This window comes from Gavia stellata, chromosome 20 (genome assembly GCF_030936135.1).
Source record: "Gavia stellata isolate bGavSte3 chromosome 20, bGavSte3.hap2, whole genome shotgun sequence".
NCBI lineage: Eukaryota > Metazoa > Chordata > Aves > Gaviiformes > Gaviidae > Gavia > Gavia stellata.
The window spans coordinates 12,859,156-12,931,244 of NC_082613.1; positions in this window are offsets into that span (position 1 = coordinate 12,859,156).

The window sequence follows — 72,089 nt, forward strand, 5'->3', positions numbered from 1 at the left end:
ATTGTGCAGGGCGATGGATCAGAATTTGCCCAGCGACAGGTAGTGAAAAATGCAAAAGGCTGAGCTGACATCACTGAGGTAATTTTTGACATGTATCTAGTTTTAAACAGCTGCTCAGAAAATTAGGGACATGTATTTTTTAAAAGTTTGTCACCGCGTGTGTCTGTCACAAGTGTGCTCTTCCACAAGTGCTTATCCTTTCTGGCAAAAAGAAATTCAGATTGAAAAGAAAGCGTTCACAGTGAACAGACAGGTGTGTAGGGATTTTTCCTACTTCACGCAGATGAAATGGTACAAACATACCCCTCTCTGTGTTCATGTTTTGACTTTTTTTCATGCTGGATATACAGGAAATCCTTTTCAGTTCAGGTGGCAAATAAATCCTCACTAGACTCCTAAGCACAGGGCTGGATTTTCAGAGACGCTAAAAATAAACATCCACAACAGTTTTACAGCAAATGTTGTACCTCTGCTGGAGTCAGTGAAGTTCAGGGCTGAACACAACCCAGGGTGAGTTTTGCTGAAAATAAGTGGCTTCAGTTCACTGTGGTTCATGGGAAGTCTGTTTTATTTTATCTCAGCTTGCAACCCTTGAATTTCAGACTCTGAAAGAACTTTAGGCAAAAACTAGCAATCAAGTCATGTTGAGCCCATGCACAGCCTGTGGTTTGCAACATAGGTTGACATGAAATTTTAGCACGGGTTTTCTACCAAAAACTAGACTGAGGTTTGACTTCATGCACACAAAAAGAGCTCAAGAATTATCCAGGCTCTGAGATTTCAGAATAGCAGCCTCCATGTTTGCTGGCACACATGCACACACACTTTCAAAACAATGTTATTTGCAATACAGACTGTGATTCCAAGAAGCATCAGAGAGATTAACAGAGAATTCAGGATGCATGGGAACACCAACTACAACATGAGGAACAGATTTGCAGCAGGACTAAGCTACGATGAGCACAAACCCCTTCAGCCAAAAAAAAAAAAAAAATAACATCCCTGTAGTGGTTTTGTGTCCTTTTTCTTTTTGGCCTTTAACTACACAGCATCATTTGAGTCACCTTGACCCTCCAAAGTTTCCCCATGTGAACAAGTCCTATGTGTGTAGGTTTTGGCTACTGCCCATTTCAGTCCGCGTCAACCAGCTCAGCCACACAGCTCCACCTGCAGAGGCACAGCTGGGGGAGCCAGAAACAGGCACAAACCAGGGCTCATGGAGAAAATGAAAAGCTTCACCTTTCTTTGTCAGGCAGAGCCAAAGAGACATTGCCATACATGTTTTACGTTTGCCTGTATTTCAGAAAGCTGCCCCGGTGTCACAGAATCACTACGGTTGGAAAAGACCTGTAAGATCATCAAGTCCAACCATTTCGCAGTTCACTGTTTACTCCCTCCGCAGCCTGGCTGTTTAAATTTCTTTTTCAGGACATTGTGGATTCAGAGTCTCTCCTGGCAACTCAGCAAGCTTGGTCTGACAAGAAAACTCAAGTATTTTCCCAGCAGCTCTTATCAGGAAACAATGTGTCAAACAAGATGAAACTAGCTCTCCATTCGTGGAAGATTTACTACAATTCCCCCTATGCTCACAGAAGCACTGTTAACACTAACCAGCTACACAGCCACGGAGTGTAAATACGGGCTTCTCTCCCAGTAACAAGTCCTATAAACGCTGTCTGCGGTAAGCCTGCGCGGGTTCCTCCATCCTACCATTTGCGCTCTGATAAACATCTCCACAGGGGTCTATACACCGTGTTCTTTCAAATGGAGGTCTTAGCTGGGGAAAAGGCACACAACTAGAGTTTCCCCTGAAGAGCACCCTTGTCTCACACCTTTCCACAGCCTTGCTCCGAACCTGCAGTGCTTGTGTTCTCCTACATGGTCCGGAGAGGGGTCAGGGTATTCATGTAGGGAACAGCCGACGTGGGTGGGATAAAGGGGTGGCAGCTCCTTAAGTGACCGCAGAAGCGGAGGGGAGGATGGGAAGACAGTTGGTTTTCTGGGACCCTGGAAAATCACCAGCACAAAGGGAGGTAAATGGAAAAAATATGTAGATGCTCACCTGGCACCAGATCTATTACACTATTTATGACCGGTGTTCTTCCTGCCTGGAAGCAGGGACATGAGTGATTATTGACTCCTTTAAAAATACATGTCTGTTGCTAAATAAATAAAATAAATGCAAGTGTTTTCTGTTCTATGAAATGTCCCCAGCTTTGGGCTTTTTTTTTTTAATCCCATTTTTAACAGTACAGCACAGGGGAAAATGAAGACTAGGCATTAAATAAAGGCTGATTAGCAAAGCAGAAACACCTAATCTTGTATGCATCTTGGTTCCAAATCCTTCTTCTGAGATTTGTTTTTTGTTTGAACACTGGGGTCTTTCTGAATCCAAGATCCCTTGTTTACACCAGCCAGAACAACACTAAATCATGATCACCCTCATTACGCCATTTGATAGGCCCTAAAATACAGAATTAAGACAGTTTAGGATCCTGAGTCTCCGGGGCAAATTAACTAGTGCTATAAATTAAGAACCTCACTCATGCCAGCAACTACATCTTCCAAAGCAAGCAGCAAAACACAGCCCCTAAATATTTTGCTAAGTGCTTGTCTGTACTGGACTGTGGGGCTGAAGGAATTATAGGTTGATAACACTGGAATTTATTAGGGACTGCATGGTTTCTGGATTTGTTCGGAAGCCAGGAAACATGGAAGAAGAACATGCATCTGGCTGGGGACGTTGGCCACAGCGTGAGAGGCAGCAGCGTGGAACCCACCAGACAAATACTTGCACGCAATTCCCAGGGTAAAAACGATCTGTTGCCACATTGATGTGCACTGTCAGGGTTCTCATAGCACACAGGCAGGGTAAAAGGACATCAGTGTCTTTGAGAATATGGCCCAGATTTTTGAGCCTAAGAAAGTGAGGGCAGAATCGGGCCCAAGGTGCTTACTTGCAGATTTCTTGTTCTCTTCCCACTAAAACTAGCACCTTCCCCCCCCAGTGTCAGCCTTCTTCCAAACACATCTGACAGCTTCTTCCGCAGTTTGTAAAATGACACCTGCTGAAGCTTAAGCTATTAGTGCAGATAATAGAGCCATCACATGGAGAGCATTCATGTCTCCCATGTTGTCAGAGTAATTTGTTTTGCTGTTCAGGATAGGTTCTACCAAGCATTAATATTTATGTCTGTGTGGATGTCAAATACTTTAATTAGGAAGTACACCTAGAACTGGGCTGGGTTTAATTGAATCTTTGAGCTAGCTAGACATTTCCAATACTTCAACTGTTTGTCATATACATACATTGGACTGGACCTCTATTAAGATAAGACTTCTTTAGGAAAAAAATCTCTTGTTTTCATTATTTGGGGTATTCTGCTAAATGCAATAACTGCTAACACTGCAGGACTAGCTACCTGCAGCTAGAAGAACCCAAAAAGTACCTGGAGAAGGCGTAACAAAACTAAAAAGATTGATAGCAAGATTCCCTATGTTGCCCTCCTTACATGCCTCACTTCTGAGTCAAGCTGTACAGCCCAAAGCGCAATGCAGCACGGCATGGCCCAGCCAGGTCAACGAGCCAGTTCAGTTACTGGAAATGTCACAGCACTCCACAAGAGCTAATTTTATTGACAAAGAGCTAAATTAGTGTAGGTGTGCTGCACTGCAGAGGCTTCCAGTACAATATTAAAGCTAGTCTGGATATTACTGCCAATGCCTCCCAATTTATTTTCCTTGGGTACTGCTGGAAGCAATAGTGAGTGTCAGGAGCAAAATAAGTACCAGCAGCACCCAGCTGATGGGGTCCCATGCTTTTTGCTAGCTCTCCAATAAGGAACTTCATGCTCTTCACATCACTGCCCCTCTTCTGCCATTTTATCCATCTCCCTAAATTAGCATTTCATCCCATGTTTTTCCTTACAACCCTTCTTGAAACTGGAGCCATCAAGTCTATCGCCCCTGTACAGCACAGCCCATTTCACAAGCCCTGGGCCATACCTCAGCCCGCCCCACGAGAACAAGTCCTGGCACGCTGAAGTCGCTTTAGGCACCGCCACACGTGATTCAAAAAGAGAGACCGGAGGCAGGAGATGTTACTTCACACACAGCAACAAACCGCAGCCCCATAACTTCCGGCAGAGAAGTTCTTACCTTGGAGCAGCTATAAAAAGCAGAGTCTCTAGATGCCAAGAGCTGCTGCATCACTGCCAGACACTTCCCGGAGTACTAGAGGCATAGGCACCCAGGCACCACATCTTCTTGAAAATGGTTTTAAACACAAAAGACAGCTAAGAGTAAAGAGCTGATACCCTCACCTCAGATATGGAGGAGACGGCACCAAACTCCAGCTCTAAACCAGGCAGGGAGGAGATTTAAACCCCAGCCCCTGTGTAGCAGGTGAGTGCACTAATCACTTAATTACCTCCTCAGTCCTCATTTGGCCCAACTGTTTTACACACAGGTGCAGATCTCACAGACTGGGACTGACAAACAAGCACTTTTCACAGAACTAGGGTGTTGTATCATTCCTCGATGGCAGCGGCTTTTTTACTTGCACAGATTTTAAGATCATAAAAAATCACTGCGACCGTCTAGCCAGGTTCCTTGCTGGGAGCACTGCGTACTGCTCGACTGTGGTTTCAAAACACAAAGAGCTGTCACAGGAGAAGCCTCAGAGGAGCTCAATTCAAATTCCAGGTTAGCCACAGACTTTCTACATGTTTGTAAGCAAATCCTATTCCATCTCTTTGCCTCAGTTTCTCATTCTTCGCACAGGAGACACTGTGAGGGTAAATTCACCGCTGCCAGCAAAACATGGATTGGATATTTTTCAGGTACTTGAAGACCACCACTCAAATCATGATCCTACTCCACTTTAAAAAACAAAGAATGAGACATAAGTAAAGTCTCTACAAAGCAGCACAGTGTGAGCTCTGTGTATAATAAAACAACAGTAACGCTCAAAATGGCTACCCATCTCTGCAGATGACAGATTTTAGGATTCAAAAGTGTCATATATCAAAAATAAGCCTCCCTCCTCTAAAGTCCAACCCTGCAAGGCTGAGAGCATACAGCTCAGCTGGAGATTTCGCAAGGGCCAAGAAGTTAGAAAATGACTTCATTTTGTGATGGCTTTGTGTTTGGGACACCTAATCTCTGAAAATTACATAAAACTGTATTAAACACACTTCACACACTGTACTGAATATCCATCAAATGATAACAGCTGTCATCATACCGCCCTGGTCTGAATTTGAACCTCAACGCTCTCAGTGAAACAGTGTTTATCAAAGATATATCTACAGAAAACTCCAGACGGAGAAAGCTATCACTGTGTAATCATGGTCTGTAAAACAGCTGATGACTTCAGTATGCTTTTGCTACTCTTTAAATAATCCCCAGTTCCTCTCAGGAGCATTAAAATCCATCCTTTGGAAAAGAAAGTAAGATACAGTATTAATAAAAAGTTTGAGCACTGTGCTCAATTCAGTTGCATTTCTATTGACCGTCACACATTCAAAAAACATTAGAGAAGGTTGGTCCTCCAGAGACCCCACCACAACTGCAAAAGAAAGCCTTGGCAATTATATAAAGGCACCACGCTCCTGTTTTATTTAGCAGAGAGAGTGTTTTTTTCTTCTTACAGCCCTTTTGTGCTCCCAGATGTTTTAATTACTGAGGAAAGGGAGCGGATGATTCTGGCCATATGTCTCCATTCCGCATAAATAAATATTGTCGCCAGCCCAGCTAAGTTTCGCAGAGCTGTCGACGATCCCGCTGACACTAAAGCTGTCGGGCCCGATAAGCATCTTCAATCCTTCAGTGAGCATGCTAATTCCAGGAACACTGAGACTGATATCCCATGAAAATATTCAATCTAGAAACAATTAGGCTCATATTGCTGCAAAATGGTACCTCTAGGAATTTGGGTGCTCGCTTGATTGGAGCCTTGAGTACCAGCTTTAAGCGGAGACACTGATGGGAATGAGCAAGGAGGAGAGAGCAGGAGAAATGGTCTTCAAAGCAGCAATTACCGTGCCATGTTTTGAAGTTTCTGTGGGCCACATTTGCCTTTCTCTGGCCCATTCACACAGTCTTGGGACACAACAACTTACTATAGAGGGATTTAATTACAACCATGTTATAACTTTTTTGATTAATGCATGGAACATCAATTGTTTTTATTGCAGTGCATTTTGAAATAAACAATGGTCAGGCTCTGTTTGTGCTAGACAGCATGAAAACACAGTTGCAAACCTTCCCTTAGCAGCTTTCAGCCTAAATAAACAATCTAATATATCCCCCAGAAAAGAATACTCAACCACAGTGACTGCGGGTGGTTGCAAACAAGTTGTGAAAGCTGTTAAGCAGAAGGGAGTAATTTCAGAGGGAAGGAATTAGCTAAATGAACTGACAAGGAAGAGGGAGGCAGGACAGGGTAGCCAGTGACAATGTGAGACTGTGAACGTCCCCCCCTTTTTACTACATGAACACAGCATCAAAACCCCCCAAGAGTCCTGAAGCCTCCCACCACAGCCAGGAGTGGATGGGCCTCGTGGCAGGCACTGGAGGACAAGAAACGAGGCTGCTTTTTGGTCAAATGAGAATCTATTTCAAAAGCTGAAGTTCCAGGACAACAAATTAAGCTACTGGCAACACGAATACAATCCTAATTTCCATACATTTATCTCTTTTTTTAGTTATTGTTTTGCAAAAAGCCTCACTCCATACCCTGCAAGCTGGTGAGCTACAGCAATCATTGCCGTGAAGTATGAGCAGCAAGAATCACTGATTGCTGAGTTCTGCTGACACCAATTTTACTAGGAAACCTGCAGAGCCAAAGAACAGTGCAGGAAGACAAGTCAACCCACCAAAACACATGTGATCCAGCTTCTGAGGACTCCTCTGGTTCTTCTGCTGATCCCTCAGGGATGGCAGAACAAGAGACCATATGCTGCCACACCTGCCCTCCCTGGCAGAAGAGGAAGACAGGAGAGCTTCGCCACCCAAGGTTGGGGAGACCCTGATGAAAGGGTCCTAATAGTCCTCCAGCTGCTCTCATAGCTGCGTATTTTATAAACCGCTCAATTGTAGGCAATGCTTCTTTTTGTTATTGCCTCCTGATTTAACTCTGTGTTTACTGATTCACAGGTGAATCCTGATTTTCATTGACAGTACAGGATCAAAAGGTCTGTTTGATGTCACATGCAAATAAAAACACAGGACTGAAACATGAATGTAGCAATTAAGAAATACTGAACACAGAGAAGGGGAAAAAACTGCAGCTCATCCACTCAACAATACTGTATTTGTTCTCTAGGTCATGGCATTAGAGAGTAACTATCTTTAAAGAGCACTTACATACGGTACACACCCCAGGAGATGCACTGTCCAAAAACAGTCTATATGGACAGAAGATAGGAAACATTCATTTGTTCTTTTCAGTGAACCTTCTTCCACCAACTCTTCCCTTCACAGCCAACTCCCTCCAAGGTGACACAGAAAGTAAAAAAAGCTGAGATACTAGCACAAACCAAACCATAGCCAGGGTTTCATGGAGTGAGCCAGGCTATCTAGCGCTGTCTCCCATTAGCACACAGTTGGTTCTCATAGCCAATATAAATACCTGAGGATAAACCAAGACTCAGGAGGTCTTTGTTGAAGATGTAAAGACTTGCCTCTGAAAGAACCTAAAATATTACCTTCACTCAAATCAATGGTGAAGTTTGCTTCCAAAAGTAGCACATTCTCCCAGCTTCCTTGTACTGAACCACAGCTACAAGGCACAGAAAAAATCTGAGTGCTTCGCTTACATAGCAAAGAGGAGGCATTCTTGATAGATTAAAGCATTTTTCGAATAATGATTAAGACCATAACAATAACTGAGAAACTCATGGCTAGGCAAGCAGTAAGTCAAATCTGTTTGAAAAGGGACAGTTTAATGAACAAGCAGGTAAAACCTGAAACATGCATGCAACTGAACTTTACCTCCTTGCATCATCACTACCAGTGTGTGCACATAAAGATAGAATGAGAAAGACAAAACAGTTTTATGCATAACACTCTATGTTGACTGCCAAATGACTGAGTGTAAACTTATGAGCTGTATCAGATATTACCACATAAAATTCTACCTTGGGTATTGTGTTAAGTGGTAAACATACAGGAAACATAAAAATCATTTGTGATCTCGTCTCCAGCTATGCAACACTATTTTAAAAATATGAGTGTTTTCAGCCACCTCTAAACCAATCAAGTAGAATATTTTTAAGTCTAAAACACCAGGATGTAAATTTTGTTTTGTACTTCCATATAGTACAGGAGCAGAATGAGCAGCACTGAAACACTGCAAAGAAAGCTGCTCCTGAGACATTTCTGACACAACCAGGATAGAAAACTCCAGCTGGGATTTCCAGTTCACTTTTGCCAAAAGAAGAGACTGAGATAAGCATCTGATTTTAAGGCTCATCCAAAAAATAGCATACGGAGAAAGAATTATTTTCTGCTGAGCTAAAGGACAGGATGAAAAGTCTGGAAATCTAAATTTTAATCTTAGTGACAGTAACATTGTATCAAAAGTAAGTCTACTGACATTAATAGCTATAGAAGATTTAAGATTAGCTTAAGCAAGGTCAGAATCAGCACGTAGGTTCTGGGTCCAGCATTATTACAGACTCCCACTGTGATCTTGGGCAAAATCCATGTAGTGATGGAGTGATTCCATGGAGTCATTTTAGGAGCCTTGAATTTTAGATTACTACATTAAGCAATCTCAAAGCAAGCAACCAAAAAATGATGTACTTAAAGTGCTCTGAAAATCCTGAGCTTAGCTTTTCTATGATTTAGATGTCTCACCTTTTAAAAAATTATCGTCGTTACAATGATGGCCATTTTCATAACAGTGGCATCCTTCTTTAATTCTTTACTAAAAGAAAATTACTTTAAGATTCTCAGGAGGCAATGCAGAAGCTTAAAATTATATTTAATTTACCAGTACTTCTTCAGACGTATCAATTATCATTAATGTAGTCTAGAAAGACAGATGGGGAATGTAACACTTCTCTCAAAGAAAAGCACACCATAAGAAAAATAAGTCATATTCCTTTCCTATTTTCTTTGAGCATTTAGCAAGTCATGACAAACTTCCCTCAGTTCAGCTATGACTGCTCAGAATGCATTTTTACCCACTTGTAAAGAATAGATATAAATAAACATCTTTATGTATATGGTACATTTCTTGCTATAAATTGCCTGTACCCACAGATTTGTCACACTTGGAGATTATGTGATTACATCTGCACAAAACTTACAAATTTACATTTTAGAGTGAGCAGTTCATTACTATGGCTTATTTCTAAAACTTTTTTGTTTGGTTGGTTTTTGTTTTTTCAAATTATGATCAGGGGAAAAAAAGGTCTAAGCTACAGTCCGCCACTAGCAAAACTTGCTAGAACTCAAATTCCATTAAGTTGTGAACGCTAAATTGACAGCCTCAGAAAATTATGTCCTTGCAATTCAGATGCCACAGTTCACAAGAGAAGGTTCCTAGAAGGCTCCAGATAAGTTTGAATCAAAAAAAGACTTGAGAAGAGCAGTTATGAGCCAGCGGAGTGGATCTCCAGTTGTGAGAACAATCATATTGCAGGTGAAGCACATCGTGTTTCCAAAACCCAAGCTTAGTGGGACCCATATTGGGCCCATGAGATGAAGATAGGTAAGGAACAGACACAGTTTTCCCAGGTAAAGTTCAGCTCCAAAAGGTTAGGAGCCAGTGGAATCGAACACACTCTTCTCTTTGCACAAAACTGCAACAAACTGTATGAGCTTGATAAAAATACATTTCAAATACCTTCACTCACTAATACTTGTGCATGTATCCTGGCTCATGTGAGGATGGATGATGCCTTCACTAGGAACAGCACTTATTCCCTTCCTGCCATGTTTCCATGATGTCTTCTGATGCTCTAATAGCGACATGTATTTCTAGCTCAGAATTTGTATATAAGGACATTTTCAAATCTAGAAGGAAATGAAACCATCTAAAAGCTACCACCAAAGGTACATCAGTAACTTCCATCCTATGGGATGCAGAGAAAGAAGGAGCGAATGACTGACCCCCCACAGGGGGATTTTTACACCTACAGCAATGGCAGCCAAAGATCATAAAAGAAGTAACTACCATCTTACTAACAGATCACAGGCTCTGGCCCAGTTCAAAATCTCAAGAGATTTTACTTGTAACTTACCCCAAAATACTTAGAAAAGGATTGGAGGTGTGAGGAAGATTTTTCATATAAACTGGAAAAAGTACAAGCAAAATCTCTTACTACTATGAAAGGAAACATATGACAGACTCTGAGGACAATATTCCCACCTTCCCAGCAGTGCAAAGGGGTTTTTGTTTTGTTTTGGGGGGAATTTTTCTTTTCAACTGCCTTCCTCTTGCCAACATTTTATACCATAAATTGAACTACATCTCATGGGAGTATCAAGCATAATACAAACAAAGTAACTGTGCTTTTGATGAGCAAACAACTTCAAAGAGCACTAGCATGTTTATCTTGAACACAGGGTTCCCACCAGAGCACAGATGAACAAAGTTCCATTTCCAGGGGACATCTCTCTGCCAGAGCTCAGTCACAAGCATTTATGAGGGGTGGGGGGAAGCTTTATCATCAAATCAATTTTAGAGTCATCATTTTTTCTGTGTTGCAAGTATGTTTCAGGATGCCACTGGGAGCAGAGTGGATATGGCTTTCTCTTAAACAAACAATTTCTGCCTTCAGGAGGAAGTCTCTCAGGAAACAGCCCTTCAAGCTTGCAATGTATGTGCCTTAACACCTGCCAGTCTTCGTGGACCCCCATTTTGCCTAAAGCTATGTATAGTGACTCGAATGTAGGTCCACACTCAAAATAAAATTTGGGGGCTTAGCTTTGAAACCAAAGCTCACTAATACACATTCAATAAATGACATTTTGTATTTCCATCAGCCTAAAATCTACTTATTAAAAGACCAATAAAAGAAATCTCAATAAAGCACAGAAAAATACTATTTATATGTCTCCAGAAAAAGGAAATATGAATTGTGAATTAAGAAGATGCTGTCCATCTAAGCAAACTACTGTCCTAGCCCTGTTCTATGACCCAACCCTTCTGGGGTAGCAACAGGTTTCAGAAAGTTAAAACAGAAGAAGCCATTCATGGAATTATCTCCAACTGTAGACTCACAGACTTGGATTGCCCTACTCATTATCAACTATTTCTTTGCCTAAAGGAGGGACAGAAGTAAGAGTTGAGACTGTTCTCGTCCTCTGATTCTAGAAGAAAGAATGCAGATGGGCAATGTTATTCCATTAGTGCAATGCTGGGAAAGGTAGTAAGAGGTTAGTCTGTGACATCAAGGACAGGCAAATGAGTACTGTGTTCAAATGGATCTTCTCACAGGGTTTGCTATGCTTCGGTCCCAAAGCAACTCTGTCTCTAAAGAGGTAGATGCAATTATCTTACGAATTCATGAGGAAGCTGAAATTTTGTAAGCAGCTGATGGAAAGGAGCTGTTTTAATTATTCTCCAACTCGCTGACTCCACCTTAATCAGAATATATTAAATAAAATGTATGGATGCTGGAGACTGGAATGCTGCAGTTCATAACTACAATTAACCACTATTAATTAATAGCTGAAAGATAAATGAGCCATGGGATCCATTTATTCCTGGGTTGGGAGTATTTAAATTCACAGTAGGATGCCAGCCCATTTTTCACAGCAGTGAATTAAAGGAAATGTGAATCAAAGCTCACTGCTGTAAGATGCAGGAGACATTTTCAGATCTGTTCGGGTTTTATCATTTAAATGTTGAAAGAAGAGATAATGACAGATGTGCTGAAATTTCACTGGGAGAACAAAGAGAAAACGATAGTATTTTCCATCCAGAGAGATGGGGTCGAGGTCTCAGACCTTCCCCTCTTCTTACCCAGTTCCGGATCTTCAGGGCGGACAAAGATGATGATTTCCCTGAAGCTGTACAATGCAGGTGTTACTCTGCTCTCCGCTTACCTGGAGCCCAGAATGCCAAAGTACTCCTGGCCAATAACACAGCTTGCTCAGCATGCAAGCAACACATTCAAGCTAACGTTCAGGATTTTGCTTACTTCTCCTTTGTATCAAGGACATACCCTGCCCACATGGACTCTTAAAATTCAGTCAAGACTGGTTTTGCCCTCTATTGTTTACTTATGCTTGGAAAATCCCATCCAAGGCTTGCCATAAAACACACAGGTGCTTCCCATGACTTCTCCACATGAGTTAAAATGTGATTTTTGTCAGAATATGTTGCAAGATAACGACGTTCTTTCCAGAACTATAAGGAAGATTATCATTTAAGCCTCAGTAGAGCAACAATTACCATCATTATCAGCAATTGATTTGACAGCGGCCTGAGGCTTGCACAGGTTAAGAAAGTGGAGCCTAACTCCCCATGTTGGAAAAGCCAAGTGAGGTTGTCACATTCCCCAGCTGCTTAATACAGAAAGGAAAGACTGCCCAGAGAATTATCTTGTAATAAACTAAAAGATTTGGTTTCTATTCCATGACTCAGAAAAGTGTTAAAAAGAATAAATGAGACCCTATAATAACGTAGATAAATGACTGAACCTTGGAAGGTCTGAAATTCTGATCCTTTCCTACCTTTTCTGTTTAAAGGCTATCTTTCCTAACAGGAGTTCATTAAACACTGGAATTCATGTGCTATGGAAACTCCAGTATTTCTTCATTTGATTTTCCTTCCCAACTGAGATGAAAATAAAAATATTTTTTAAGGGAAAAGGGTAGAGCAGAAAGTTCCAGCACATTTTTTACTGGAGGAAGTAGAAATTATTTTTTGTTGTTGTTAATACAAAGCATTTTAATATGCCCTGTTAGAACAAATTTAGATTCCATTCAACACTGAAGTGCATCTTCTTCAAACATAGTGACGCCTCACAAGAGCTGGAGTTCAACGTTGCGTGGCTCCCATTCTCCTGTAAGGACCATGTTATACCTCCCTTGCAGAAATCTTTGACTTTTAAAAACTTTATTTTCTGCCAAAAGGCCTTCAGCAGAAAGCTCCTGAATAGTTTTCTTTCTAAAGCTTCATTCTGGAAAAGGATTTCCAAATTCTCACAAAAGCAGGCTCTCCTGCAAGATTTATAATATGTCCTCCTTCCTTTTGAGATCAGAAGCAACAGATTTCCGTGCAGTATTTTGACACTTCCAATTCTCCAGTAATAACAAATATGAAATCAAAAAGTATTTATGGATAAATATTGCTAACTTCTTCTTACCTGAAAACTTTTCAGCGCAAGATTTAAATGAAGATCTGAGATGGTTCTTCTTGCAAGAAAGCCCTTGTTTTCTCCCAAGTCCTTGACATCATAGGATCTTCTCAGCGTCTAAGAATTTTGTGGTGGTAAAACACGTCAATGATAAAGCCTTTAAGAAACCAGGACATAGTTTTTGCTCATACAAAACTGTCATTGATTCCAAATAATCTTAATGTGAGTTACTACACAGTGATAAAGGACTTAAGTATTCCCCAATAATATACAGATGTTATCACTTCATGCAGGAAATATCCAATCTGTTCCTTTGCTATTTGTATGCAATGAAAAGTGAGGAATATGCATTTAATTACTGGTGTGGATCCTCAAAAGAGTATGGTTTCATTAACGCTAGACCCATAGTATAGTGCATTCTTTCCCACAGAAAAAGATATAGCAAAAAAACAACACCGCCCCACCCCAATATCACAAAACCAAAAAGGAATTATTTTGTCAGGATTTATTTTTCTATAATGATAAGAATGCGAAAATGAAAAAGAAATCAGATTCACTATTAATTCTTTAGCAGGTTCACAAGAAAACAAAAAGCACATGGTTAAAATGATTGGGCCATAAAGCCCTTTGGCTGTAAGAAATTACTTTCTGTTTTCAGTCCTGGCCCTCCAGCAGGCAGTGTGAAAGCAAGACTTCTCGCAGGCTGAAGAACTAAATACGTGAAAACGTAGCTCTTCTTTTTGGACCACGCTTCCCTTTTTTTCTGAATACCTGTTGTGCCTACAAATACTTTGTTTTAGTACATGATGGATTTTCTGCAGATGGGTATGGGCTGGACACGCTAGAAAGGAGTCTTGCTGCTCCAACAGCCCTCTTCTCCTGCTCTCTGCTGTAGGGCTGCACGAGGAATGCGAGGGGCATCCCTGCTGGACCGTGCAAGGAGGGAACAGGCACTAACAGAGTTATGGTGTGGTTGGACCCTGTACACAGCTACAGTAGGCTAGGACAGCCCTACTGTTGCGCTCAGTGGGTGTTGCTCTGCTTGGTTCAGGTCAGGCTAATACTCCCTGGTTGCAGTGACCCCTCCGTGCTCAGGTCTGTAGGGCAGAGACTCTCACCAGCACCGTTCTTGCTCGGTTTGGGACCTAAGGAACCGTGTACCTCACCACCATGTAGTCTATGTGACAGGAAGCGTTCAACTAAAGAGACCGGGAAATACTGCCCCACTGAAGCCAAAATATCCTGGTATCAGTAAAGAACACAAAGACAGTGGCTGATAGTGCTTCCTTGTACCTATAAATCTTAACTATCTTGGGTCAAATTCTGCCACGTTGGTTGGAGACAGAGACTGGAGTTGCTTTCTCAGTTCCATTGCTTTTTTCAGTGAAATAAGAATACACTGATTTATAGCCTCTAACCCCACAAGAAACAGGGAATATCAGTTAAAGTTTGTAGAACCCTATCATTGGAGCTTGTCTCTCCTCTGACCCTGAGTCAATGAAACTCCACTTCCAAGCTGCAAGAAGAAGAAAGGTAAACTAATAACATTACAGATCATTAACCTGGAACACAATTCTCTCCACAAAATGCACAGGACAAAACAATGTTAAAAGGACACAACTGAACACTCTGGTGTTCATTTTTTAACCTCGTTGCCTTACCTCCAGTAGCACAACCAAATGTAATTACAGCCAGCAGCAAAAGGAAAATCAAGATCACAGACTCAATCCTGATTAAAATAAATAAATACGGAAAATATAGAAAGCATATGGGCACTGAAGAGCAGCATATGGATCACGTCCTGAAGTACAAGGCCTACCATATGCTTACAGAGACTGGTTCAAAGGAAAACCTCGCTCCCTCCTCCCGATGTCTTTGGCTAGGTCACGAATCAGCTGCCTCCCAACATCTTGTGCCATTGGGCAAGTTTGCTTTTGAATAATAAAGCAAGTTTCAGCTCAGCATGGGGAGAATCCCAGGTAGAAAATGGACAGATGGCTGGTCCTAGTTAAGCAGGCAGAGACTGGGATGAAGCATTCCTCTTTGCTTTCTCTCAGACCAATCCTTACATTGTGTCCTACACCAGCTGTATGTATCTAACCCTCTTTACCTCCTGTTTCCTTAAGAAAATAGTTCTTAATTTTTTTGACCTCCTGTGCTGACCTGCCAGCCCTGCAGGGAATGTTAATGAGCTGTTAACATTGCTTGGGATATGGCATTCAACCAGTTTGCGGAGTTCTTTAGCCTCTTCCTACCGAAGCCCCTGTTTTTTCATGCTTCACTGGCCCTAACCAACCCCATCTGCCTGTAGATGTCTAGCATATGTTATGTGCCTGGCATTGCCCTGCAGGAAATGATGCCTTGCAGCTCTTTCAGTATCTGGCATACAATAAGGACAATTTAGATAGCAATCAAGGAACAGGATTGCTCAAGTGTGGGGCTAGAAGAGGAAGAAGGAGACAGTGATGACTGGACCCAAAAGAGAGGATTTCCTGCCATACTGCAACTGCAGCGATGAAGGGAAGAGATAGACTGTCCTAGATGAATGCAAAGCTAACGCTGAGAACTTAAAAGAGCCGGGAAAGACTAAGGTCTGCACTGCTGTGTGAATTCCACAGACATCATACATGAAATGTATTTGTAATTATCAGTTGTGTCAGTATGATCAAGGGGAGCAAAGACAAAAGCTCCCTGCTCAGGGAGACTTACTGTCTTCAACAGACTGGGCCAGGGAACCACGCTGGGACTTGGCTTTTTTTGCGCACAGGAGCAGTGTGTGCTCCAGGCTAGTAGTTGCTGCTGACAGCAGCACTGATGCTAGCCAGCTGCGGGGCCATTGCATCTCCTCGCCCCCAGCCAGCAGCCCCCGGGGAGACGGGGCGAGGGCTGACACATAAGCTGACCATATGTCCAAGGAGTTGAGGGGAAGGAAGGACTCCTGTCCCAGTGACTGCACCGAGAGCCCAGACTGCCCAGTGAATGTCTCTCTTCCTCTGGCTTTTGGCACAGGGCAATATTAAGTCTCACGTTTACACTGGGCCCACCTCCAGAGCATACACCGTGGCAGAACTCAGGTGTTTGGGTCAGTCCTCTCTATCAGGCATGGCCTTCCACTTCAGATTACTCCAGGACTGTCAAATCTGAGCATTCAAAAATCAGGACTCAGGACTTAAAGGTCATGGAACTAATCTAAAAAAAAAAATTTAAAAAAAAGAATCCATTTTAAAATAATAGTCACATGTCTTCTTTTCAAGTTTTAAATCACTATTTTTGCTCAAGTTCCTAAATTTTCTTTTCCATCTGGGACTACCAGATATTCACCTAATTCTAGAATGCCAAGAACTGTGGCATACTGAGAAAACCCAGGTAGGACTGACATTTAGCCACACCACCGTGTTTTTTATGACAATATTAATGTTGATGTGATAAAACTTGCATTTCCTGCCTTATGCTGTGGATTCAAATGGCTTTAAATTTGCATTAACATAGGGGGGTTATTATTATTTCATTTCCTTGTTTATTTTGGAGTTGTTCTTATAAAAAAGGAGGAGATGGACAAATAAGGATAGAAATGGAAAAGCTGGAAGCCTCAAACTGAATCATTCTTGTGTTACAAAAGAAACCCAAAACACCCCAACAATTGCTCAAAGTTTGGAGCAGAAACAACTAAAATCAGGAAGAAATTTCATATTGACTTTTGAATCTTGACGATGTACTCAGAGAGGACTAGCCTTCAAAATACAGCTCTGCATTCTACACTAGCTCTACACTTAAGCTCCTTTCCAGTTCTGTGCTCAGCACTTAATTCTTTCTGGAGCAGAGTCTGTTTCCTTACTCATGACAAATATTTTACTATACAAGGTACTACTCAAGCATGTGAACAATACCCATTCCTCTTTACAGACAGATTTGCCTTCCTCACATTCTCATGCACAGCTAACCAGATTGGCTTCACACACGCACAAAAGTTTTGCAAAAGAAAAAGGAAAACCTCCAAGAGAGCCAACAAAAACAAAGCATGGTAACGGAAGGTGACTTACAGCTTCAGTCGTATGGAAATTAATCCCCTAGGAAAGGTAACGCTAGAGCAGAGTTAAAAATTTTGACATAAAAAGTTCACTGTTTTATCACATTCCCCTTTGGGATTAGGTTTTCCACACACTTTAGGTTGTTTCATGAAACATATTGTTCTCCTATTTATGAAACCAGCATAGTGTAAAACAGTACAAAACTGACCGATTCTTATTTATTAGAAATAGCTGTTAGGAGAATATGCTTTAACATACTGGTATATGAAATATAACAACGTGATCTCCATTTCTTGCACAGATCAAGACTAGACAAATCCTGGTTTCCCATAACACACCATAAATTGGAAAAGTCAAGTCAAACGCACACAATTAATGCAGAATATGTGAATTTCAAAGGGACTATCCTAATTCTATCCTTAACAGCAAACTAAAATGCACTGAAGGCATAGGAAATGTTGCTAGGTCTAGAGCACAGTTAGCTGTACCAAACAAGTTAATGTATAAGTCTCCCACTCCCAACGAAAAGTGTTCACTTTCTGTCAGTAAATAAAAAAGAGAATTTATTAAACAAAATACTTCAGTTTAATTTTCCATCGAAAGTTAGATTTATATTAAAAAATAAAAGGATTATTGTGAAAGATTTGACTAAATGTATACAATCCTAACTGTGGCTGATGAGCTCACATTTTCTTGTCTTTTTTTGACTGATAACGTAGAGAGAGAATCTTACAAATTTTCACTCATTAGCTTACCTAAGTTTAGACAAGAAAAAAAAATAAACATGTCATTTACTTAAAGTTACTGAGTAGCTTAGTTTGCATCTAAAACACAAATGTGATTGGATAAAGTTTGCTACTTGCTCCCAGTGAAAACACTGTCAAATTTAAAGGGAGGAGGTATGAAGCAAGAGTGAAAGCACCGAACTATGGATTTGGAGTTCTGGTTATTATTTTCAGTTCTGTTGTCAACTTGTCATACAACCTTGTAGGAACAAAACATTAATCTTGTCATAAAATCCAAATCCTAGCTAATCTACCAAACAAGATATTGCAATAGCTAATTAAATTGACTTTCAGATCCTCAGAAGGAAGAGGGTGCAGAAATGCATTAGTATTTGTAAATTATAGATTATGTTTTCATAGATTGACTCCCTGTGTTTAGATCCCCCTGCACTCTGGAGGTGTGAACACCTGCACACATCTAATGCAGCAAAGAATAGAGGTCCATATTTCAGTTTGAATGCAAAAATGTAAAAATCTGTGCCTGTCAAGTAGAGGCATAAGAAAATAAGTATGTAATTGAGTGGAAGCAGCAACAGAAGTTGGAAGATGTCCACAAGAAAACTTAGTTCAATTGGAGGATCAATTCATAACCGTACCTATCTATAAAATAGAGTGGTTTTGTCAGTGAAACTATATTTCCTGGTTGTCTAGGTAAGTGGATCAAACAAAGAAACACCAGTCCTGTATAGATTGTACTCTGATGTGAACTTCAAAACTTTGAAGTTTGCATCAAGAAACCATTGAATAACAGCAAAAATATAGCTCTTCCCAAACGAAAAATAACCCATTGATGAAGGAAGAAAAATATCTGTGTCAATAATGGTCTCTTGGAAGGCGGAAGATTTGTAGAAGATGCCAAGTAATTCTCGCTCAAGCTAATTTGTGGTTCAAGAAGGAGTGTGTGTGCGCACGCGTGTGCACACAGGGAGTACAGCACGTCTCGCGTAAGTCTGGTTAGGAGGAGTGACTGGGCAGGAGCCAGAGATGGATTATCTCAAACGGATAGAGAGAGCACACGTGTTTAGAAAGAAGAACGAGTGCCAAATATGCAGCTCTTCACTCCCATAAAACATAAGGTGTTTTATTTCTGCATCAGATGTTTCAAACACAATTGACTTCTATTAAGTTTCAATGTAAACCACTTTGCTTTCCTAATGTAGCATGAACTTTAACTGTGGCCATTTCAGAGACATTACATGGATACCATATTACCAAACAAAAAGGTACACCTTTGCTGTCTCTCAGAAAATCTTTTTTTTTTTTCCTTTCTGTCTCACCCTGTCTGGAACCTGGACTTTTTTCAGCTTTTCAGCTCGTTCTCATTTATATCCATATATATGTTATAGGAATTTTCCAAAATATTTTTTATAAATATTATGTCTTTGTTAGTAGATCAGCAAAAAGAGAGTTGGTATTGTTTTGTTTTATAGGACATAAATAGAAAGGAACTGAAATAACATGCTAACTAGAAGGTATATACTGGCTCATGGTAAGTATTTCACAGACATCGAGAAAGAGAATTTCCCTTCCATCATGAAGGTCAGCTAATCAAATGTTATTTGCAGTGGGCAGTGCAGTTGTGTTAAAATTCTTCTGGCAGAGAACTCGTTGTTCTGCATTCACAGTTACTGGAATATGCATCATATTGCATTACTGATCAAAAGGCAGGACAGTATGAAGGATTTCATTTAATCAGGCGATCAGAAAGGCTGCTGATTAGTTGGGTACTTCTGGCTCACAGGCTAAAATCTGATCATAGGTTTTCTAACAGCAAATTATAGGTAAAGCCAAGGAAAAGTCAGAAATTTCAGCTGGCAAAGGTTCGCGGGACTCCTTTCTTCAGTTTTGATTCACAAGCAACTTTGTGCAGCTCGAGTTCCAGGTTTGCAACTCAAAACCTTACAAGCAAAAGCTGAATGCCCTGTTTCACATCAAGAAAAAAGCGCTGCACATTCCTTATGAGGGCTCCAGCGATGGTCACTTCAGGCTCAGGCCTGCAATTCCTGCTGAACTCTTTGGCCCACGTTTTGCAGGTTGCATTTTTCTTACTTTTTCATACAACTAATCCCATTCCTTCCTCACGTAACCAGAGAGAAACAGATCTATAATAAACTTCTACAAGACCCTTTCTTAAGAAAAGTAAACAGAAGAAGTGTAAGAGGGGGAAAAAGAAAGGAAAAAAATCCCCACCACAACACTTTATCCTGAAAACTGTTATTCCACCTTCCATCAAACTTGACATCCTTTCCTTTACAAAAGAGCTCCTAAGAAGTGCCTCCACCCTGTCCGAGAAGGGTGGCCACAGTACACTTAGGCTGGCTTGTGCTGCTCTGGTCTGGTATCTCCAAGCTGCTCCTCTGTGTCCCGCCTGTTTCCAGGCTCGTTCTCTGAGAGGACAGGGGCACATAAACCTATACCAGCAACACTTCAGGCCAACAATCCTACAATGCAATTATTTCTCAGCCTCAGTTGCCAGAACCTTTTCAAGGATCTCCAAATAAGCCAGCTGATCCAGAACCAACCAAAACGTGGGCTGAAGCTATTCTGAAGCAAACAAGACCTCTGGAATTGTACTTACAGCCTCTTAAGAGGAAGCAAGAACTGCCAGTGGGATATACGTAACATGTTTTTGTCCTCTGAACTAGGCTCCTCCAATGTAGTCCATATCAAAATAGAAGAGGAAAACGATGACCTGTCTTAGGAGTCTGCACCAGCTGCAAGAACAAACAACAAGTGAACCCACTGCGCACAATGGATGAAGTGTGAAATTAGTTCTGTCATCTCCACACACACCACAGTGAATCAGGCCTTCCTGAGGGGTTCGGCACATCAAAATTTCCAGTTGTTTAATTTGAGATCCAGGCAAGAGCACACAGGACCCTGCCCCACTCCTCTCCATTGGGCTAAGTGGCCAAAATAAAAATGAGGCTGAACAAATCTACCGGGAGAAGAGCTGAAGATGTGGGGGGTGGAAAGAAATGACCACTTCACCCTTTGCTGCTCTTCGTGGATTCTAATTAGGAATCTGGCAGTGCCACCCCCTCAGCGGGAAGCCCACATTATTAACGCTGGCATCAAAAGCAAGCCGACTGCAATCTGCAGGAGCGGCTGCCGAACTGGCACAGCCTTCCCTCCCGTTCTTGGCCGAAACACCAGAACAGATGTCTGAAGGGTTGGTGTTTCTTTTCCTATCCCCACCCCCCCTTTGCATGACCTTATGCCAGAGATTACATGTACAAGTGCCAAGGTAAAGGTTCTTAATGGGTCAAAGAAACATCCTTAAGAGGATATTTCTTTTAAACATTTCTACTTTTAAACAGTATATCGGGGCTGTGAAGGAGCATACAGTCTTGTGGGGGGCACAGAGAAATGTATAACCATTCAGCTGTAATTATAGTAATCTGGTATAGTCAGTGCAAAAATACAATGGCCTTTCCTCTCTTGTTATTCTGAATCATTTGTAGATGTTCATGTTTTAATCATATTTTTCCACATGAATCAATAAGAGAGAGAGAACAACAGAGAGATAATTATGTGCACTGAACAAATATTCTACCTAACTGAGGTTGCGCTGGGAAGGGTTGCTTGTAATTAATGAAGTACTGCCACACACTTGTCAAAAACAACCAGCTCTGTAAGGGCAAGCCATCATTTCAAATTGTGAGCTCACTGAAATTTAGCGAAATTGGAAAGAAAATAATGAAGTTTTGTGCCATCTCTCACAGCACCAGCTTCCAAGGAGCGAGCAAAGGAGGTTTGCACATGGAATGCAAAAGTTGCCTGGTGTCCAGTCGTGCTGTGAATGCAAAGCACAGCCATGGCTCATTCAAAGCATGATCAAGGGGCACAATCTTCCCAAAGAGACATGGAATTACATGAAAGTGTTACGACTGCATGGCTGAAACACTAAATGTTTATTTCAACTCATTTCTCTCTCTCAGAAAGTCCCTCTTCTCTCACACCGAGGAAAATAAAGTAAAATCTCCAAGGTGCTGAGTGGGATTTTTAAGGATCCACATTTCAGCAATACCTGCCCAAGGCCTTCTTTGGGTACAGACCTGAGTGGGAGGAAAAACCAAGCCAAAAACAAAACGAAAAAGCATTCCTTTTTCATACAGATCGTAGAGCAAAGCAGAGAAACGACACCCTGATCTCACAAACTCTCAATCAGCACCTCAAGCCCTGGGCTTTCCAATCCCTTCCTCTTAAATTCAACTTCCAGCATTCAAATGAATGTTATAATCACTCCGGCGCAGCAGTCATCTAGCTTGAATTATAGTACCCTACCAGCTAAATGTGCCAAAAGCACTTCCCTCTCTCTCTTTCCACACTAGTTCTTCTATTTCTCAGCTTTTAAATACCCCCTTGTTCTCTCTACGCACTCATTGTGCAACACAATTTATTTCTGCAACACATCATTACAGCGAGAGAAGTGTGAGAGTAGGTGGGGACAGTAGACAAGTAGAGGTGTGAATGGGTGGTAACATACTAAGTGTTATAGCGAGCCACCAGTCAACACCTTAAGGTTTCAAAAGAAGGGGGAAAGGAGGGGAAGAGAAAGAAATGTATCTTCGTGTGCTTTCCGAGTTTCACGAATATTAGGGAGCTCTTGTGCCAAGGCAGACACTGCCTTACAGAGGCATACGCACAAGGCGCTTCATTTAGCCACAAATAAAAGACAGACCTGTACGTATGCCAATATTAGCACTCCATCATCTATCCCTTACAGTGATGCAGCCCTCTATCGCCTTTCTTTTTGCAAAGCTTATTTCTCCAGGATAAGGAAATAGATTGTTTAACGTGGCGGGCAGGGGAACCCCACCATTTCACACGTGCATCCAAAATAGCATTCCCAGGCACAAGACAAAGATACTAAACAACCGTAGGGAAAAACCTCTTACATTTTTACATTCACAGTTTTTCAAGGCAATTTTTTTAGCATTATATTTCCATCCAAAACATTCAATAGCAATATTAATTATGTTGGGGGGTGGGGTGAGATTTGAAGTGCCTGAAATCCTCTCTTGCCAACTGTTTTAAAACCATTTAGGGAGAAAATGCAGCTTAATACAATGGCAATAGATTCAGTGAAACATCTGTACAGAAACAGTACATCACCAACCATAATTTCTGTGGGTGTGATGAAACTCTACTCTTACTTCACCGAGACTACAGCTTCTTCCATAAACCCCTCCAAAACCAGGAAGGGATAACCTGTAATGGATGAGGGAAGCAGACAGAAAAAAAAAAAAAAAGCAGCTTAAAATTATTCATTTTATTAAACAAATATCATCCAAGCAGCCAATGCTAGACCTAGTATTCTGCCACCTTCACCTTTTATCGCTTGGCAGACTGGGGAAATGCTGCCACTCTGCTTAGGCAGAATCTCACACACTGCGCCCATGTTGCTCAGGCACAAGGGGCAAAACAATATGTAAAAAAAGTCATAAAAGAGGCCTCTAGCTGTGAATTAGGTCCTCAGTCCTGATGAGGCGAACCAACCTCTATTCTATGGGTTGAGGCACCAGGAAAAGATCTGTACTGTGATGAGCTTCACAGGGAAAAGACTGAACCCTTAAAATATCCTACAACTTTCAGCATAAGCACAAGCACTTCTACCTCATATTCCTTGCCAGGAGCTGCTGCAGCAGGTGCAAGAATGCCTTTGCAGTAAATGGACAGCTAACAATAAAACCCATTGTGCAAGAGACACCTTAAGGAGCAGTTGTATGGCACACGAGAAGGAGGGGAATAAATAGATTGGCAGCCTTTTCCTAAAGACTAACATCCCACTCTCTAAATGAATGGCCCCATTCTTTTCAAGGGGGGCTTAGTGAGCCTTGGGTGGTCATAACTCATGTGTAAGTATTTGAATTAGAATTAAACTTGGTCTTTAATACAAGGTTATAGTCCCAGAAGCAAATATTTTCTCCACTTCCAAATTGGGATAGAAAAATCACATGCCTGGTTTGAAATCAGGAGTGCAAAGCAATTGGAGTTAATGGTTTCAAACGGTCTCTGCATGGTCTCTGCACTAACAGCTAGTTTGTGAATCACATACTTTCCTAAGCAATGAATCCATAAGATGGCTCAGTGACAATCCAAGCCTTGACTTGGCAATGCTGCCATTTTCTTCCTTGGGGCCAGAATTTCACTTTAAGTCCTTCTTTGGATACCAGCTAAATTAATATCTTATCAGTTGCATGTTATTCTGGACAGAGATTAGGGACCATCACACAGGAAACTTTGTTTCACACTGGGTAACCAGCACATGAAAATCCAATATAAGGACTAACTTTTTTTTCTTTTTTAAAGTGAAAAATTTTATAAATCCTTATATATTATTTATTACATTAATTCAATGAAGTCTATCTTTTGCCACCTGATTCTTACAAGGACTTGAAAACCCCAGTTTATGTCTATACTCCAAATCATATCAGTCGTGATTCCCTCATAACGTCCAGCCACAAGGAAGGAGACACCAGAGGCACGAGCATTAGCTATGAAACCCCTAGAACACAAAATGCCCAGAGAACAGAGATCTCATCCCCTTCTGAGAGATGAAAAGCAATCTTAGAAGGTACAGCAGAAACAGCCTCCTTACATGTGATGGATGAGAGAGAAACAAGGGAGAATGGATTAAATGGAGCATAATTTTTATACTCAGTTTGACAAACGCAGGAAGATCAGGACAAACTCCAGTAAGATCAGGAGAAACTCCATCCAGTATTAACTAAAAACAAGACCTGGATTCCCTAACAGACTTATTTCCTGGGAGATTCTCTTTTATGAAAATGTCTACAGCTGTTATCTATTTAATTTTAGCCTCACTGAAGTCTACTGTCATCATTGAACTGCTTTATAAGTGGGTCACCCTCAAGAGACAGCATAAAATGCATTTCACACTTCCATTAACACAGAGGGAACCACTTTTCTCTGTTTTGCACATTAGCAGTTTACTGTAATCACTACAGAACGTTTCAATTTCTTGTGTACGTTTCTCCTTTCCTGTTGTGGAGACTTTCTTCCCATCCCTGCTATTCCTGTGTATTGTAGAGCCACACGCTTCTTTGCTCACTGCTGTGCCTTCAACAGGTATTTTTTCTTCAATGTGGGAATTCTTCCTTTCCAACTGGGCTATCATCCAATCTTTACAGAACATACCTTACACGAGCAGGTGCTTCACATTGAGCACAGATGCCCAGAAATTCATAGGCTGATACATTTGGGTAAGAAACCTTGCCAGCTCCAGCTTCCTCATTGTGTTTCAGTTCCATCCTAACTAACGCTGCAAAAATGAAGAAAACAGACTTTCTCGTAGAGCCTCAGCACTTCTGTAGCAGCCAGAAGTGGTTACAACTGAGATGAGCATGAACAAAAAATAAACAAATCCAGTCTACTAGAAGTAAGTGATAGGTAGGTCCTGTTTTCAAACAGGCATCTCCTGGCAACAGGTTATGGATGCCTTCCTTACCTAGCATTCAGCAGCAGTCTTACAAAGGTAGCATATATTTTTGATACACACATGCAATATAACACATTTTCAAAGTCTGATCATCAGAAATGTATCTGTGCAAAGGAGGATATGTATGCCTATGTTTAATTGTACCTGCAAGCTGAGCAACAATCAGTTACAGTCAGCCATCAATGGCTTGTGTACAAGTGCACATCTTTGAGTGCCAAAGATTTATTGGACAATTTGGCCAAATACAACTGGAAGCAACATTGAGGCTCATGTACGTATCCACTCTGATACAGTGGCGGGTTGATTTCTGAGTGAGCCAATACCACATCACCCATTTTGCAGTACAACTGTTTTTTTGGTACTGGCAAAGAAGACAGCGCTGAATTGGTGTAGTTTCAGAATTCCAGGGAAGCTGTTCACACACCTTACATGTAATCTCTCCTTCTGCAAGTAATGCTGTAGCAATAGCAGCCCTCAGCGTTGCTGTGGAGTGCAGCAGAAGACCAGGTGGATTTGTGGATGACTTAGTAACTTTAAAAATAATATTTTAAAAAAAAAAAAAAAAATCTTTCCACTGACCCAGTCTCAGCACTGCTGGAATGTCTTATTTACTCACATAAAGAGGAGGTGCTTGTGGGGATGTAGTCACTCTCTTATTCAGTTGGAGTGGAGCTGAGGAACTGAATTTAATTCAAATTTGCAGAGTGGTTCTTTGGTTTCTTTTTTTCCTCCCCCTCCCTTTTCCTTCTTTTCTTAATCCAAGATTCAGACAGGAAAGCAGCGCCACTTTCCACTGAAGCCAGGGTGCTTTGGGAAACATCTCAACTGGCTTTTGAAATCTTATTTCCAGGATCTGGGAGAACTTTCCAAAAAGTGCTGTGGCCCACCCACGTCCAAACAGCATAGACTCTGGAGGAGTCATCGCCAGCCCCAGCCTATTGCAGGACACATGCGGGTGGGCCTCTGAGTTTTGGACACTTGCTGGGAAAAAAAAAAAAAATTAAAAAAAAAAGGAAACGGAACTTCAAAGGGAACTAGCTGAAGCACTTCAGAAATTAAACACGCCTGGTGGAAAAGATGATTAGTGGGTTCTTGTGCTCTGTTTTTAAAGCTATTGATCTTGGACACAGGAAGAAGCTTTCATATTCTCCACAAGCCACAGATGGTCAAAAGGGTCCTGAGAGGAAGAGACAAAAAGCAACCACAAGGGAACTGCAGAGAGTAACAGAACTCAAGGTGTGTCCCAGGGACCTGGTAATACCACTGAAAAGGATGCACTAGAAAACCAGATACAGCAGCAGCAGCTTTTGCTGTTTTCCCTTTCTCTCAGCTTTCTCAAACCATTGTCTCAGCTTTCTGCCTTTGAAGCAGGTAAGCTCTAGAAGCTATTTTCTAACACACCAAATACACCACACCAGAAACATGGAATAAAATAATTTGCCAAGACTTTGGTGCTGTTTTCAGATCTACAGACTATAAATACATGGCTCACAAGCAATAAGGCTGAAGCAGAAATGGTAAGACAAAGACAACAAGGCCTTTCATCTAAACCAACTGTTTGATGATTGAAAGTAGTGGAGTATCTCTTCCTCTGGCCAATTTCGTGGACTTTCTGAAAACTGAATTTTATGCATAACACACAATTATTTCAGAAAACACAAACTATAATCCCTAAATTGCCTCCAATATAGTCTTGTGCAGGGTCAAGCTTTCTTCTGGAAAGCACTGTCCCTTTTCATCTCCAATCAAAATACAATTAGACATAGGAAATAACCACCATTTCTCCATAGCTAAGATGATACATATTCTTGTTTTTATTATAGCAAAACACATATCTTTTAATGAACCTGCCTAGGAAACTTGAAATTATGTTTGGTAATAAAATTACGACACAGTAAACAGGACAAAATTTCTCACCCAGGAGGTGGTGGTAGTTACTCACACCAAGTCTCTCTACTCTGAAGTGGGGCTTACTGAGCTTCCCATTGTAGCAGGGGTAGGTGGCATCAGCCTGTTCCGAGGTCCTGCTCTTCACATCATTTGGAAATCCAGGCACTGGTCATCCTTCGTCCTGAAATACGTGAAAGCTTTTGTTTTAATACCTGTGTATTAGCATACTTATACCAGCCAAAATGAAAATTCAGGCAATTACATTTGTCTGTCTGCCATTTCCCTTAAATTAGCTCGGCTTTACGCACCCAGTTCCCTTGTGGCAATGAGCAACAACTGTAATGGCACAATTACAAGGATGGAGCAGCAGAGAAACAAATAGCAGGTGCGTGGGTGAGGAGGGAAAATGGGGGTTGTTTAAGTTGGCAAATGTTCCCCCAACTATGTCTTTAGGAAGGAAGGTAGAGGCTCCAAAATGCCTTCATGGAAAATAAAGCATATTTAAACTCTAAGCAAGGAACTGTTCCTCTGATCAGAACTGTCTTTCTGAAATAGATTCAAGTAGCTGAGGCAGCATGGGAGCTCTTGATGACTATATTAACATTTTGACATTTCTTTGCACAGTCACTGGAACTACATTATTAGCACAGATCTAACAGCCTTATGCTCCACTGTGGAATAGTGTATCAGGAGAGTGGAAAGAAAAAAAAAATAAAAATCACAGTACATTCTTTCCTATCCTGCTGACAACAGACTTCTTCCCACAAGAAATACAAACTAGTGCTCGTACTCTCCATTCAGAATATGCCCCCACAGAAGGAACCATTTGGAAAAAACAAAAATTCAGACAGCTACTGAGTATTTTTTTTATATAAATATGCAAATTTAAGAAAGGCATTTGTGTTTCATCCTACTGGTTGTTTCAGAGGCTCTTCTTCCTACTTCCAGGGCTAAGAAAGACAAGCAAAAGAAATCAATAGTCAGACCACATTACCTGCAATATTTTTTAGTTGTTTGGAAGCAGATGGAGGGGGAAAAGGGAGAATGGAGAAACAGGAAGGCAAGAGTCTCAGTCATACCACAGCACAGAACAAGTACATTGAACTATAGGGTACCACAGTGCAAGACAGCCTACAGTCCCATCTGGGGAACAGAGGGGAATTTTCCTGCAATGCATCCGACATGCTCAGAGAAACCGGGCTGCAGCAAGCCTAAAACAAGTCCCTAATCACAACAGGCGTGATTGAAAAAGCATCAAGCATCTAATTCTACTATCAAGCAGAGCTGTGAAAAATGTGTCTCATGGTAAGGTAAAATGAGTAAGCTTTGGCTACTTTACTGGCTCTGTAAAAAAGTGATAATGTAGGTATATAAAAAAAAAAAAATTGCCAAAGGAATTTTTGCAGGCAGAGCAGTGCTGTCTAAAGGTGAGAGCACAGAAGCCGGGAGACTCAGATTCTATTCCTGGTGCTGTCATCAGCTCGTGGCAGCACACTGAACAAGGGCCTGAACATCTCTAAGGCTCATGTTACTCATTTGTCACACAGGTATTATAATCACAGGCAGCTACATCACTGGGGTACTGTGCGACTCACGCAATGAATGACTGCAGGGTGCTTTTGAGACTTTTACAAACAAGTACCACCGAAGTTGTAATAGGTATTATTATTTATCACTATTCAAGGGCAGACTCTGAACAGACATATAAGTTAAATACCTTTTCCAGGATTTTTTTGTTGTTTGCTTAAGATTTGCAGTCTTTCAGGGTTTAAAATCTTTTTATTAAGAAGTTATTATCTCTCCTACTAACATGAAGGTGTCTAAATTTTCTTTTAAATGGCAAAGAAAGTCCCACTATCACAACATTTACTAATTTTATACAATCATTTCAATGTTATAGAATTAACTTAAACTGAGCGATTATTGCACTGTATACTCTTTTCCACATGCTAAGGAATGCTTAGGGGGGTGCTTGTTTCTCTGCTTCCAAAAACATGTTCTCATCGTGGCATCTTTTGGATTTCTATACTTCTGTAAAAGACAGCAAACAACAGCAAATCATCTCACAATATTTTCAACACAAAATGCAAATTAGCAATTCAATAAACCAGTTTCCCCTAACTAGGGAATAAAATGGTACCATGTACCCATCCGAGCCGAGATCATGCCAGACCTTTCTACTACAGCTGACGTTTCCTTTCCTTCCTGTTTGACACTGGACCAATCTGCTTGGACCCATTTTCTGTAATTCCTGTTCAATGCGCTCTTTATAGCACCCCAGTTTCAGTCTGTATGAAACTATGTAAACTGCTGTTATTTACACATTAGTTACATAGTTTACTTTAAAAAAAAACAAAAACCCCAAACAAACATTAAACCACTCTGGTGCTAGCTGCTGCATTTATTCTAGTCCAGAGTTAATGAGAGCCCCAATCCTGCTATCAGATCCTCTGTGTTAATTTGTTATTTCAGGTCAATGTGGCTTCAAAGGAAGTCAAGCAGGGTAATCCAGTTGCCTGATCAGGAACAAAGTTCTCATCACACACTGGTATGGTACCAAATGAGTAACTCTCAGGAGAGAAGCAGCACCAAGTGAGTACTCCAGCCTCTTAATTTTCCTTGATCACAGCACTTTTGGTAAAGTATCTCTCAGTGAAGGCTTGAGACAATTAATTAGGAAGCACCCTGGAGTGTGAACAACAGAGTATTACTGTCATTTGAAACCGATCTTTATTAATCTCTCAAATTTCTGTTAGGAAAGGTTACGTAAACTGTGTACTATTATATTATACATATCTGCTTTGGGACTTTCTTCTGCAGGGGAATAAAACTTAAATGCAGAGAGACCCTTTTGCAATCTTTAAAACTCAGCTGTTAAATATCACTTACCCCATTTTGCCATCTGAGTGAGCACTTCAAAAGGTTTAGATAGGCTGTAGTGTAGGAATCAAAGAAGAAATATAGGGTCTTTTTCCACAAAATGCTAATTTCATTCTGAAGCCTAGTAGGCGCTACCAACCTGACGCCAACAGATGTTATAAAGAGTTTGATGTTTAAAGCATCTATACTGAAAAAGGCAGAAAAAGAAAGAGACCTTTAGTCTGGATGTCTCAGCTTTTCATATGGGTGGTTGACAAGCTGGGCTATAGGGTAAACCATAATGTGCCAAGCACCACGGAGCCTGGAGCCAAGAAAGGGATAATTTCAGGCAAGACCCAGTCTCTAAAGCCAAAACCACTGGCCTGAAAGCTTTTCTCAGAAGGTTTGCTGTTCCCATCACTGCTGGGATGAATTTTAACTCATTATTGATCAAGGGAATTTTAAAATCAATTTTAATTAAATGAAAGATTTCTATCATGGCTTGTTCTGTGTGCAAGTCACACAGACGACATATAAATATATGGAGGCAGATCATGCAGAGTAGATTTGTAGCAGTAAGGCCCTAAACAGGTGAGAAAGAAGCCAAAGTTACATCTGAAAGCAAATTTGTTACAGTAAATTATCTACAATACCTGTCTAGTCCCCCATCCATTTTTGCCTTTGCTATTGGAATTTAGTCAAGACCTGCTTTTTTTTTTACAAAGCAAGTATTTTAATTAGGTTCTCTCTCAGACCCCAGACTGACTGAAAAAGGGATAAGGGAGCCTACTACATGCTAACTACTGAAAGACACGGATTGCTCAGCTTGCCACAAACAGCCAGGTCTTAGTAGGGCGACGAGGAGGACCAGTCCCTCAGCTGAGGCTCAGTCTCTACAGGCAACATTTCTTTCAGATCTCAAACCACTCGTATTTCCAGGGCAGGCAGGTACTTAGATATGCTGTGCAAGACATAACAGAAAGGATGGAAGTAACAAAATAAACAGTCTAATGAAAAGACTGATCAACAACTTCAGGCAGTCAAGCAAACCCACTTACTCCTTGCTGCACTGGAGGAAGCCTGGGCAGGCCTTTCTCCCGTGAGAAACAAGTATATGCCTTTGCTGCCCCACTCCCTTAGCTAGGCCTGGGACTATCCTTGGGATGCCTGAGTTTCCTCAGATTGCACCACACAGGAGAAACAAGGGTTTCAGCTCGTTTCAGGTGCAGTTGGCTGCCTGATCATGCTGCTTGTAGACAGGGTCTGAAGGAGCTCCACAAAGATCAATGGACTTCAGGTACTTACGCCCTTGTGCAAAGCTCAGAAAGAGCCAACCTGTCTCCTTCAACACCTACTTACTTTTAAGACTCCAGTTCCTAGTATTCTGCCTCAGACAGATCATCACGCTGCCAGTGCCATGGGTCACAAGTTCAATCCCCAAGCTCAAGCTTGGGTTCAACTGAGTCTCCAAAGTAAATCAATGGGAGGTGACTTTGTCATACACAGACAACGCTGTACAGACTCATGAGACTCCTGCAGCATTTACCACTAACATAAGGCTTTTCATGTACTACAGGCTTTACAATTATTAATTCATTAACATTAATTCATTAGTCATCACACCAAGCTTTCTCAGTAGCACAGTCTTATGCCAGTTCTTTGGGTAAGAAATCAAAGGGCCAAAGGGTTAAGTGACTTGCCAAAGGTCAAAGAGAAAAATCAATGGGAAAACTGGAATTAGAAGTCAAAAATATCCAATTCCTTGCATTGTGTTTAATTCACTTTATCTCACCTAATCAAAGGCAACAAATAAAATAAGCAAGGTCCCACAAGGCTCCTTATAGCCAGAAGAGCTTTTTTCATCTGTAAGGTCTCTACCAAGCCCAGTTAAAATCTACAAGGCTTCATTGTGTTTTCAAATACAATGCACACTGCAGTAAATAGGTTATTTTACAACCCTGGCCCAGTTTTCAAAGTGGCCTCAATCAGTGTTGTGCAAAACATTCATGTCCAACCACAAAATTACAATCAGTCTTTGTTTGAATTCAGCCTGTGTCCCCGGCCAGAAGTGGTTAGTCCGAACTCTCAGGGTCTGTGAACTGTTAGTCAAAGGTTTTTGCAACGTTTTTGCCCTGCCTGGATTTCTCTGAATATTTATAGGCTGCTGTTCTCCAGTAACTTTCATGTTCAAACTGTGTTGGCTGGCAGGGGTGGAAAGGGGATGTAAATAACAGAGAGAGTCACATGTTTTCCACTAGCCCCACTAGTTTTGCTTCCAGTAAAAGACACGTGTTGCAAGAAAACAACTGCAAGGCTTGACTGTGGGACATTTAAATTAGTATAACAGTATTTCTACACACTTGAATGTTTTCAAACATCCAGCTGTTGTGAAATAAGAGTCAACTGTTTGGATATTTGAGCAGACCTGTGGAATTAGAATTTGTCGCATTGCTCAACATATTAGGAGCGGGGATGAGAAATATCCCTTCAAAAACTCTTGAGGAGGACTGTGAAGTACCAGCAGAAGAAATCAGCCCGAAAACTCCGTACCATGTTTTACCCTACAATCAATGCATCCCAAAGCAGGATCCACAAAGTTTAGTCACCCCTGTGTGGTAACTCATACAGTGTTGTGTGATCAATGGAGAACATTGAGCACATGGTGGTTACTGTCACTGGTGCTTACATAATACCAAACACTATGAAGAAATCAGAAAAGCATGCAGATTTCCAAATAACTTTATCTGCTGTGCATAAGGCATAAACAAGACCTTACATCATATATGCCTCCTGCTTCCCTGGTCTCTTAAACATGGTATACTTTGTGCATAATGGGAGGGTTTACGTATTTCTTACAGGGTCAGTTTAGCTCTGAGACACAGTGTGGAGGCATCTCAATTCTGACTAACCCCAGGTCCACATAGATGTAGATTTGCCATCCTCTATAAACGGGTCCACGCATAATTGGACTGTGCATGCAACCTTGGCTGTTAGACGGCTTGCTACTTAAAACACACAGCCAATTTTGTACAGGAGGGAAATAAGTTGATGGCACAATCTAGAGCTGTTTTTGGAAATCAGGCCTTTGTGGGCTGCGTCTGTTCAAAACATTCCCAACATGGGCTAAACAAAGGAAGTATCATCCTTTCTTGTGCCGATGGCAAAATATTCTTTATGCTGAAAATTTGATGAAACAGAAGTCTGTCCATATGGATGACAATTCATCCGGACTGGAGATGTCTGCAAACCTCAAGTGGAAACTGCTGAAACCATAGAAGTTAACTGTTGAAAAGACACAGCTAAGAAGCAAAACAGAAGAGAGAACGACAGCCTATGGATATCTAATGGAAACTGCCTACAGTCCAATACGCAAAAGCCGACCCACACCAGTAACATGAAAGTTTTATGTTGACCCAAGCCCTTTGTAAAATCTCAGAGGACTGCAAGGAGAGTTGCTTCCTCTGAGCACAGGTTTTTTCCAAGAGATTTCCAGTAATTCCTGTCTCCCACCAGGACAAAAATACTAGGAGAACTGTCTGGTTTATGGTATTCTTGTACTTTTATACAAATCTGTTCCAAAACCTAAAAATGTACAGGGTCATAAGAGGGCAAAATATAAGGAAAGAGTATGAAATAGGCAATAGAGTTGGTTTTGTTTTGCTTATTTTCTTTTCTTTCCCAAAAGTTTTGTTACTTTTGGTATAACTGTTATGGAGAAAGGAGCTGGATTTCCAAAGCTGGCCACTGAATACTCTTTGCCTGCTGCTCATAAAACTAGCTGGATAATTGCATTAGAGGTTCACAGAAATGTTCTATTAATGCAGACTATATTTTGTTTTCCCTGGCAATTTTGAATAGACTATTTGTCCCTACAGCTTTTCAGTTTTGACTGGAAAGAGAAATCTTTTTGCTTTGTAGCTATGATGAAAAGACAACATTTTCTATGGAAACTACCTTTTTTTTTTCCTTTTAACAAGATCATTCCTTTAAGTAAAAAATTAAATTTTCCATTAAAAACTCACAGTAGATAAAAAAATCTTTCATTGTTTCTAGCTCTTTGCTAATTCACTTTTGAGTATAGGAGAGAGGGAAGGATCTTTCCAGTTTTTGTTGTCTTGTTCTGTCCATCCTGTGTTTGAATATAAGAGGATTTCAGCATTCATGGAAACTGCAATACAGACTGGCTGAAACATGAGCAGTGCAACATATAGAGTAAAACGCAGTTATATTACCATGACCTTTCATGATTATCTTGTACTCTGTCACAAGTTAAATGAGGTCATTTCTGATGTTACTTGCATTCCTCTTCCTTGGCCCATGACTTCAAAGACTAACGGGCCCCTTTTGTCACTGAATTCTTGTCAAAATGTTCAGTCCAATCAGGCCCCTAATAAGTGCATGCAGGGTAACATTCACAGATGAAAAGAACATGCAGACACATGCCTTATACATAATTAATCCTGCCAATGAACTTCATGAATTTCAAAATTACACAAAATGGAACAAATCCAACAGATAGTCTCCTGTGGGCATATGAGGTCACGGATCCTGCTAGGAGGGCGAGAAAGCGTTATTCTAACATGGATACCCAGCAAAGACTCGCACAACTTCATTAACTGATTTATTTTCTCTTCCTGCTCTCATGTCTATAGCTAACCTGAGGTCTGACAATGTTAATCAAGACACCAAGACACCTGTCTATCATTCTAGAAAATGAGCAGCCAAAACTATCACTGGAGTCAAAACAAGTCCTTGCCTTCCTATCAGTGCTGTTATCATAAAGGCAGCAAATCCTGTATCTGGACAGTTCCAGTTATTCACACAATCAAGAAATCAGATTTCTATCTTTCCTCCCCGCAAAAAACAGTATTGGGAGTGGGGGCGGGGTAAAGGGAAGGATTCGTTCTTGGAAGCATGTAAAAGTAGTGGTTGACAATTTTCTTTCTAATGAAATGTTTGCCTAATTCGGTCCTGGCAAGGCCGTGCACATGTGGCAGCCACATCAAAAGCATGGGCACTGGCACGAAGGGCAACACGGCCTGAAGTGGTTTTCTGTGCTGCTACATGCCAACTGTGTGCTCAAACCCCAACTCTCACACTTACGTCTGTCGCCCAAGCACTTATTAGCACTGCATTAACTAGCAGTTTTGTTGTATTTGTTCAGAACCAACGACATGAACCTAGTCTTCTAACAACAACATTAGTATTTTCCTCCTCCCCGTTAATTCCACTTCTATCTCTCCGTGTGTTATTACTGATAGGCATCAAGACATGCCAAACATATCAAAATGAATAAATGAATATTTTACATTGACCTTTCCCAAATTTTATGGAGTTTGTTTGAAAAAAATAGTTTTCTTTCTTCATAAGTGGATAAAAATGTTCTAGAATTCTCAGTATTTTCAATATAGGAAAACATCATTCTCCATCCAGCTCTGTGCATGTCTTAAAGCCAACACACATCCACAAGCGTGAGGCAAAATCAAACAAAACATGTAAGAGGAAAAAAACAAAGTGGAAAACAGTCACAAAGCCAGCTTTATGCACGTGAGAATTTTAGAAGCTGAATTTCTTGTAGGCAAAATAGCAGGAATTGATTTTTGAGACAGATTATCACAGAAAAAGAAGACTCAAAAGGTCAGCAAGTTCTTCCCCTTTCACAACAGTTGGATAAATATTTCAAGACCATTCCTGATTGATTTCAATCTAATTTGTTGCTAAAAGTGTACAGTGAAGGAAATTCTAAGCCTCCTTGGATACATCTTTCAGTGCTTCATAACTTTCAATTTTTCTTATTATCTTACATAAATCAACTTCCAACTTTGCAGTAATTGAATGCAATTACTTCTTTACTTACTCCATCTGACATGGAGAAAAATGTTCGTGTTTTCTTTATAAGAACTTCTTACATACAGCAAAAGTAACCACCTCCTAAGCTCCACATATGGTACTCTTGCAAATATGTACCAGAATAACATGTCTTTTTTGCAACCACATACCATACTTGAGTCATCTTCAGTCTGAAAACTTTTACAAATTCCACATCCTTTTCTGCACTTCCACTGACTTGCCAGGTAATCGTGCATTTCTCTTCTCTCAGCGTGACACTTTGCATTTGGCTTTGCTGAATTTCAGTGTCTTAGTTTTAAATATTTCTTCTATTTATCAGAAAGTTTTGAATTCCAGCATCGTGCTAAAGGACATCTGCAACCCTTCCCATCTCACTCTTCTTTGCAAATCTCATACTTCATCTTTTAAATACATAACCCGAGATACCAATAACAATGTTGACCATATGTGAGCAAAGCACAGTCAGCTACAAAACTACTCCTTTGATATGCCCTCCAAGTCTGACATCACACCTTTTTTAATCATTTAATGTCCGACCCCATCCCCCTGCCACCAGCCACGTACCTATTTTATGGTGACTTAGTCTTGACCACATTCCCTTCCTTCACCTACAAGATACACTATCAAAAGCCTCACTAAAATTGGGACCTATCACGTCGGGTTTTTTTCTCCTAACCTACTGAACTGGTTATCCAAGAAAGAATGAAAAATTGGAAAGTCATTATTTATTTCAGTTGCAGCAGAATTTAGATATTTAGCTGAAAGAGCAATCCATACAAGTTACATCTATGCACTTACCTTTTGCAACTTACTGATCTTATCCGAGTAGTTCGGGACCTGCTACTAGGTACCTCTGTCCCAAAACACCAGAAGCAGCCCTATACAGTAATTGTTCCCTGAGCATTTTTAAACAGGTACCAATAGCATTGTGTTTAGTGCAAAGCAACAACTACAGCTCTGTTCAATGAAAAACATGGCATGGGGAGGACACATTACTAACAGCAATAGCATATTTTTGTGTAATTGTCTAGAGGCAGAAGCACTTACCCATGAGTTAGGAGACATGGGCTGAAGACCTTTTTCACTCAGAAAAAAATCAAGCCCAATGATTATAAATGCAAAGGCCAAGAATGAGCCATTTAAAATAACCACCTGCCATTGGAAAACAGTGGAATGCGCCAAATCAAATGTGTCAAATGTGTCAAAGCAAATGATGGAAGCTGCATTTCAGACGGAAGTTGCATTTCAGAGGTCAGAGGGCTCAGAAAGTCAGTCTTCAAAAAAAAAAAAAGAAAGAAAGCAAGCAAGCGTGTTATAGTGAGATGCTTCTGTATCCCATTTCAGTACCAGAATGTCTAAGAAGCTGTAATAAAATTTAAGGACCATTCTTGAAAGACAGATGCTGGAAGCTCAGCATGGGAAAAGGCTGAGATAAAAGCATTCTGTTGGAAAGATTATTTTGCAGACAGAAAGCAATGGCAGATAACTTTCTCCAAAAAAGAATATAGCTTCCACCTCTAATAGAAATCACAGGAACTGGGTTTGGTATGCACAAACCATTTAAAACTATATACTTTTCCCTCAACAGTTAGAAGGACAGAACTATAATCTGGAGCAACCACACATACATTTGCCCTGCAGCAATGGTATGTCAGTACAAGAGCCTGGAAAACAGTAGTTTATAGTAGTCTGCAGTTAAACTTGAGGTTTTCAGTTTGTCAGTGGTTAGAGCCAATTCAGACAAATTCAGAAAACAAACAGCAAAATACATAAAATTGCAGCAGCAGAGGGGTTAATGCACTCCACAGTTATCGGATTTGTCACCATTACAAGTAAAAACCAAAAGTCTGCTGGTACTACATTTTGAGAAGTAAGTTTTATAAAATTGACTCCAACTGGCTATGACACTTCTCTAGAAAAGGATGTTTTCAAAACAAAATCCACCCTCTGTGGAAAGGAGATAGAAGGTCATAATCCTCCCAGAGGAGCCATAAACAACCCGAGATAAGGGCAGGGAATTTGCTGAAAGCGTGCTCTCGTGCTCAGCCCGACAGACTGTTCTACTTGTTGTCCTCTCCTGCAGATGTAACCTTGAAGGACACAGTCATGTGCCACTGACTCATGGCAATACTTACGAAAAATAAGCAGAGGGTTTTTTTCCTCTACATCTTGCACTTTATCAATCATCTGCTTTAATTCATATAGAAACTCCTGATCAGTTGCTGGGAGCATACAGAAAACAAGGCCAAGTCCAGACTCCATTAGTAAATACAACAGATGCCTGACCCTCACATCCTGAAGCATTTTCCTGAATTTAGAGGGAGATACTTGCACACTGTGGCATGAGATTAGCATTGTTCATGGGCACCTTCCGAAGTATCTCGACCAAAGCCCTCATGTTGGTGGCATATATAAACTCCGCTCTAGAAATGGACCTGAAATTTTAAAATGGGCAACCTATCATAATGAGGTTGGGGTAGAAAAAGAGATGAACAAAGCACTGCAAATCAAAATTCTGGAGTGAATGAAACCAGACCTCATGGCAATCATTAGATAATCCAGCTACCCCCAAACCACTGTCCCAAACCAAAGCACCTCCTTATGTCTTTGATGCCTAGGAGCCTTCAACAGCTATTAACAGGTTTTAAAAGAAAACTGCTTCCACGCCATTCAGTATCCTGATGAAGCATTTCACTTCAGTATTTCAAAAATGAAGTGCCAGTCTCCTCACAGGTAAAATGTGTTACTGGGATTCCATCAATAAACTTTATTTTGCTCCTCCTCAGTATCTTCCATCAAGGAATATGAGCCTCAGTACTGGAAGATCAGGTCTAATGACAAGGTAACATTTTACGGCTATGCTGAGATGACCTAGAAAGAAAGCATCTCTTAACAGTTTGAATATGGAAACCTTGACTTCAGTAGTTGTCTCTTAACAGTTTGAATATGGAAACCTTGACTTCAGTAGTTGTCATTTTTAAGCTAAAAATTACACACTTCTTAAAAACCTTAATTTTGAGAGATTTAAAAAGCTGAAGCCAGGCCAAGACAAATGACTAAATGTTTAAGTTCTATTTTGAAAGCAGATTTTGAGCACCAATACTAGCAGAGCATTTTTCTGAGGAGCTGCATATAGACCTTAGATCATATTATCTCCAGAGACAGATTTTTCCCTTCTGCTGTCCCTCTTTTGTTAATCTTTAAGGTTAAGCAAAGAAGAGGATTAGCCACTAGGTTTCCCCAGAGACCCTTACAAACTGCATACGGGGTGACCTCAGGAGACTTGTATGTGAAGAGAATGCCAAGATTCAACTCACAAGTATAATAGTTTCAAAAGACTTTTAATGGGGCCATAAACAAAGCACGCCACTATCCACAGAGATTTACCAGCACTAGTCCCGTGCCTGTTTTCTACCCACAGATTCACAGGAAAATCTCAGGAGCCTGTATAGGAGACAGTGGCTATTAGGCAACTATTTAGCTTGTTGTACTATGTTTATTTTGGGTGGGAAAGGTCATGTCATATAAGCAGTGACATAATTACAATCTGGAAGTTTTGTCAGTACAACTACTCTTGCACTAGTGACTCTTGTTGGAATAGCTAACTTGGCCAAAAATCACAAGCCAGCCCATCTCTGCCCATCATGTCCCTGGTAGCAGATGTCGGTACTGTAGCAGAGGCTCTGTTTGCAGAACTATAAGCATAGGTTTTCTGTTACAGAACACAGCCCTGAAAGAAACCTGCAATCAACCCAAAATCAGAAACTGTAGAATAAAGAAAGTAAAACCAAAAACCAAAGTGACTAGCTCTTTGTTTCTTCTAATTTCCCTAATGGTACCAGATTGACTTTGGAAGTAGCCACAGGGAAAAAAGGTAGAGTATGACAGCCTCCCAGTTTGAATTGTCAACATCTTGATACTTCTGGCAGGGATATAACATTTGCAGAGCCCACAAATTGGAGGCCATTCAGTGGGAAACTTTTGCATGTGGGACTAAATTCCTGCCCACTTGTATTTGAGAAAAACCTATGTGACTATTTATTTATCTAAGAGATGGGCTTAGTTTTATCTTCCAGGTGCCAGTGCTCCTCATTAAATTCTGCCTCTCAAAGTTCTTCCTGCAATTACAGTTAAATCAAACCCTGTTCCCTCCTTGTCCGTAATGTTGAAAGTAAAACTCAGTTAAACTGCCTCAATGCTCCACTCCAGGGCTCCTTCTGCAACAGAGGGAAAGAATGCAAAAGCTAGCTATCTCTGAATAAAGAATTCAGCTATTAAGATTTTCTCAGTTTTCCATAAAGTTTGAGACTAGGCACAGTGGAGACAAAAAGAACAAAGAGGTTTACTGGAATGCAAATAAGCAGTTTGAAACATTTACTAACAGAGAGGAGGGTGAGACACCTATCACTTGTGCGGATTCATGGAACACAGACATGCTTTCATTTAGCATAATGCTCTATAAACAAGGTTATGAAGTAGCACAGCTGGATTTATCAGCTTTTATACCTCATTCACTGTTTTGAAGACTAAAGTGACTCCTGTGCACTGGATTAAAGGAAAAAGCCATAAACATTACAATACGAAGCATACACAGTATTCTTTATAAGTGTTTTAGAAAGACTTTCTTCCTAGAAAATAGAATAGACTTTCTAAGTCTATTCTTTCTAAAGCAGAGGGGCTCTCAAACACAGCCAGCTTCTCTGTGCTACAAGTTACTGCAACAGCTCTCATCTTTCTGAGTTTCTGCAGAGCTCGGGAAGAAAAAGCCTAATTTACCTATTTGGGAATTCAGCTTTTTAGACCTTTTCCCGAAAGAGGAGGGCACCAAAAAGGTATGGAAGAGGAAATACTAGGAGCTCTACCTCAAGTACTTTCCTATATAAACAGATTTCACAGAAGTCATTTTACCAAGGCTACATACTGGTCTTGCTACACCTCTCTCTGTGTGCTTAGCCGAAGGCTGTAAGAGAAACCTAGCCATTAGAAAACATGAGGTTCAGGGCTCTCGGTAGAACTTAAGTCAGCTCAGCATGGTCCCAGGACACGCTATGGAGGCTTTAAGATGCTCTCACAAGACAGAGGAAGCGGGAGAGTCAACTCCTCCCCACAGGCAAGCGGAGGTGGGTTTCCTAGTTCACTGCTGAGCAGCAACAGGGCAATCCAGTAATCTCATTTACAGCAATAAAACGTTTTCAATCAATGCATTTATCCAAAACTGAGATCAGCGTAACTTAAAACAAAGCCGACACAGTCTGTTTAAGGTAACAGTGATGAAAATTCTTTATGTCAAATACCACCAGAGTGAAGAACTGTCAGTAGAGAGATCGCAGGGAAACCTAGGATCTGAAAAGCCTTCTGATGGTGGCTTTTTGCCTTTACTGCATTTAGAAGGATAAGGACAAGGATAATTAGCCTTCTAATTCAGGTGAATTATTTAGTGCCTAAAGGTATGGTTCTGCAAAAGCTAAACCTCTCCTCACCCCCTGCCTCCCTCTCCCTGCTGTGTTTATGACCCTTCCCTTCTGCTTGTCTGAATTTGCAGTGAACCAATTCAGGGAGCTAAACCAAAAGATAATTAATCATACAAAAAAAGCCAATAGTTTGCTGCCAGCTTAGCTCCCTGAAGCAACTCACCAAGCACTCGACCTGATGCACGGGAGGAGGGCGCCCAGGGCTGTATGTGTGTGTGCAAGGAGGGAGGAGTGGGACAACAGCAGCAGAGACGCAGACTGGTTTAAACTATTGTGGAACCAGAGCTCCAGTCAGGTGGGATGAATCCAAGCCACGTGTTTCTTCCAGAAATTATCTTACCATCAGACTGACTTTGCAAGGTAAACCGAATGGTCTATAGATACATATGTGCATATAAACTCTCATGCAATTTTGATTGCGGTTGGTACGTAGGGCTTTACACATTCATCTATGTACCACAACATGCATGTAAATCACTAGTTTACATATACAATGTCAACTTTATTTGCCAAAGAGATTTTGGATTGCTTAAAGACTTTAGGTCAAATACATTCCACACTTCAGGTTTTATTAAAAGCAAAATAAAAGCTTGTTTTCTTAAAAGAAGTTGTCTTTTGGGAAGGCTATAGCCAAAAGAAATGTGTTCCTATTTTCTTAATAACATTGTGGTTTAAGCAGCATTTCTTTAAAAATATTCTTTTCTACTATTTAAAAACACAAATTCTGGATCACTAGATCCAGATAGGATACCTAGGACTGAAGGCTTATGGGAAATTGGCTAATAAAAATGAAATTGAACTTTCATTGGCAAAATAAATAAAAAAGTAAGTAGAAGGAAATATTAAAAGATAGGAAACAGCTGTGGGGGGAAGAATATCAAAAACATGAAAGGGTTAAACAAGTATGGGATAACTTCAATCATTTAAAGCAGGAACAAATAGACATAAACTGGAAAAAAAAATCAAAGATTAAATAGATAAAGAAAGAAAACCATAGAAATAAAGTGAAACCAATGAAATGTTGCAGGGAGTAGTTAAGATTACCTATAGGTTCCTCCTAATGGCACAGAGAGGGTAGACCCCTGTGTGCTTAAAAAAAGAAGTCAGTTATGAGTCTTCACTTAGGTATTTAAATTCAAGCCCTAGTTATGACTTCTGTAAAGTTCCTTTTAAACATTCTTACTCTGAGCTCAGTTTACGATACCTGCACCTTTGACATAAATATCTTTTGTACAGTTTATTCCAGTACATCAAAATCAAACCTCCAATCCATTGCAAGAAGCAATCTGAAACCCAAAGAGGTAAAGCAGTTGAAGAGGTGCAATTTGCAGGGGCAAGCCATGAATAGGTAGCTGCCGGTCCAAAATAATGTTTCACTTGGAGCCTCTAATGGGTAAACAGACACAGGCAGAAGTCTACAGGTTGCTGAATTCAAATATAGTCAACTTTAGCTTTTGAATGCTTGCTTAGCTCCTGTATATTTGATGGATGATATCTGATAACACCATTTCTGAAGTGCTCTCAGATGCAGAGCATCCTCACTCCAGCAGCCCTAACAGGAAGATGTTTAGTATCTTCTCATCTCCCATTCATCTGGGTTTTTAATATACACAAGCCCAGTCCGGTTGCCAGGAAGGCAAAGAAAAGGTCAACAAACTCCTTTGCTGCAAGTTAGTTTGTCAAACTCCATTCTGGGCAGCATGACTTTACATGTTAATGTGAGTGTTTGCCTCTGTGTCAATAGCCCCTATTGTGTGCATTTGTAACACAAGATTTATGGTAAAGCTTGCAACATTTTTCAGGCATAATAAGCGTTTATTCACCATCCCAGGTCTATAAGCAGAGGCCTGACAAGTAATTATTGACACATTGTGCAGAAATAAAAGCAGTGGGCGAGCTGCTGTTGCGAATGGCAGCGTGGGTAGGGGGAAGGAGGGGCTGTGTCAAAGGAGTGACAGCCTTGGTGCCCAACATTGTCAAAGCCGACGTTGACTTGCACTGTTCTGTGTGCCTGACTGTATTTGTGCTCCCTGTCACTTGGGTGTGACATGCCAAAACATGAGGAGTGCTCCTTTTCTCATGCTAATGCTTTGTAATGACAGCTTTGTGATCTCCAGGGCTGTGTTAGCACTCAACAAGTCAAGGTGTGACAGGCAGTAGACCCCTTTGTCAGCAAGTGTTGTACTGCCCTCATCAAATACCATTATTTCTCCGGGACTAAAATGGACCTAATGCCTGAGAGAATACTAGAACCCTATTAGCATTACTGAGCAGACATCTGGGGATATCTATCGACTGTACGTGTACCTGTATGCACAGCCCTGAGCAACATGTTCCCGGGTTGCCTGCCACGCTAACTTACCTTACTGTGTTTATCACAGAGCCTTGTGCCACCATTAGATGAGAAGGGAATGAATTTGAAAATCTATTCCCAAGTTATTTTTCATGAGCTGCTTCCCTCTTTGGGGTTTAAAGCTGTTTTTCTCTGTTGCACCGGGAACAACTTGTTAACTTCAAGCTAAGCCTCAGAAAGCTATGCAGCAGTTTTATGGTGTTTTAGCATAACTGGTAAACTCCTGCTCAGGATTAATTCAGCCTCTGAACAGCACAAGGTGTCACCAGACAGGATTAGGATGTATTAGCAAAGCAGTGTGAAGGAAGGTTGCACGACGCCTACTTATGTTATACTTGGCTGTAAAACTGAAAGTCACATAAGCACCAAGTTCATCCCCCCCCTCGCCCCCCCCAAAAAAAAAAAAAAAAAAAAAAAAAAAAAAAAAAAAACAGCAGCCCTAAAACTGTGCTTTATATGTGAAAGAAAGCTGGGCAGGAAGGGACAGAGTTCAGGCTGCCTAGACTAAGCAATGAGTTGGCTTCATGGGATTTGGAGTTTGCAAATGGCTTGGAGAAGTACATGGGCTTGGCTACTTACATGAAGTTTATCCAAATGATCCAAACCTCAATGATCAGCAAAGCTGGGCTAGGAAACTTGCCAGAACAGGCTTTTTCACAAGATTTATGGTGCTTCCTGCTTCATGTTCCCAGGCATAACCAGGAAGTGAGCTGAGTAAAAATGGAAAATATTTTTTAGAAAAGTTATGAATCTCTTTTTCAAAGGTCAAAGAAGTTCACAGTAAAAATTTTGTCTCAACTTTCAGATCTATTTTTCTTTCTTATCCAAGTTTTACCCAGCAGCTGAGTGATAGATTATTAATGTGAAATGTTAAGGGTATTGATGAGGAAGACAAAGAACAAGTTAACTACAATCCAAAATCAAAGCCATCATATTAGAAAGTGCAGGTTACTTACTGTAATTATTTCTTATCCCCAGCAGTGCCACTGGGAGCAAAGGATCCCTTTACATTAGGCATCCCGAACACAAAATGACCATCTTCTCCGTACAGCTTGGTCCAAGAGTTCAGCACACTAAGCATGGGGGGTTAAGGGGGAGAGTGGGGTGTGGAGAGGGGGACTTGAATGAAATTATTTTATGATCTGAATTCTAGCATCGCAGAAGTTGAGATTTTCAAAGCTGTCTATGACATCTGGAGACCATCGCTCTCCACAGAGGTACCACCATCTCATGAATTCACAGAGCCGTGTTATAATCTTTTTCCTCCTCTATCACCCCACATGTCAGATGCAGCTGAACTATGATCTGCTGAGCAGCTGAGTCAGGGAGGGAAATGCAATGGTACTGCACAGCAGGAGCGATGATGCTCAAAGGACACTGCTTGAAGGTACTTGCCCAGCTGCAACGCAGAGTTGAAGCCCAGATCTACCACAAAGCCCAGTGAACCAGATAGCCATTCCTGCCGTGTGATTTAACCCAGCGCACAGTCTTGTGTGTCTCAACTTACAGGAAGTTCAGGTGTCTGCGCTCACATCAAGCCTGAAGATCAGCCTTAAGAGCTTGAAAAATATGGTCTTTGGCTCTAACTGTGAGGAAAAGCAACGGTTTTGCCCTCTCATGTCAATATGCACATATGATTACATTAGCAAAGGCTATCCCACAGAACCTGTAGTTTTGCATTCCCACTCCTTGCTTTACCCAATACCTCAAGATTTCTGTACAACAGCTTTGGCTGTGTTCTAGCACTATGTGACATATCCAGTCTCCTTGAGATGGGCAGGGTATTTGCATTTCAAAGTGGGTTTAGGTGCTGATCAAAGTGTTGATAAAGTCTGAAAAGTTGTTTATTTTCCTATTTCCTAACAGATGATTCATTAGCTCTTGGGGGATTACAACACCTGTAAGAAATTTGATTTAGTCTGAGGCTGGATTCAACTGGTTTGCACAAGAGCAGCTTTATAAAGCTTCAGCCAGATCCGCAGTCTGAACAGTTTAAACAAAGCAGCAAACTTCTGAGATCGATGTAGGCTAGAAACAAGCACTCCATCCACTGGGGAGCCGCCCGAGTCTCCTTCCATATCTGAGGGCTGACTTGCATTTTCTTCTGCTCTTTCAGTCCTCACTCTTGACTAGAGTTAGCCTAAGTCCAATGGTCTTTCCCTGCTTTCACTGCAGATCCTGTTATTCTTCTGACTTCTGAAATCCTCTCTTTTCCAACAATATGCTCTGATCTTTGCAATAACAACTTGCAGTAAACTATTAGCTATGCCTGCTGTTTCCACTCCAGTACTTCCATACACAGAGAAGTTCATTTGAGGGCTCTAGTCTGCACTGATATTTGCACCTTTCATTTTGCTGACGTCTCTAATTACCCTCTACTTTTAGGCTTATCTTTGTCTTCATGGAGCCTGGGCTCCACGAGCAAAATCAAAACAGATAAATGCCATTTCCCTCTCTCACCTCTCTTTGCGTGCCTATCTTCTTTGCCCTCCTTAAGTCTGAATTTCCTAGATAACATGTCTCAAATGCTACATATTTCAGATGGGTCAGAGCCACAGGCCTCAACCTCCTGATACCTGTAGATTTTCTTGGAGAGGAAATCGGAGTAATAAAGAGAAATTGGTGTAAAACTCAGCAGGAGGAATATCTTCAAATAGAGCTCATCTGGCCAGGGCCCATCAGAAATACATGATTCTGCAAGTCTCCAGCAACTAATCAATGTGCTGATACAAATCTGCTTTCAGGCACTTGGAACTGCTCTGTTAAATTGCCCTGTTATTAGATATTCATTTTACCTTTCCAATAAGACCCAACTTCACAGCTAAACCTACCTCAACTCTGCCTAGAGGAAGGCAGGTAAGGGAGGGGATGTGGCAATGTGGGGCAATGGTGTCCCGGGGAGAACTCAGTCTGGTTTCAAAGGCTCCAGCACAGCCTGTGCTTGCAGTTGGTTAGCGTGGTACTAGTCAGAAGCCAACATTTTCTGTAAACAGGCGGAGGATATTTGCCACATAAATTGTGGTTTAATCAACAAAAGAAATTATTTGATTTTGCTTTATCTATTTTCATTTAATTAATGCAAATGTTCCAGGACAAGAGGGTATTTTACTGTAAGTATTACTGGGAGAACTACTTGTGGCAAGGCTTGCATCAACACTAAACCAGGCTGGAAACGGAATGATAAGCTTCTGCGCTTGTGCTGTCACAAACAGTCACATTTGACCAAGCTGCTTTGGGGCCAATAGGAGATTCAGAATTACCAATTTTAATCAAAGGCATTATGCCCCAAAGGCAAATCACTCTACCCATTCGCGGAGAGGGGTGCTGCCCAGCATGGGAACCTCCAACATGCCATGCCAAACACAAAGTCTGCCGCTTCCTTTTAGTGTGAAACCATTTGGAACGTCTCTGCTGCCTTTTTTTTTTTCCATCTTAAAAGTGATGATATTGATGGATGGGCAAGGTCCTGTATGTGGCAGCCACAAGATACACAAACATACTGCTCAGTGAGGGTATGCATGTGATGTCTATACAGTAGCGCTAATGTTTTAGGTCCATTGTTAAGGGAGATTGCTTTTCAACAGGCTGACAGGGTGCAGCTGCTGAGCTCTTTGGAAGCCTTTCTCTTTCCTCTTGGCTGTCGGCTCCCTGGGGAACAGCAGCATGGTGAGCCGACATCAATAGCCACACGGACTCAAGGGCAAGAAATATGCTTTCCAATTAATAGAGATTTGCAGGGAATTTTGACAAATGTGTCCATCTATTGTCTGAGACATCAACAGAGCTGAGGTGGTAGGAAGTGGGCAGACAGTTGCCCATCATTGTTAGGCCAGGTGATGGATAGCAATGCCTGCTGGGCTGCCCTGCGGGACTGAGGTGGGGAGAAGGAGACACAGGAGGGTGCGATATCCAGGGTCCAGGCAGCTTTGGTGAAGAGCACGTATGGCCATTCATCTTCAGGAACTAAAGTTTGGCTTTTGGTGGTTAAATTGCAGAAGAGATGTCAAATACAAGGCCCAAAGAACATTACACAAAGTGTGTATTTAGTCTGCCCGGGCTTAGACATCAGTTTAAACCATACAGATATTATTTTAACTTTTAGATACTTTTTGCAGTTTTCAGGAAGACTGGAGTCATTTGTTTGTTCGTATATCACACACTGGGAGTGACAGGATCACCAGGAAAACAGTTATCTTGCACATAGTAATATTCTGGCCTGGAAACATTCTGGTCTAACCCAACACTTCCTATCAGAGCTTTTTGTTTTGGGTGTGAGCTATCGCAGTGATTGCTTCATTGCTCAAGCCATCGGGAGCCCGAAGAACACCCATTACATAGCACTGGAAGTCATCTAGTTTACAGGTAAGAGCCATTTGAGCCTCCACCCAGATCTCCATGAGCACAAGATCAGACCCTCTGCCAACTGCAGAGGAAGGGTTTCTAACCCAACAAAACCAGAGCCAGCACAGCCTGGCCGGCCTTGCCATTTTTGAGGGTGCCTGGAAAATAACTTAGGCATGTGATCAACTGGTCCTAAGCCCTACCTCATAGAAGTATATGATCATGATTTGAGCAATCACAGTATACATAAGTAGAAGCAAGTATTTGTGTCAAGAGGAGAAAGATCAAGTGTCCAACCACAAATATCTAGCGGAGAACATGATATTCCAGTTTCTTTTACTAACACATTGATTTCTCAAGTAAAGAAATTCATTTTGTCAGCCCTATAAGCGCTTTTTGTAGCCCTACACTGTTGCCAGGCCTCATTTCCCCATTCCTTTTAATTACACCATACTGCAATTTAACTGTAATCAGCAAGAGGCCTTGCAGAGAGGCAGCCATCCTTCAGGGTAACTTTGAGGGGTTATAAACTTGTAAAGACCAATTTTATCAACAGTGAATGTAATACATCTCAAGTTAGGAGCCTTCCAAGTCCTGCTGAGCTATTCTGTTTTCCAGAAAGCAAATGACTTTGAAACGTTCTCTTCATCTGACACAGTTATCTGGCATCTATTTACATGCAAATATAATAAAGTGGTATTTGCAGTTAAAGACAAGATCACTCTAACCTAGCTGTCATGGAATTGGTTTCCTCTAAGCAATCTTTTTTTTTTTTCCTTTAAACAAAATTATTCTATATTTTAGCATGTAACAGATCCTTGTTGAACAAGCCAGGCCAGTCCAGTGAGTCTTGGACAAGGAAACGGTACCAGACAAACCACTTTGGCTAATGCAATCTGGACAGATGAATGGCTGATCTATCTTTAGGCTGATCCAGTTTCCATCAAGTTCATAATAAGGGAAGGCAAACCAAGGACATCCTTCCCCTCTCATCATTATACATTTACTTTATTCAGCACAGTCCTCCCCTCATGCCTCTACGGAAATATATATTAAATAGCCTAAGTTTTCCAACCATAATAATTCACTTGTAAACTTCTAGGAAATTCCATTAGTACAAGATCTCCTTTAATTTAGCTTCACAACATCTGGTGAACACAACAATAGCATCACTCACAAAAAACCTTTCAAGTTGAACCACTAGTAGGTTTTTAGGGAAGATGGAGGGACATCGTGGGAGAGCCAAACGCTGATAAGCACACAGCAAAAGTTGCAAATCACCCCAGGAATTCCAGGATGATTAAAACCACTTTATAATTTTTTTTTTTGTCTCTAATTTAGGACAGCTGATATAATTGGTAGCATGAGGAAACAGCCTGATTGGTCAAAAGTAGTACAAAGCCTTGTGTACAAAGGGCCAGTTTTGCTCCCATTGAAATAATTGACAAAACTCCCCTTGTCTTCAGTAAGGCATAATTTAGATTGTAAGTCTTGTTGATGGCATGGTTTGAAGGTTTGCCATAATGCCTTCCTTTACATCCTTATGCTCCTGAAAACACCCACACACAGATAATATACATGGTGGGACTGGGCCAGCTTCCACTCCAACCCTAGTAGCACTGCACAATTGTCCCAGTCCTGTCCTGCCGTTAACTGACAACCTCTGTGTTAAATGCTTTTTCACTACAACAATAATTTATTCGTTATTGCTAACTTAACCCACACTAGCCTGAGGAATTCCAGACTAATAGCACAATTCAAGCTCACATCTGATCCAACCTCCCAGCTGCAAAAAAGAAAACAGCTCCACGTTCCACACAGTTCCTTTAAAAGCCACACTAAACTGATACAGAAATATGAATTAATGTTTCTATGCTTATCCGTTCCTTCAGTGGTTGTTCAGTCTTCCTGGCTAGGACAGTTCCATATACATTTAAAATATCAATCTAATCTGCCCAAAGAGCTATTGATTTATCAGCTCCATCTCAGTGTCGCTATTGAATGTCTTCAGAAATCTGCCAAATATGTCTATCCTTTCCACTACTTCTTTCAGTCCTCTAGCCTCAATGTCAGCTCATCTATTGATCTGAAAGCAGTTCTGGTCTTCCAGTCTACTAGCTCTTTCTCCTCTCTTCATATTGTAGATGTGCTCGTAATTGGTGCATAAAATTTAAGGGTAATACTAGCACTCCCTCCCCAACATTCATCTTAACAGTCCACTTCCTTGGAAATAAAATTTATGCAATGAAACCAAAGCGGGGGTGGGAGGGGGGGTGTGGGGTGTGTGAAGAGAGAATAGTTTTTAAAATATATGTGAAATAAAGAACAAGAAAGTGTATCTTCCCCCTAGTGTATATTCTTATTATTAATTTTAGCAAGTATTTTGAAGAATAGCTGAAATTTGCTGGGGATTCAGTTTCTACTAAAAGTCAAAAGAAGTTCAGAACTTCCTTCAGGCTACCTTGCACAATTTTGGCTCTGTGTGCTAGAGATGATCCCGTCCTTTCTCCATTAGCCTGACCCAAGGCCTTTTGTCTAGAAATCTCTTGAGACGTATTCATCTTTCTGTCCACACGCTACATTTTAGATCAATTCTGAAAAGACACTCCTGCCACATTCATGCAAAATATGCAAAAAATATACTAAGTGACAACTTGAGGAATAGAGTCACCCATTCCACCAGCGATTGGCTGCTATTTGTGAGTGCAATTAATTTATAATTAATTATTATCCCCCGCTTGCCAATGTGTTCCAGTCATCTATGGCTTATCTAACAAACTTCTGCAAGAGCACAAGGTAGAAAGGGGAGCTGTCATTTGTTTCCATCTGTGCTGCTTTGTGAAGTCAGCATCTGGAAACTTGACACAGCAGTGCAAGGCAGCAATCCCCAGTAGAAATGAACGGCTCCCATTTACAGGACGTCTTTCATACATTATTCTGCTGATAACAGAGAAGTGACTCAAGGAACCAGCTGACAGGCAAACAAACTTAGCTTAACCTCTCTTTCCAAATTCCATTTTAATGTTCAATTCTTGGCTTCATTAAGAGTCCAAAGTCTTTTGAAACTTGAATTCAGTTGACCAGATTTTTCAGCATTAGGATTTCCTATGAGCAAATGCCATATGAAAGCAGACTTCATTTCAAGGAAGCATTTCACAAGCCTACTAATTATTCTGCATGCAAACACACAGAGGGGCAACTATCACTTGGGTAATCTCCCCAACAGCCCTGTTACTGGAAGAACATGCACTTTGGGGAATGCCAAGTCAGGCAGGCAAGCTGTTGGTGTAACCGCTGTGTTTAAGAACAGCAAAGACTGTGCCCTACTACCATGTCTGTTTGGGGGACTAAATAAACTAAAAAGTACCTGGAGCTGTTGGAATACTTTTTAAAGCAAAACAATAAATTTGATTAAATTGTAGAACAAACACTTATAAAAGTGAAAATTAATCAACTTCTGTTTCTAAAACCCATTGGACAACTGCTTTTACTATACTGAAATGTAATGCACTCGGGAATTAACTGTGAAATGCACTATTGGTATTCAGTCTCATCTATGTATATTTAGATTTTACTGACAAAAACATTTACCTAAGGATACTGTGTAGTCAGGTCTTTGTTTTTTCATACTTTTTTTAAACCACTCAAGTTATCCTGCTAAAAATTTTAATGAAGATTCAGTTATACCTGTATAAAGATTACTTTCTCTGGTGTAATTATGTCACTATGAATACAGAACACATCTTTAGAAAGCAACCTTATATTACCATACCTGTAAATGATTCAGGACTTAAAACTATAACAGTACATTTAAAGCAGTATGGCTTTCTAACGCAAGCAAGGCTTGCTATATTTATAGCATATATATATGTATTATATGTAGCATATATACATATGTATAATATATATATATTTATAAGCTCTGTCCTCTGCAGAAATCCTGTGCTTCACTGGGTTATACGCAGAGCTCTTTGCAGGATTGAGGTCTCCATACAGTAGTTTATATACATAAATAGAAAGCTGTTTGCACAGAATCTTGCGCTCAGCTTCTTTACGCAAAAGGAAGCCACAGAGGTTTGACTGGTCCTAAATCGTGTCTTAGCTCTGCTTTTCTTCAAATAATTAAAAAAAAAAAAAAAGAAAGAAAAAATGGGGATGTGGTTGAAAGAGAAGGAATTATAACAATATCAGTAAAAGTAAACTTTGGATTAAAAGTAAAAGGTTTGACAATTTCAACATCCCCTCTTCATGATCATACGGGAAAATAACAAAGCAGAATCTATTATTCGTGCTCTGCTGTTCAGCAGAACAAGTTTTTATCAATACAGAGTTATAGGGAAGAGTATTTTGGTCTGGGCTGGAAGGGAAACGTCAGAGATAACAAGAGGTGTGTAGTTATCTCAGTAATAGTGATGAGCTACTCCTCCCTCCCTCCCAGGAGAAGCACAGCACTAAAGTGGACCAGATCCAGACTTGTTCTAACTGCTGACTGTCCAGTGGATAATCCAGCAACTAAGACAACCAAACAGCCAAGACCTAATATCCACCTGATGCTGTCACAGGACGTATTGCATGTCTATACCACTTGCTTTCTTCATACAGACTTATATCACAGAACTCATATATTTGACGTACCCCTGGGTGGCTCCTCTAGTTCTCCAAATCAGTTACTGCTACGGAACTAAACTCCATCACCTTGAAGAAACTCTGGATTTCTTCAGGCATGTCAGCAGCCTGCTCCACCATCACCACCCCTCCGCTGAAGTCTGGGAGATGACCCCTACAATCTAGCCTATAACTTGCTTGGGCATATAAGGAACCCTAAACAGAGGAAAATCTGAATGACATTATGAAAAAAGAATCAGCCAGGAGATAAATATTTACACTGCATTTACAGTACAAGGAAAACAAGTGGTTAATAACAAAATTGCTCTATCTTCTGTGACCATAAGCCATAGAAAGTGGAGAAGGAATTCAGAAAACAAAAGCTTCAGAGTGTCAGCAAAATAGAAAGGAAAAAAGAAAAACAAGAAATAGTAATCAGGGATTTCAGGTCCACAGCGCAGGCAAGAGTCTGGAGCAAAAGGATGTGTTGTGCCAAGCTTGGCAGAATCACTCCAGCAAAAGATTCCCTTTGATGGTTTATTTACAAACCAGAATTATAGTCATAGATGTTCTACCTTTTCAAAACATGCTGTTCTGCTCCTGCTGGGGTGGGGGGGTGTGTGTGTGTGCACAAAGCCTGGTCCCACAAGGAGGTAGAAGTGCTTGGCTTTCCTATACTCAACTACGTACAGGTCCAGGTCAGAACTCCATGTTTGTGAAAAGGTTTCATTGAAGATGTTTAAGCATTTGCTTTTTTAGTCTTTGTGCTTTATGACACCCACTTAGAAAATGGAAAATGACATTCTTTCCCCCTTTTCCAAGCATGCATACTACTAGGCTGTGAGACACAGGGAGCAGGGCCAACCACAGGAACCTCGGACCTGCTCCTGGTTCTCCCCTTGGCTGACTACACACATCCACTGCAGTCAAGGGTAGAGTGATAGCGGCACAGCAATGCAGGAGGGCACATCTCTGCCCAGGCTGCCTGCCCAAGTCTTCTCCACAGCACCAAGACCCCTTTGCTGCCTATGGTGAATCTGTGCTCCCGCATCATATCCTATAAGGAAAGGCTACTCGAGGGCCATTTGACAGGTGATAGACAGAAGGTGACAGGGAAGTTTGTGGCAGAACTGAAATCTGAAACTAGATTTCCCAAGTCCAAAGTATGTATTTGTTGCTGCATCATCTTTCCACTGTACTAGCTAAATTTCCGCAGGTCACTTCACCTTTCTCTTTTTAGTCTGGCAACACCAAAAAGGGAATACAGTTCCTTGAGATACACGACTAACAAAAGAAGCAGCTGCCCCTCAAAAAATTGAAGGCCTCTTTACATGGGATAAACCTTTTGTTTATCTTTGTGTGGATTCTGGGACTAGGTAGGAACATGCCCCAAGTGAATTTCATTGTTATTGTAAGGTAATGCGGCTAATGCTGCAAACCTGATTGGACATGAGTACAATCAATAGAGATAAGCAGAAGCAGCAGCCAGATTTGTTGAATAAATGAATTCTTGCAAGTTACTTGCTCAGCTGCTCCATCAATGACAAAACACCCATCGATTTCATTGGGAAGTAGGATCAGGCCCTGATTTCTGACACTGCTGATATCAGGAGTCTGTTATACGACAGGTGATATAGAATTAATTAGAATTTAAAAAATAATTAAAAAGAAACCTCTTTCTCTGCCCCGAAACTTCCATGGACCCCTGCCCTACAATTAATCATCTCTATTATTAATCTTTCCCCCAAACTGTAAAGCAACAGAGCAGAATGGCAGTGCCAGCATTCCTGTTAAGATCTCACAGCCCTCATTAATAAACTTAATAGAGACATTGGAGTGTTTCAGGAGTGTAGTAGGTTACAGACTAAGGGCTTTCCTTTGGGTGTAATTTTATGTTCTCGCTTCACACAAAAGTAATGTATTTATTCCAGGGTCTTTGTCTTTTTGTTTGGTTTTTTTTTAGCACTCAGTTTTGCTCCTTTAGTGATATCTGCAAACTGATAAACACAGGGCTGCCCACCTTCTCAGCTGAAAAAGAGAAATTAAAATCAGGATTAATCAACTTGCACAATGTGAAGATTTACTCCCTCACCTCACAGGTCAAGCATCCTTGGGGCTGGAGAAATCTTGACTTGTGCCCTGAAACTGCTCCTTCCACAGAAGCAGGAGGCCAACATAGACAACAGCCATGGGCTAAAGACAGCTGACAGCCACTTACCTTTATAGATATAACTACCTAGAGGCATAAGTTATATCCCTGTTTAAATGGGCGTAAACCTAGAACACTTAAAGCTTCTCTAGCTTTCTATCTTTGGCAATGAAAAGAAGTCCAGACTACAAATGCTTGCACATCTTACTGTAAGTAGAATGGCACATATGGATGAAAAACAGTGTAAAAGAAGAGAGGTTATTAATACTACCTGCCCAGTTGATCACTAAATGAATAAGAAGGGGATGAAGTAAAGCCACATAATCTTTTCAGGAGAGAAAAAGAAACCTCAGAGAGTAAGTTCCAAGTCACACTTCAGAATACAGCTTCACAAAGAGAGTCTTGAAAGCACTCTCCTCCTGCTTATAACCTCCCTCTTGCTGATGAAAAGGCATCTCTGTAGCAACTGTAGAAATCGACCCCCTGGAAGATCAAAGTTAATATACTTTTCAGTTGTCTAACACCATGCAACGACCAGAACAAACCTGGAGTTAACATGGATCCCCAAGCAACAGGATGCAAGAGGATGCAGCAGATGCAGAAGAGTAACAGGGCACTGAAGGACCACCAGTGTGTTGGATGGACAAAACAAGACAGCTCTTTTATTGAGGAGTCCTGCATGATCAGAGTATAAACCTTCACTAAAATGCATTTAGTATTATTGCATCATATGCTGCAGTTGATGAAAAATAGCTTAGGGCAGACATTTCAAAATAGCTCTGCATCAGCCAAACTGTCCCTAAGTCTGTGGTAGAGTCCCCATCAAATTCCTTAGAAGCCGAGTTTAGCTAAAGATGAGCATTTCTGAAAATGTTTTGATGTTCATCAAAGGATTTTTAGAGATATCTAACACTAGAAACCTAAATTTTGGTACTCATTTTAACATCATTTGACATTTCCCTCATTCTTTTTTGGTTTTTCCTTTTTAAGTTATCAGATCTTGCTAGGAAAAAATCATCTGGAAGCAGTGTGAATGTGAAGTAAATGGGGTACAAAAATAGAGGCCAATAACATACTTTGTACTATCCCTGGAGCACAAGGAGATGTGTCCAGCAGTGTTTGGATTAAAAATAACATTTTGAAGCAATATGAATAATCCAAAACCATGAAAATGCAGCTACTTTAATTCACAGTTTTAATGTATTTATTTATTTCAATTAGACTATGATGGCTTTAGCCCATTACCTAGTTAATAAAGTGAATTAGATAACGTTAGTGCAGCAGTTAGCACTAGTGCTTTCTATTTTTCTAATAGCGTCCAAGATCTGTTTGTCAGGAGAGTGGTGCTGTTTGCATAGAGAGATTCAGTAACAGTCTGACATGTGTTTATCATGTGATGGGTCAGTTTCTGATCCTTTTCTTCCCCCTAGAAAGGGACCAACTCTAAAATGAATTCCACTATTTCAGAGAAAGTAATTCCTTAAGGATTAAGCATGATCAGCCAGTACTTTTTAAAACCCATCTGGTTTTGTCTACACAAAACAATATTCTATCCAAGACCTTGCTAAATGCTATTCACAGCCTTTCCTCCAACATGGACTGCTTTTTACAATATACTGGAACATCAGAAAGGTTTTGCTCCAGAAGAGGTGTTATCTTTCTGAGAGTTTGTAAACAGTCTTATCTGCACTCTCATACTGCAGGGGAAGCCATACAAAAGCAACAGGATCTGCGTAAAATCTACAGTTGCAAGAACTCGGGCTACTTGAAAGAAGTACCTATACAAAAATCATGGAGAAGCACGACTTTCTACACAGCTACACTTAATATATTAGGCTTTTGTTTAGCTTCTGGAACTCAACACTTGGTTATACTAGAAAAGTGATACTTCCTTTTTTTCTGAATGAAAGACTTCTTTTGAGAAAAATTTTTACAGTAGAGATACAGTTCAGTGTGTAGGAATTTATTTTAATCTACTTTCTCTAGTGATGGGTAAAAGTACTACTCTCCACTAGGAACAAGAGGGTATAGGAAAGGTTTTACATAACATAATCATGTATATAGGAAAGGAAACAGAACTTAGACAAGAGCTTGGAAATGTTATGACAATCTTTGCCAGGCTGAATTTGCACATTTTGTAAATTAAGCTTATTTCTTTAGACACCCTATTTACATGCTCTTTCCTTCTTTTTAATTATTACACGCTCAAAACATGAACAGTTCCTTTGCATTTACCTTTTTCTTGGGTGAGCAAGAACTTGAAATGGGCTCAGAGGTCCTTGATGGAAGTCGCACGTCTTTTTTGTTTGTCTCTCTTGATGATTCTCCTCTTTTAGCTTGTGTAGCCACAGACAAAATGGAGAGGGGGGAAAAAGGAAAAGCTCTCATTTATCTTCACCTATCAGATTCTTTAGAACATGAAAACAACATTAAAAATGGATCTATAACCTATAGATTACCAGGTACTATAGAGAGTGGATGTGAGTTTTCTCCCTATCATCCATCCTTCAGCCTTGGGAGAGTCCATGCCATTACTACCCCTTGTGTGCCAATTCATGAAGTCTCCCTTCCTCTCCTTCTTTCTCTACACACTCTCACATCCACACGCACTCAATTTTGCCCTCTGAACTGAAGCAATGACCCATTCCTTGTGATTAAATTAGCGTAAGTAATAAGATATCATAGAGCTGATTGATTTCCCCAGCAATAGTTATTAACCAGCTCAATTCAGAGGAAAGCAGAGCCATTATTCTAAACATTGATTCCTGAACAGGACTGCAGGAGAGAAGCGTGCTCAGATAGACGTAGCATGCATGCAAACAAATCTCAATCCAAAAAAAGAAAAAGGGGAGGCTCCCAGTCCCAGCTGTCTACACAGAATCAGTTTCCCCTTAGAAAACAAGACACGTTGGGTGATAAAAGAGGACTATGTGAAAGATGTGCTGAAGTTACCACAGTTATGAATCTGGTTCAAGGCAGCAGAGACTGAAATTTGTTTCACGCAGGCAGTAGCCGTTTGGGAGTTTAGGCTAACCAAATTGGGGAGCTTCACCTCTTTTCTCATGGCTGACTCTTCCAGTAATGGACACAGCTGGCACAGCTCCATCTCTCTGAGAGCATTGATCAGGCCAATTCAGCACATGATCATTCAAACACAAAGACACTTGGCCTCTGAGAACACCTGATTAAACACCAAGCTTACTATTCACAGACTTGCCCTCTCTTCTTTTGCACCCACTCCTCCGGCTTTTTTTGTGATCCAAAAACTCTTGTTAGATCCCTCCTACTGCCTTCAGCTTTATTTCTCAGCTGCTTTCTGCAGGATTTCATGCCGCACATCACCACAGCATGGGTGACTGTGGACTGAATTCTCTGTTTCACTGTAAAGTAGCAGTGCTGGCTCTCCAAGTCAAGAAGCCCAAATTCTTCTGTAGTATTCAAGGTCCAAAAATAAAATGCCAGTCTTCTAGCTTATATTCAGAGCCAGAAGACAACTGCTTTTGATCTTTCTCTCTATCTTTCAGCATCATTATTTCACCTGCTTGGCATCAGTGTGAGGAAACCCACAGCCACTTTTCTTGGAGACCTCAACCCCAAGACCTCACCAAGTATGTATGGAAAGACCATATCAGTACATACAAACACTGCTGCTTCCCACAGATGCTGCCTTGAGTCTCCTGCCATCCTGCTTCTTCCTGGGCTCAGGCATCCTTCCCATTATAGACAGGATAGCAACAACCTCTCCTTCTCAGGGCTGCGCTTCACCTTTGAGAAGCTGCTGCCCATCCCCTGGTTCTCCACAAAAGAGTACACTCAGACTGGGCTGTAATCACCATTGGCTTCTCTAGTGAAGCCTCACCAAGACTCAACATGCAAATTATACTGTGAAAGGTCCTACGGCCCTTAGAACCAGGAAAGACCTGCCTTCTTACAGGAGAGATACCCAGAGTTCTGGGTATACACACTGAACTCTTTCAAAGAGAACATTCAAGCCATAAAACCTTCCTGCAACTAATAGTATGGTTGCCATAAGGTAGAAGCAGCCAGAATAGTGAGAGACGCTAGCTCACAGCACCAAATAGAACACTTTTCCTTTCTCACATCAGTCTTGCTATTATCACCCCTAGAACAGAAGAGGAAGGAGTCTAGCTGTAGGTTCAAAATAAAGACATAAAAACACTCGTTGGGCCATGGGTCTATCAGGAAGGGGTTCAGGGGAGAGCACCAGAAGTGGGAGAAGGCATGCAGTTATGCAGGTTCTAGAGAACCAAAGTACTGTCTAAGCTCCTGACCATGTCCAGAACATGGGCTTCCTGAGCCAGAAGGATTTTATTGTGTTTAATAGCCCTATCTGGATTTTTCTTCCATGAAATAATCTAGGAGCTTTTTGAGCCCATGTGAACTTTTTAGGATCCATGACATGCTGTGGCAAAGAGTTGCATAGCTTAAATCTTTTTTGAAGAACAACTCGTATCTGTTTATATTGAACTTTTACAATGGCTTATCTCATTTGAAGCCCCCCTGGTTCTTGTAAGGCAGCTAGAACTTACTATGTGGAGGGGAAAGGCAAGTGTATTAAGTGACACAAAAAATACATGGTGTGGGTAACCTCAAGAAAGTAGACTAGTACGGACAACAGAAAAAAACGTGGTAGAAGTCAAAGGAAGTTCGTAGAGCCAGTGAATGAAGCATTCATACATTCAAGCTATTAGAAACACTAAATAGCAACAAATAGCCCCACAGTAGTTCAATTATACTGCCATCAGTTTCAGTTCTGGTCCAAATAGCTCTCTCCTCTTCTAGAATTTGAAATGAGACGTATTACACTTTAAAGAATCTGTGTGAGTGTATGTGTGCCTATGGGACTTTTTCAAGTCACTTATTTGTCTGAATGCCATTGATTTTTCTCCTAATTGTTATTCACTATGCTAATTTCCCTCACAAATCTCACATGCTATTGATCAAAAAGTAATAAACTCTCCAGCAAACAAAACAAGCATTATTGCAATGTTGGGAAAACATCATTTAATATCAATACCATATTTACAATTATCTTTAACCCAAATTTCACCTGCGATGCAATGCATAATCAAAATCAGAGAGCTACAGGAAAAAGGGTAATATTAAAAGACTCCCACTAGACTATTTTCTAGTAGATTATAAGAAGAAAGGACAATCTCAAACAGTTTAAGATATATAGTTAATGCTATAAATAAATGCTGCTGAATAAAGTGTAGCCTCCCTAGTCTGTCTCCCTTCTTCTGTTATTTTGAGACAGTCACCATGAAGATAAAACAGAAGTAAAGGCAGCGTCAGTATCTGTGCTGCCAAAATATCAACCTATGGAGGATCAAACCTCATTTAAATTGTGGTTTCTGCATTTCATTTTATTTTTTTGATAAGGACATACTGGATTCGACCCAGTTTCCAGCACGTCTGCTGATTTTCCTCCTCTTGAGTGGTAATGATAGTAGCAACTAAGTGGTAGCAATTTATGATCATTGCAGTCTGAATCTTGTTCCAAACATTATAAAACACCCTAAACTATCAGTCTTCCTTTCACCCCCACAATTTTCTGGATTTGGCTTTAATTTCTTATTTTCTTCACATTAGCTTGAAAATTATTGCCCCTTTTCTTCTCTAAGATACTTTCAATGCAAAGTCTGGGCAAGTTACTGCAAAGTCAGTGAACTCAGCCCTGTGTAAAGACAGTACAAAGGAGAAGATCAGGTCCTGCAGGGGACCAGAGAACTCTTCCAAATTTGGAAAGTTAAGTCAGGTTTTTATTAATCCAAATAGAACACATTCAGCTCTTCTTTTGTTTCCTCTATCCCCACAGTATTTCTTGTTAGAAAATCGACCGTTCATGCTTCAGCTCACTGTGTACATTTTTGATGTACTCAGATGGAAACTTCAGCCTGCACTGGATACAGTGAACTGGGTTTGATTGCTGACTGCACACAAAAAGACATCACTGGAAGCAGATATATAACAGCTCTTAAAGGTTGGAGGGTAAGGCAGCTAGAAGAGCAAGCACACACAACTGGATGCTAGGACCAAGACACGTAGTTGTGGGGAACTCAAGATCTGATTAAAATCCCAGAAGATATCTTTATTTGGCACCATGGCTCATCTTTATTTTAAACATGAGCATGGTCTCTCATATTTGGGTCTGAATCTTCAAAATTCATAGGGTCTGGATCAAGTGTTCCAGTTCAGTCCTACTCTAAGGGAATCTAAGGTTCCCAGATATTTTCCTATAGTTTTCTCTTCCTGCCCTCTCTGGACAGTTTAAAATCTATCTTTTACTAGTCCAAGCACACTCAGATTCAAAGATATTATTTCCAAGTTGCATATTTCCAAGAGCTACATGTCACAGAACGTGACGAACACAGAAATCTGTAGCGTGGGTGGATTTGTGAAAGAAGAGCTTTTGAGTGTGGCCTGCCATTCAACTCTGCACCTGGCAAGGAGTGAAAACAATCCTAGCAAGCCAACTAAAACAAAACAAAAAGCAGGAATGGAATCAGCAATCTCAGGGCAACTCTTGCCACAACCCTCCTAAAGTTTCACGAATCCCACATTCCCTCCAGCTGAAAGAGCAGCCAGGTTTCTGTCACTAACCGAAGCCACCAGCATTTGTGTGACTGGCCATCTCCCGAATGAGGATTACTGAAGCAATGGGCCAGTTCCCTCACTGGTGTAAAGTGGCATCACGCCAATCATGACATACCAGCTAAGGAGCCAGTCCACGATTTTTTGCGTCTTAATAGTCAGAGACAGAATTGTTTCGTCCCTGCAATTATTTCTGACTAATTTCTGCCATTATGCCTCTTTGCATCCAGCACACCCCTGGGGAAAAGTAGATGATTTCTCTGGTGGTATCAAGCTAAGGTGCCAATCAAAACAGAGATTACTAATATAATGCTGAAAAATATCTCTAATTTAATAATATTTGAAATTCACATTCTGCTCCACACACAAACACTTCAGTAGAATTTTGAAAATAAGTCAATTTTTGGAACAATCTGCAAATAACACTATTAATAACATGTAGTAAATTGATGGCACACCCTTCCTTGGATGGCTGTGTTCACTCCTCCCTCCATTTCAAAACCAGATGTAGCGGAAATAAGCAGCCCAAGAATGGACAAGGAAGGGGTTTAGATTCAGGGAAAAACTTCCATATGATATTGCTGAAAAGACTTGATTTAGTGAGAAGATCAAGAAGAGTGAGCAGCAGAGCGCATAGCGCATGTGTTCTTTTTTACCCTTATAACACAGAAACAAAGGAACATCAGGTAAAGATGAATAAAAACAAATTCAAAACCAATAAAAAAAGAAATTCTGTTTCCTGTGCAGCCCACAACCAAGTTATGGAGCTGATTGCCTCATATAAAATATCACTGATTTAAGTATTTATAAAGATCCAAAAAGGATTAGTCATTGGCATTGATAATCAAAACAATAAGTTACAAAAAAAAGATAAAAATATGGTTGGGCACATGCCAGGTATTAACTGCCGGAGATAAAAATATCTCACGTGCAAAATGCAATTCCATGGTTGTAGTGTATCATGTAGGGCTTCTTCTGAAGTGTCTTGGCTGGCTGCTGATGGAGGCAGGATACTGGACTAGAAGGCTTACAGATCAGATTTGCTGAGGCAATTCATAATTTCTTGTTTAGTGATTCAGAGGGCAACAGGTGAAGTAGTGTGGTGGTGCCCATCAGGAAGTCACTGAAACAGGTACTAAGAGCATTTTGATGTCAGTGAATGAGGACTGGACACCTGAAAATGAAACAGTCTTTTTTGATGGAAAAAAGGAGTCAGGTAATGGAGGAAGCTGAGGGATGCGTGTGTTGCTGCTGCTCACGCTGTGTCCAGACACAGGCAAACACAAGATTTCTGGCTCCTGGCACCTTTTGTGTACACTAAAGCTAAATAAGAGTCTGTAGCTGTTCAATTAGTGTGCTCATAAAGCCTACACACACACATCCTCCCTTCTCCTCCACAGCAAAAAATCCCTATCTCTGGTTCTCAATTTCATTTTCAGAAAAATGGTGTCAGGCTGCCAAAAGAAGGAAAAACTAAAGATGGGCTGCAAAGTTTTCCTGTCCTGCAGAAAACAGATTAAAAGAAAAAATATATATATCATACTAGTTGTGCAGGACAGAAAAGGACATTCTGCATTTTTTCCTCAAGAGTTACAGACAAGAACAGTGCATAACCTGGTGGCTAGAGCATTTTCCACCGATACAGAGACTTGGAGTCATGTCTTTGTTCTGCCTGGTTCAGTATCTGATCAGCTAGGCTCTCATTTCAGTTAAAATATCCTACCTTTCACTAGATATCTTTTCTGAGAAAAATGTCATCAAAACTGTTAAGCTTTTGGGAAAAGTTTGAAATTCAGTGAAGAATTTTATTTCAAAAACAAGGCTTTCCTTCAAACAGATAGCAGCTAGCTTTCACGAGGAGAAAAGCTCTGAAACACCACTCAAATATTTTGCTTTTCTTTCTGCAGTAATTCCAGATACACCAGAAGACCCTAACAGTGTGACAACTTTTACGTAGCTTAACAGCTTGTTCATTCTCACTGCTGTTCTCTCCAAATTACTATGGGCTTTAGGACATGATCAACAACAACAAAATTAACCTAGCCAGTGAAAGCACTGCCAAAAAGCCCTCACAGAACTCACTCTGAGATTTGCATTTATGAAATGACACAAGTCCTTTTTATTTTTCTAGTTATGGAGGCACCTCACAGTGTAGGGTAAAAGCAATGTAGCGTATCAGAATCATCATCTTGATCAGATTTTGCTACATACCAGTTCAATTTATAAGCCTTCCTTAAGCAATCACAGATTCTCATTACGAGACGTTATTCACTGAATGGTTCAAATAAACAAACACGGTCTGGATGAAAACAGTTTGTGGTAACTTTTGTGTTAAACATTCATATTGTGTGACCAGCCACTGAGGGTCATCCTTAAAGCTGGATTTTGCTCGGCAATGCTGCTAGCACCTGGTCACAGATGATAACGTAAATCTTGGTGTAAACAGCACTCCCCATTTTTATCAGCAGTTCCGAGGCGTGTCTGTATGTAGCACAGACTATCCCAGCTGAAGAGTTAGTGTTGAGGTGAACACACACCAGCTCTTCCCATTCGTGCCACTTCCACCGTTAGCAAGTGAATAATAGAAAAGTTCTTTTTTTTTCAAAGTGACTCCCAGTTATATTATAGCCAAGCCTACAAGTAAGACTTCTTTACATTTGGCACAGTTGGTAAAATAAAAAGATCCAAAGCTACTTATAAATTCATGACAAATTAGCCTGGAATAATTTTTAGGGCTACATTCACAAATGCAGAGGAAGAATAGTAGATGGTGACACTAATCTCTATTCAAGAAGCCCCTGCTAGGTTAAGGGGCTCATCAGGAACATGGGAGACATCTGGCTTGTCTACCTAAAGGAACGTGAACTATCAACTCTCACCACCCAGGACTGTACCCTATCTCCTGCGTTACTGGGTGGTTAGTATGGAAAGTTCTCAGTCTTTCTTGTAGGATCTTGCCTCCTTGCATTAACAAATATGCTGTGTACCAAGAACTGCAGCCCAGGTGTCCCACTTGCTAGATGAACGTTCTAAGCTTATGTTACAAGAGTGGGTTTTATACCCCTTATAAATACAATCCCAGTGCCAGTAGAGCACAGCAATGGTTAATGTACTCTCCCAGGAGGTAACATCACTTTCCCTGAAGCAGAGGAAGAAATCAAACATGATCTCAAGCATCTATTGTTCAAAAAGCCTCCCCCACCACAAATCTCTCCCTTCCAAGAAATATGCAAGTATTTCATGTCTTATCAAAACAGTATTGTTTTGAATGAAAAAATAAAGCCAGAAGAAGTACCTTATTTGTGCCTACATCCCAATCATTTCTCACCATATGAGGTTTTTTTGGTATCCAAGACACAAGGTGCACTGGCTCCATGAGCGGAAGCAATGGTGCAGCTGTACTAATGCAAGACAGAAAACACCAGTTTTCCAAGTGAGTGTACATGGGCTTACTGCTTCTTAATTAGATGTGTTACTCAGGAAACCCCAACCTTTCTTCTCCCCATCTCTACAAAAAGCTGTGAGGATGTCATCATGAATGTTTCCAAGATGAATCCATTCACATCAAAACACTTCCGTTTACTGTCGACATGAGAGAACATTTTCTAAAATCTGTGAGAGTCAAGGAAAAGGGATGCATCCACTTGTTTTCACTATACAACAGTGAACTAGACTACATGGGGCCAGTCAGAAATCATATTCCTTCCACTTTCTAAATTCTCTTGTCTCCCTTGCGTAGAACCTGTAACATGTCCACAGTCACTCTGGTACAGAGTTGTGGTTTTTTCTTACTGAACCAGCTTATTCCATTTTTCCACTCCCAAGTCAGTCCTCCTTGGTCAAAAGTTATCTTCAACATAGCTTAATAGCAAGAAACATTCCGCAAAGGCTGCATAGCATTATTTTGTTCTTAACATACTGGGAAATGAAGTGTGTGGGTTTTGGATTCTAGGATCCAGACCATCTGTTAAACCTATCAGAGGTTTGAATTCTAATTTGCTGTTGATTTAAAAATAGTCCCAGCATTACCCTGTCATTTTCTGTAAATTATATATTATTTAGTTTGCCATTTTTAAATATTATAGCGTCTTCCTCTCTTTTCTCTTATGGTTTAATTTAGATTCCTTATCATCTGCACTAGTACCATTCTTCCCTCCCAGTAACTGATCCTCGCCTCTGTTCTATGCCAGGGAACCTACCAGACTACTCACAGGCTTGAAAGCTGGCTCAGAAACTAATGCTAATGTTATAAGCTGAACACAGCTTCATCACTGCAGCAAGATGTCATCTCTGTATAAAAAGAAAAACCAACAGAAGTTTATTTATTCTGTGGATTTCACCAGTTTACCTAAAGTCATCACACTAATAATATATCTTGCAGTAACTTGTATTACTACTTAAATGACCGGCAATTAAGGTATCACTGTCACTGTATTAAAATGACAAGTTTCGGAAAAATTTTCCTAGAGAGCCTCAAGCTGCATTTTTCAGAATTAAGATGGATCTCATTCTCATATTTTGTCTTTTGCAATGGACTCAGCACATAGCATCATGGACTCTGCCATGATATTGCCTTCTCAGTCCATCCCACAATGTTAAATGTGACCTGTTTTCTCAGAATATTAACAATAGGGTTTCAGCCCGCTCCTACGGGGTATGCAAGAAGCTAGTTCTGCCCAATATAATACTGGCCTTTTCTGCTGAAATGGCTATCAGCTAAAGCAACAAAAACCAGATGGTTTAGTTGTATTGCAGGTTACCTGGATGCTTCTGTAAAGTCCTACAGAAATTGCTTTTATTTGTATTTACACACATCACAGAAATGAAAGCTGCTGTTTTCAAGCTCTGCTTGCAGCAGGAGACATCCCAGGCTCATCCAGCAAACAGGAGCTGAAACTGGGACTGATTATGTTTAAACAAAACCTGACACTGCAGTTCCCCACCAGCTTAGTAAAGGATGATACAGCAGAGCTTTGTGAAGATCAGGACTTTTTACACTTACTTGTTGCCTAACCCCAGCCAGGGAAAGACAGACTCAAGGTCCACCTTTGATGCTCTTTCCAAAAACAGTGGTGTATATAGGTATTTTATTTCCTGGCACATTCCTGCCCCCTAACTTCAGACACTTGATAGGAGAGAGTACTCGGCCCGAAAGGGAGTACGTGCATGCTCTATCTAATTAATTATTTGTAAAACACACACGTCTAAGCTACACTACGAGTCATTCTCAAACATGGCCAGTGTACAATAAATTTATTTCTCATTACTCAGTTGTATTTTGGTTTAGCTATCAAAACTGCAGCTGTCATGAATTTGTGTGGCTGCAGATGCGGCCGCATTAAAAATGAATTGTGTACAGTGGGTTACTTACAAGCAGCTCCTGCCCCTATGAATTCACAGACTAAGCAGGACAATGGATAAATAACAGGGGGAAAAAAATAAAAACCAAGGAAATAGTAATCTGACAATTTTGGGGAGCTTATTTAACCCTTAAGATTACTTTTTTTTCCTATTAGTAATCAATCCCAAACTAGGCTATATTGAAGTTGTCATCCCTGCATGTGCAGAGCAACTCTACCTCTCAGGCACACTGAAACCAAACTCTAAACATCTGTGTAACATTCACTGTAGATAACTGACCTACTGCAAACTCTGTAATCCTCCAGACAGTTCTTCCCCCAACATCTAAGCTTTCCTATTACAGATGGCTAAAAATTCAGAGATAATCACCAAGAATCAAAGTAAAGGGATGTTATTAGATGCAAAACCAGCACTACACCCCTCCACGCACTGAAATCAACCACTGCCCCAAGTGCTCAGTACTGCTTAAGATTTGTCCAATTTGTCTCATTGGCGTTTATAATGGTTTATAATGCAAAAAACTTTCAATATCTTTAGGATTATAGACCTTAGTCCTTTAAAGTTGCGAAGATCAAACATCACAGTTTTGTCCTCTTTCATATGGCAGCCTTACAAAGGACGTGCTTCTTATTATGTGAAGTGTTTTGGGGATTACAACCAAGAACTATCATCTACTGACCCTAGCACTGGGAATGCCAAAAAATTCCTGCCACTGAGCCTGTTAGTCACAGAGTCTCTGGATTGCAGACAAAGACTGGTGCATCTCCCAGAAGTTCAAATTACCGTATTTTTCCACATAATTTTAAATCTCCAGTTACAGATTTGCAGAATCTAACTCATTCTTCAGCCACTTTCTCTTTCCATGTCATAAAAACACAATGCAATCTGACAGAAGTACTTGTCCACATTTAATGAAGATGCATTTGGAGTCAGGACTGAGGCTTCTAGGAAATGTACCACAACAAGGAGTTCAACGCAGCTGGCTCCTACTGCGCTTCAGTGAAGCCCATGTGACAAAATACATCTATACTGACAAACAAATTACTAGGGAGAGGTCACCAATGAAACAGTCATTTCACCCTGCCAATTCTTCCAGGGAATTAAAGACCAAGAAGGTAAACAGAAAAAACTAAAGTGGAAAAACCCAAACAAGAGTAGTACAGATGATGAGACCAGAGAAAACAAGCCATGCGGTAGTAAAACGGACAGTGGCAGTAACCTTCATAGAGAAGCAAATGGGACTTTACCACTTTCTCAGAGGGCTTTTAATTCCCTTCATGGACCAACTCAACATTACAGCAGCTTCTCCTAATACTTGATGTGCTGAACTTGAGCTGCACACTGAAGGCTGGACCCATGAAAGCCACAGCGACTGGCATTTGGCAGGCCTGCTCTGACAAACGCCGTGCCCTGGCTGCTCAGCCCACCGGCATGCTGCAGCTGGAGCAAGCTCCAAGGGCTGCCCCATCCTCATTCCTGAGCTGGTATTTACTTAATGTCAAAGACAGACACAAGAGGGCTGTGGCAACACATGGCGGTGGCCTCCGGCAGACTCTTTAAACCATAAGTGTACATTAAGACTTTGTTTTGGCTAGACTCTCCTTTGGGTGGTTTATTTTTACTACTTTTTAATTACTCTAATTGAAGGGGGACTATTTCCCTTCATTTCTCCCATTCAGCCGCTCCACCTCCTCCCACCCGCTACTCCCTTTGGAGCCTCTGCCTGCAGACACCACTGTTAGTCATATTTCTGTGTTACGCTGAAGGCTGGTTGGGCCTTCCCCCTCCCTTCAATTCTGTTGGAAAATAGAGAACAGATAAATTTCATTAACTCCCTTGGCTTCTAGGTTGACACACCCTACTACTCATAAACACAGGGATTAGCTAAGTCCTTCTAATAAACAGAAGAGTGAAAAAAAGATCTGTCCACTATTTGTTTAAGGGATTTTGTGTTTACAAAAGAGAGCGGAGCATATGTGAGCAAACCTGCTCTTTAGCCCTGATTGAAGGAGGGTGAGAGAGGCCCAGAACGAGGAGAGAACGTCTCTCCTCACAACCACTTGAACTTTAAGAGTTCTCTCTACATGAAGGCTGGCAACCATGCGCTGACATGGTCACCTTCACAATCCTTTATAGACCAGCATCTTTGCAATTCTTGCAAATACTTAGCTAGAGCATTTTTTTTCCTCGAAACTACAGCTAGAACCCGGAGCTGCACGGTAGTCTTGATAGGTAATTCACTGGACTGACTTCATTGCTTTTGTGCATGCATCCAACTAAACAGCACAAAACAATGCTCCCCGTTCTGGTAGATGAAAGAAGGCGAAATGCCTCCGTGCTCTCAGATCGTGTGGAAAGGAGCAGGCTCTTCCAGAATAACTCAGGAAGCATTCAGCACCTGCTTCACTAATGCAGAACAGGCTTCCAAATCCCCTGCAGATTTTTTCTCAGTGTTTGATATCCATTTTTCACATCTAATTATTAATCTGCGTATACTGAATTCTTTGGTTTCTGCAGATCTGCCTGATTATTTAAGCCCTGAAATAAGAAGGCAGAAAATGAGAGAGAAAATGAAGATCTGATTCCCAGATGGATGCTAAAACTGGGAGGGAGGTGGGGGCACACAGACTAAGTCATTATAATTCAGGATTTATTTCTTGTACTGCAGCCTTACTAAACAAACATTTGGATCAGAAGAGACAGGGTAGTTTGGCATTTAGTAGTGATTTCTGTGAATGACCCTGATTTAGTCCAAGTTCTCAACACTAAAGCCTCACATTTCAAGGTCTTCCCCGTCCTCTGTTACTCAGGACCGTTGGCCTCATTTTATATTTCAGCTCTTAGAGGAAGAACCATACTTTAAGAAATCCATCACTACTGGTATAATGGAATGCCTTTTACTTTTAAAGCCATCAGGATATGCACTGTTACAAGGCATTCCCAAAAACAGTGAAAGTGAAGAAGTCTACAAAATAATCTCAGAGATCCATTTGTAGAAAGTCACTTCTATGGATAACCTCAGGTTCTTCTGGCCAGGAGAATAAAACTGTCATATGAATTTTTGTGTAAATCTGTATTTTCAGTGATGCCTTTTGAATTTTCACAAAACCCCCAAATAAACAAGTCCATTCCTGTTTTAAAAATGTTTTCATTTTCTGATAAGGAATCAGATCCTGAAAAGGTCAGAAGCGGTACCAGCAGATTAGTAGGTGCTTCCACTGATTGCAACTGGGTTATGCAAAACACATCTCATTTCCTTTGAGCTCTCAAGCCAAGGTTTGAATACAGAGAGTGAGCAAATATAGAAGCACAGCTGCTTTAAGCTTCCTCCGATCCTCACTCATAATGCATAAGTGGTGCTCCTGCACCAAACTGCGCTGCGATGAAAACCAGCTGATCCTGAGTTTATCAGAATGCTACTGTTTAAACTGTACTTGAGTTTTTACATTTTCCCCTAGTATATTTTACGGAAGCCCTTGTAAATCTGATAAAATGCTGGAGCAGCTATAGCTACTTAGTGTTGCTAATGTTACCCTTCACAATTTTTTCTGATGCTCTCCACTGCCTCGTGCGGTCATCGGGGTTGACTGCCTCTAAAGCTCAAAAAGAATCCTTTATCTTGTTCTTTTCTCATTTCAGTGGATCAGAGACAGACACATATAACACCCTTCATATGCATATCCCAGAGTGCTTAGCACTCATTAAAATCAAATTAAATAAGAGAACATAAACTGCAAAGCAAGGCAAATTAAATTATTCTTTAAGACTTGATTTAAACACACTCAACAACTCAAAACAACATGGGGGAGAATCCACTATTAGATTAATTCAACTGGTTTATCCTACCAGAGAAATAAAAAAAATTAGAGGTGAAGGCCTCGCTAGCTGGATGGCATATAAGGTAACACACTGACTCACCTTGAGTAGTTTCAGGTCACATACGGCCAGCTTAATTCATGGAAAATATGACAAATTTTAGTTCCAAGCTTTAGGAACCATGTTAACAACTGCCTAGAACCTCTGAAGTGAATGTCTAAGATCAGCTACCAATCTCCTAACCCTGCCTGGCTGCCTACGGACCCAGGTCACTGTACTTCCACCACCCAGCCACCCACATGGGCTGCGAGCTGATCTCTTCTGCAGAAAGAGCTCAGGAGAGATTTCCTGCTGGCCTCCTGGTAAGTTCTGATTTGATCATCATCTGCGCTCAACAGAAAAGCACCTACCACATTCAGTGTGTTTAAGATCAGATCATTAACATCCAGTTCAAATAATGCTGATGCTCGAGTTTCCAAGCAGTTGCAGAAAACCTTCTTATGGTTATAACCCCCCTTGGCTAACAGGAGACTTCAGCAATAAGGTTGTCTGCCACAGACTAGATTGCAGGGCTTTCTGATGGGAGCAATGTGAAGCATGTGTCTTTTCAAGGCTACATTGCATTCCAGCAGTGACTATCAGGTAATAGTTACAAGAGTTGCTGTTTTAAGTGTGCAGTGACTGTGTACTGTTACTCCATAGCACTAAGTGTGTCCGGCTGACCTTACGTGGCAGAGACAACAAGCAAAGCTGTTAAATTGTCCTCCTTGAACTTACAAACCTTTCCAAAGCAACATCTCTGCCCATGAGCAGCTTTGTTCGAGCTGAAACAGCTCTGCTTATCCACGTTAAGCCTGCCACGCAGGAGACCATTTCCTTTTATTTTCCCCCCATAAAAAGTTAAATTATTTAAAAAAAAAAAAAAAAGAAAAGAAACATTTTCTTGAGTGGTTGCAGGTCACTCTGGATCAGTGAGGTTTAACTTTAGTGTGTTGTGATGAAATATTAATACCGAGTCAGTGTGTTTATTTCTTCAAGCGTCTGGAGCCGCTGAGTGTTTATGCCTCAAGATTAGCAGGAAGTGTGCCCATGCATAGCAGCCCTGTACTCAGAAAGTACGAGATTTCAACATTTGAAGAGTGTCCACGGCAAATCAGCTGCATCGGATTGTGTGTCAGTTCT